General features: G+C 36.8%; 1 long non-coding RNA gene across 1 annotated transcript; it reads right to left on the bottom strand.

Annotated features, from left to right (window-relative positions):
- Positions 1 to 13,063: 13,063 nt before the first annotated feature.
- Positions 13,064 to 55,062, bottom strand: LOC106902917. The gene is made up of 5 exons (XR_001414614.1): positions 54,917 to 55,062; positions 44,365 to 44,426; positions 30,877 to 31,087; positions 17,957 to 18,054; positions 13,064 to 13,777 (listed from the first exon to the last, which is right to left on the bottom strand). It is a non-coding gene; the product is annotated as an uncharacterized LOC106902917 (long non-coding RNA).
- Between the last annotated feature and the right edge of the window lie 17,027 nt (positions 55,063 to 72,089).

Below are 72,089 nucleotides of genomic sequence, written 5' to 3'. Positions count from 1 at the left end.
ACAAAACAGCACAACTCAAAACAGAACAAAGTGCTGATATGACTAGCAGAGTATCCATAACTGGCAATTGTCACAAAGGAAAGAATGCTAAGAGAAGTGTACAGGATTTGGTGTAAAGTTGGAAGGATAAGTCAATTTGTTCCCTTTTGGGAATGAAGGCAAACACCATGACTCAGGCATCAGCTGATCAGCTTTTGGCCACATCTGCATTGAATTCAGTGGCACAGCATTTGGTTCTGTTCCTCAGAGTCTGGGAAGCTTGAATGATCTGGGTAGAAAGATGAAAGTTAAAAATATTTAGGCTATCCATGAATTTCCCAGAAAACCTACTATCCTGCAGTATAGAGAGGAAAGCAGCCAGGTGATACTGAAATGAAGTGTTTAAATGGTACCAGACTGATAGTTTTGACTAAGTTTTTTGACCAAGTTTTTTTGACCAATTGGGTCAGAGTGGGTTGTAAGAATGTTGTAGCCTTCATCTAAATCTTTTCATAGCAGAGACCTTTAAACAAATGAGAGGTGTCTGAATACTCAGGCATGAAATCTCAGTTGGAAATCCTTTAAGTCTGACAAAGTCAACCCCCAAATTATCTATTAAGAACAAGTGTGTATGAACTGTTGCCAGCAGCATTCTCAGAAAGGAAATGTGATGGAGCTGGTGATTCTTAAGAATCTGAATGCAAGGAGAATTGCTGGGGTCAATATCAGATGCTTATAATTGAAGACCACTGAGAATTACAGGACTCTAAATATTAATTCATTAAAGTTATATGTAATGAATTTGCTGGGCAGGAATTTATTATAGATGACCTAACCTCTCTAAAGAATGACCTAAATTACATCAAAAATTGTGTTACACTGAGCAATTTTAGCTGAGGAATATTAATTACATGTTGCAACAAACCCCACTTAATTCTCAAAACATCAGAAATACAGGAAAGCCCTGAAAAAAGGGGTAATTTTTATATTCTCAGTAAAACGTTAATCACTAATTTAAAATACAGCAACTTTTCAACTAACCCATGATTATTGCCTGGTCAGGCTTGTTTTGTACAAAGAAGCGGTGGCCAAGAACAAAACGTGGGAATGCTATAAATGAAATCAAAGGAAGCAATGAACTACAACAGGCATTAGCATTAAAAAACTATGAAACAGGACATCTTAAAAACAGATTTCTCTTCCCCCAAGTCTGGGGATAACAGGAAGGAGAGGACTGCTTGGGCTTGTTTAGTAAGTAAAGAGGAGACAAACATTGCAGAAAGTGAGGCAGCAGCTTATATTCAATGCAAATGAACTGCAAATGGTGTTGGCAAGTGCAGAGAGAGGCTGTTGTGCTGTTTGGGAAGGTGTAGTCTACTTGTCCAGGTACAGCTTGAGAGAAGGAAGTGGGAAAACAGATGTCACTGCTTATGTAGGTAGAGCGGATAGCTGTGCATTAATGACAAAGGCATATACTGATGCCACCCTAAATAGTACAAGGAAGAAAAATAGGCTGCTGTTCCTTTGTCATGTGTCAGCTGCACGCTCTTTATCCCTGCTGCAAAAGATGATTGAGCTTTCTCTGGTCTTGCAGATGGAATAGAAAGCTTGCAAACCCTAATAAACTAGCAAACCAAGGTAACATATCATAAGCATTAAAGGAGTTAGCCAAGGGACCCTCTTAATAAAGAACGTTTGTTAGTAACCAAGTTTGGATTCCAAATTTCAGAAGATTACTAATTTCAATACTGAAAAGGGCTAAAATTAATTAAGTGGGGAAATACATTGCATCAGTCAGTTGATTTACTCTAGATAAAGTAACAGAACTCATAAAATATGGAAGCAGACTCCAGCAGAACAGGGCTAGAATAAAAAAAAAAAACCCAAAACATGAGAATAATGTCAGCACAGCTTCAAAGAAAGAGGTTTTTGTAAAACAAAGGCATGTTTTATTTGACAGAATTTCAGGTCTAGCTGAAAAGGTCTGTTTGTGACAGAGAAACTTCAGTTTTCTCTAAAGCATTTGATGTGTGAGTCTAACATTTGAATAAAAGAAACTTTTCATACATAGAATAAACCAAAAAAAATTAGGTGGTTTAATAACTTTATAACAGAAAGGTCTCGAATTAAGCTCTTAATGCAGAGATATCATTAAAGAAATTGTTTCTCATGGGTTCTGTTCTTATATTCAATGACCAATATCTTGTCAAATGATGAGTACAGCAGACAGATTGCTGGGATATAAAGAATGAAGGCACAATCTGAGATGTCTGTGAAAATGGTCACAGTTCACAATAATATATTCTGATATATTTGGGATACAGTGATAGATTTGGTAAAACAGAACTCAGTTTTTCCTGCAGGATAGGGGAGTCTCCTGGAGTGTAGGGACCTAAAGAGTTATCCTTAATAGTTAACCTTATCCTTAAGAGTTAACCATTTAAGAGTTATCCTTAATAGTCACCTCAATTTTCATTCACTGATGTTTCAACAATAGACTGCAACAGCTCTCTTTTTTTTTTTTTGTTTTGTTTTGTTTTGTTTTGTGACTCAGGAGAAGCTTCAGTCACCAAACACCAGACCTTGTTTGAATTTAAGTATCCAGACAACATTTTAAACAGCTGTTGTGCATTGGATCTTTACAGTGTCTTACCACTGAAAATTTCTGAAAAGGAACTTCTTTTCAAAATTAGTTGCCCCTTCATTCTATTTGGTTGTGCTCTGTGGTATGTTATTAAATTAGTTATTTGTGTGTAAGAGAGAGAAAAGGAATTCTGGCTTGAAAATGTTTTACAGCTAACGAGAAGCCCCACGGAATAATTTTCCTCCATGCAAAATGGGGCTGATGAAGGAACAGCAATTTGGCAGCCTGTTATAGCAGTCTATATGAACCATATTGAAATAATGACCAGCCAAATTCTGTGAATTGTGCTTTTCTTTCCACAGACAGGTGACTGCATTATTCCCTACCATGCATAAATAATTGCCTACGTTTTCATTTAAAAGAAAAAAAGAAAAAAAAAAAAAGGAAAAGAAAAAGAAATCCTGTATGTCATAAGTGGAAAAATAACACTGACTGTCAGAAAAATCAAACAGGAGATACCAAGCATAACTAAATCCTAGGCAGATGTGGGAGCTTTTTTGGCTGGCAGGTGAGCTTGACTCATATTTACTTCCTAATGGAAATGGTATTTATACTCCATCAGCCCCTTCAGGTGTTCTGGTAGAGTTATTCCAATTATTCTACCATTATAATAAATTGGGTAAAATCTTATTTTGTCCCATCTTTCTTGCTGAGAGATGCAGAATGGAATAGTTATTGCTGAATGGTGAGCTACCAACTGGATCTCTATTCTAGTTAGAAGGAATGGTTTTTTTTCTGTCTTCCTACATTTGTCCATTAAGGCCGAGAGATTCAAAGGAATATGACAGTTAGCTATTCAGCTTGCAAACCTGTGGGAGTGAAATGGGATCATTTACGCTTTTCAAGATTTGCCTTTTTAGGATTTCTAAATGGATATCTCAATGGGAACATTATTGTTAAGATATCCTGAAAAGACAAGAACCTCTAAAGGTGTTTCACAGTTATATCCTGCCAGTGCCACTTTTAATTGTTTCTGTTCAGTTTTATGCTGAAGTTCGTCCAGTGAAACCACATCAAAATCTATGAGCATGGCTATTCTTTAATCCTGTGCATTTGCTCAAAGCATCTAATAAAGTGATGCTGCTCTCATGCGGGCACAAATCTGAAGCACCTTTATTGCTTGTAAGTGTTCCAAATTTAAACTTGGGCAACTCATTTCACGAATACAGGGACAACACGGGCCAGATTCTCATTTTTAATTCTTTGGGTTTGAGGGATTTATTTTTTTCCTGTTTGATTTCAGTGATGATGATTTGCCTTGCACACCAGGTAATAGGTACTAATACTAGAACAGAACCAATAAAAATCAGGATTTCAAGCCAGCATCAGGCACTGTCAAGTCTGTGAACACAGATGCTATAACTTACTAAAGAAAGAGAAAGAAAGAGAAAAAGAGAAAGAGAGAGAGAGAGAGAGAGAGAGAGAAAGAAAGAAAGAAAGAGAGAAAGAGAGAAAGAGAGAAAAGAAGAAAGAAAAGCTTCTAAGAAGCCCCAACTTTTGCTGATGATTGTGAAAGAAACTGAAGAGGGGGAACGCTTCAATATTGTGTACAATTTCACCTCATTTTGCCAATATCTTTGACCTAAATTCAGTGTTTAATGCTATTTCTTTGACAGTGCAATCCTGTGAGATTGCAACATGTAAAATTGAAGGTATAGAACAATCGGTTTTTATCCTCTTCCCATCTTTCAAAGTGACCAGTGTCAACCTACTGCAGATGTCTTTGCTACTCAATGCAGAAAGCTAATTCAGGATGCTGACTTATATTTTCCTAACTATTTTTTATTCAAACATTCAAAACAGTGCTAATGGTCTGGCTATATAAAAATAAGTGTCTCAAACTGATTTAGTTACAGCTCCATTTATTCACTATACAACAATGTCTGTATGTACTGCCCAAGCATGGAAGTGTAGCTGTGTGGCTGTACATACTTGTGAGGTCATGTTTAGCTTTCTGTCTTTTTTTTTTAAAGGACTCAAAATTATCTTTTTTAGGGATACTGTGCTGGTTCAGTTTTTTATTCAGCTTCTTGACATAGGCAACTCATGCTGGAAGTTGTTTGTGAATACTTTCCCTGAGCATCCTGTCTGTTTTTAACAGCTGTGGGTAAGTATGAGGACTGAACATGCTGAGGAATGACTTCTTCCTCCCTTCTCCACATTCTATAAGGCTGGGTTGGATGTGCCTGACCTAGCGACACAGCTGATGGATGCAGTAGTCTGAGAGGCAAAGGTGCTCTCTGAGAATGGTGCCACAGCTCTCCTGGTGCCAACGTTAGACTGGGCTATAACTGGGGAAGAGGAGGTGAAGATTAGTGCAAAATAAGACTGTAGAAAGTGCACAAAGGATAGAGTGAAAACACGAAAAACAAGATTAAGTGGTTTTCCTATAACCTCAGCCAACCTCTGGTGGTGACTCTCCATTGATGTCTCCACTGGCATACCTTCATTGATGATCCAGGTTACGCAGTTCAAGTTATTACCTCCGGCAGATGGACCACAGCCATTTGACTCTCTAGCTGAAGGTGAGTTGTAAAACTCTCTCCTAATGTCTCTATTGCCTTCCGCATCACTAACTAGGAGGTAGTAGGAATTGTAGCTCTTCTCTGCCTGAATAAAGGGGAGTGAAATGAAGGTGCAGCAGCCCTGAAGAGCACCGTAGGGGTGAGCCAAAAGTCTAGGAAGATTGTTTCCATCTGCAGCTGCTCGAAAGTCACATTGGCTTTTGAGGATCAGTATCTTTTGAGGATCAAAACGTATCCTGAAAGGATACTGACGAGAAATTCAAGAGATTTGGCAAAGTCACTGGTAGTGACTCATACTCCCCACCCCGTCCCCCGCAATGAAAGTCTTTGTCACAATCACTTAACATTATAGGGCTATTTTTAACAGATTTTTGACAGTCAGTATTTGGTAGTCCACAAACCTTTCATTTTTAACTGCGCTTTTATACTATTGGACAATTTTTAAGCATCAGATATGACATTCTTTCATCTTTTCCTCCAGGTTTGTTGCCTGAACTTGACATTTTGTTTGAACTTTGGTTTTTTTACTCCAATTTTCCCTACAAATAAATTAGTTTAGAACATTTTTAATGTTATTATTTTTCACTGTATGCCAGGTGCTATATTAACTCTAGCTCTGGCACCATCCTGGTTTTATAGAGTCCTTTTCATCACCTATCTAATACTACAGTTTAATTGGATTCCAGCCCACTGCACATCTCTTACTCACACACACACACACAGAGGCACCGACACACACAGAGCACTTCCCTCCCTACTCAGGATGCAGCCCGAACGCAAAAAATCAAAATGTGCAGCAAGGCTGAACCTGTTAGAACCAGTGGGCCCAGTACTGATGAGTATATTGATTTTGTAAGACTTCCAGGGAGGTAACAGCAAACATTTTATCATTGACTGTACTATATGGTCTTCTTAAGTCACTTCTGTGTGCTGTAGTCTAGATAGGCTCTTTGTTCAGCACGGCACTGCACACTGTGTTTTCATTTTCAAAATTCAGTGTCTTACCTGAAGTCTGAAGAATAATATCTGCTTCTGCTGGAAATACAACACAGAATTTGTAAAATATATTTTTCACAGTTCTTACTTGTTGTAATACTGTTGTATTACATGATTTTATTTGTAATCTTTACTGCAATTATCCTAAGAATTTATGTGACATAGAACATCACCTTTTTTTTTCCAATTTACAGTTAAAAAACAAACACCTAGATCTTAAAAGTTACATAAGCATCCAATTCCAGTGGGAAAGCCCATTTAACTTTAAGCTTTAAGATCTGGGATCAAATTATATATACAGGCAAACAGTAGCCTGTAGCTATAAGCTTAAAGCTATAGCTAACAAGTCCTATTTTGAGTTTTCTGTCTTGTCAGTATCTTAAAGCTGCATTTCTACAGAACAGAAAATTTCTAAAAAATTTGCTTTAAAATAATGTATGTCATTACATTCCTAAATTTTCTCACATATGTTGGGTCGTCACATTGTTATCATTGAAATACTTTATAATTTTAGAAGTAAGGAGTCTGGGAACAGAGGCTACAGGAAGGCTACATTTTTTGCACAAATATGTGGAATTTCTGTCTGCTGCTTTCATGTTTGGCTTAGTAAATTAAAAATATGTTTACAGACCTCAACTTTCTCAGGTGAGTCAGGTGCTGAGAGGTGGGTCAGCTCTCATAACCATTTTTTAATTGGGCAGCTGAATCAAACATGGGTGATCTGGAATCTGTAACAAGAGATACTTTAGGTATTGGCCTGTATCTGCAATGAGTAGGCAAAAAGACATGGGGGGAAAGTGGATAAGTTTTCTTATGTCCAGTCTTGTTTCTGCTGCAGGATCAGGCTTTTCTGCAGATGTACATAGAAGAGAAGGTACCACCATCCATTTAACAAATAATTCAGCTTTTTCCTCCTAGAGAGCAGTTTTGGGCAGCTTGTAGGGGGAAGGTGGTTGGACTCAGTAGCACAGAATTTTAGAGACTTTAGCCTTCCAATATTATACCACTTAAGCATGCAGGCTGCCTTTTCATGTAGGGGCAGTCACAAGATGGCTGATTCAGGAAAGTGAAAGGCTAATCTAGCTAATGGCTGGATTCCAGTCAAAGGATGTGGGGGTTAAAGGAGGACAATTGTTTCTGCCAAGTACTTGATCAGGAAACAGTTACAATTAGAAACGAATTCTTTACTTTTGCAAGCCAAATATTAGCACATTTATTACTTTCCAAAATTATCATGAAGAGGCTGCAATAATTGTTATTAATCAATCCATTAAAAGTTATGGGGTGTGATACCTATTGCCTTAATAATGAGTTTTAGTGTCAGAGAGTGCATCCATATTGCTTTTATGTGTTGAAGTCCACATCCTTGTTTAGTGATAGCCTAGGCTGGAAATAAAATCCTTTGCCAGGAGACTAATTCATTCTGTGAGGCAACTGCATTAGCCATGATTTATTTTAATAAACACACGGAACAATAGCTGAGAACAAACATTTTTTGTAGCAAATGTAATTACCCAGCAGAGTTTGTCACAGAGAGTAGTTGCCTTTCATTTACGGCAAAGTGAAAACACCTAAGAAATTTTCCTGATGGATTTTTAAGAGGTCAGGTTGTCTGTTCTCCCAGCCATGTTCTCCCAGTTCTCATGTAAATACAGAGAAGCCATAAGAGGAGAGATGGCGAAGACATTGTGTTACTGCTCTGGGACACCCAAATCCTTGGTCTACACTATTGGGTGGGGGTGTTTCTGATTTTTCTTTGTCTCAATCATTTCTTAATCCATAAACCTGGGGATCGTGGACACTTTCCTATATCACTGACATAGTGTGAGGTTTAGTTCATTAACATCCATAACGAGATCTCAGACGTAGATGTGGAACAAGGGACATATAAGAATGTGGACAAACCATTCTGTGGAGATGTAATTTTTCAAGTGCAAATTCTCCTCTGTCCAACAGCTGATGAACACACATGTCCTCTCCTTTAAATGTTGTCAAGGTAATAAAGCTAGACAGTCAGCTACTGTCCACTGGGATGTAACAGAAATTTTCTGATCATTCTTTGAGTTGTTTCAAGGACTAGTTCTGGATTTGGAGGTACTAGTAAACAGGTGACTAGCATTCTACCAGGTGATACACGAAAGATAGTCTTTCGTAACCATGGCAGGATGCTATTATGATCTTTGACAGGACATGCAAATCCTGAACTCTTTTTTAGAATAATGGATTTGTGCTTTGTAACTTCAGGAGTTAGAGTGTGATAAGAAGGTACCTCAGATATCTAATGCTAATGCTGCTATCGTACATAGGTTTTGTACAGGTTCTGAGTTGAAGTGCTGAGACCTGGTTTGTTTTTTCCTTAAGCAAACTGTTTAGTCAACTTTACTAAGACCTACTTTTATATTTTTACTTTCAGTTGTGTCTCAGCTAACACCCATTAATAAGCTACAAGCATCAATTCCACTGATGTATGATTAGGATATTACATGTTAATATGAAATATAAAGTTTAGTGTATAGAAAAAGCTTCATAAAGAGATTTACTTATTGTCTGTCGAAGAGTGGGAGAGCTGTTAATATTTTTTAATGTCTACTCAAGTGCAAGAGATAGCACCTATTTTTCTGCAGGGCCATTATAATTTCCAAGGCAGTAAGGGCAGTCAATACCTGGAAGAAGGAGTACTGAAACTGCCTCCTAAATAAATTAAGGATCAATAACGGTTGGTGGGAGGAAGGAGGATTTTAATCTAAATGGAACCCCAGGGACACTTAAGAAAAGGACTGAACACAAAAACTAGCACACTTCGCCAAGAAAAGCCTATTTCCTGTTATAGCAACCTGAGCACACAGAATGGGCAAGAGAACATGTCTCTGGCCATGGAGGTAAAGCAAATGTCAACAATACATCAGATAGACACAAAGAAGGAAAGAGAGCGCACTTGGATTTGATCTTCAGATAATTAGATTAAGCATTCTTAGTTATCTTAATTTTCTTCTGCCCCCTTTCCACTATATCTCCTACCCATGTCTTTGTAAATCTTTGTTGCTGTGTTATTGATTTGATGCTGGAGATAAATTTCAATTGCTTTCACCAAAAATTGCTCCAGGTGGGTCATAAATGGAGATTTCTATGGCCAGGAAAGGGTTAGGTCTCCTTTCTCACACAAAGCCCAACACCCTGGTCCCCTTCTAAAGGTTACTCAGTGTACATCCACATAACCCAAGCTGGACAGAAAGAGATGTAGCACAGGATCTGAAGGTGGATATGTCTTCCTGTAATAAGCATTACACCAAAGAAAAAAAAATAATTCTGGGTTTGACAACAAGTTAGAGAGCATGGCTGTGACCTATAGATCTCAACTAAGTCTGTAACATCTCATGGGAAAACTGAGATGCAGAGAATATAAATATATATTCCCACACATTTCTCCGGAGTGAATGACCTTGAAATTAGAGACCTTTGTTTTGATCTTCCTCATGGATAAAGCAGTCAAAATCAGTAAGAACGTTGCTGAGGTAGATGAAAACACAGCAGATACAAACAGGTCACTAGAGAAAAACTGAACTTCGCAAATTTTTTTGCCCATACTAAGACTCATGAAATCTATCAATTCCATGAACTTGTTGGATTAATAAAGGGATTTACATAAATACTTTACCAAATAGAATTCTATGTAAAATTTAAGAATAAATCCTACCAGCATTTGGACTGAACTTTAGCATGTACATACTTTAATGAATTTGTATTATGCATGCATACTTTGGCATTTTAAATTGCATCTATTAAAGTGAAAATCTAAGAGAGTTTTTTTGTACTTAAAGTTACAATCACTTTTCTTACAAGGTTTCTGTCAAACCATTTAATCTTTACATATTTTAATGTGTCTAAATTAAGAAAATAGTATCTTGATCTTTCAGATTTTTCTTCTTTTCTGAAAAAAAAAAAAACCACCACGCAAAAATATCTCATTTGGAAACTCTTCTTTTAACCAATACTTAAAAATGCACTTATTAATGAATAGCAGCTGGAATTGTGTTTGTAACAGATTTTTCTAATGTTAATTTAATTGACTAATCAAGGTTGTGGTTGTTTTTTTTCAAATTTTAGATTAACCTAGTTAAGCGGAATATCAAGCTTTAAAAAAACATTTTCTTAGGTCATTAAAAAAACTTGTTCATTTTACAATGTTCATTTTACTTGTTCATTTTAACAAAAATCTAATAATTTTTACTCAAAAAAATAACACAAAAATATGTGAAGGTAGAGAAACGGCACTGTTGAGTCAGAATTCAACTTCTGAAGGGTAATGAAAAAATTACTGATGTTATCAAGCAGCTATTATTCTGTTGTACATTCCATTTGAGAGTATTCTGTCTACGCTCACAGAAATCACTGTGGCAAAATTAAGTGCTACATGTACTATAAATGGGTACTTACTTCCAAGGTTTTTAGGACTTTTTGTAGGTGAAGCAGAAACACAGATGCATTCAGGTCCGTATGAAAAAAAAAAAAGAGTATTATTGTAGTAAAAGCAAGAGAAATCAGTTTTTGAAAATGCAACAGTGCCATCTGGTCAAGGATCCATCCCTTCCCACTAAAAAAATTCAAGAAATTTAAAGGGGGATTAGCAGACCAAAGCCAGAAATTCTTGTATCAGTCCACCAGTACTCTTATTTAAATAGTTTGATTGAGCCAATGAATGGCAGCATAGTGTGATAAATTCTAATGACCAGTTTCAGTCATTCTGCAAAACCAGAACCTAACTAAAGGAGACCTCTTAGTATCTTTATTGGGGCTCACCTTAGCACTAAATTGTGCATTTCAAGTCTATTAAGTGAATTTTGTTGAGTGATTCCCCACAATATACAAGTAAAAATTCTATTGCCCCTCCTACAAAGCATCCATAAAAGGAAAAGAAGAATCCTCAGACCATCTATTTCTATAAGTGTATCTTTTTTTCACACAGCTCTGTATAACACAAAAATCATAATAAAAAATAATCACACTCTTGATTTCACATCAACAAATATTCTGACACCATGCTAAGATTTCTACCAAACAGAAATTACAAGTGTTGTCAGAAGTATCTAAAATGAGGAAGTTACTATCAACTTACAATATCAGACATTATTTTTGATCTTAAGGGTCCCTTCCAACCTAGACGATTCTATGATTCTATGAAGTTGCATTAAATCTCTTTCTTCCAGCTTCCAGTTCTATATCAAGCTGTTCTTCAATTTAAAAAGTTGGAGGAGAAAGATAATTGCTTCCACAATCTGAAAATGTTGCTTTTCTGACAGTTTATGATGAATTAGTATAGTATAATATAATGTAGTAGTATTTATTTAAGCAAGGCATGTGATTTTTCATCTGTTCTTCTGACATCCTACAGACCTTGATCTCAGGAAAAGCAGGAAGGATAGATTCTCTAAGGAAATCAGGTACCTTAAGGTATAACTATATATATATCTATTTAAGCAATATATAAATAGTAACTTCACTCTCTGCATTCTGGTATCACAACAAATTAGTTGCTTCATTCCTACTAAAAGCAAAAGGGAGAAGAGCTTAAAATTTTGCACTTTATTGAGTACTTACTGTTTTATATAGAGTTTGTATATATTTGGCAAGGAAGCGGGGGCGGGAAGAGCACATTGTAATGCGTCTTCCATAGCTTAGTGGTTAATAGGATGAGCATACAGGAGTTTGAGGATGCACTCCGAGGGTTTTGTACATAGAATGGGTGACTGATGTCTAAAATGCACAGATATCTTATGGAGTGTGAACTGCAACATGGAAATTACCTGTCCAAAGGCATTTCTACAGCTGTGGATTTTAAGAATTTGCATCATATTTGCATTTTCTCTCCTCCATTCTTTTTTTTTTTTTGTCCTAGGGATTGTAGCTGTCCTAATCCTAACAGATTACTCCATAGATTATGCCAGTCACCTCTGAGCTGGTGTTTGGAGTCCTCTCCCAGGGGGTGAGAGCTGCAGTTCTGAGTCTCTGATAGGCAGTGGAAGAAACTGGATGCAGCTCTCTCATGTTATGGTCATGACCTGTGAGTACTCTCTGGATGTTGCGGGTATTCTCTGGCACTGAGGACAAGATGACTATCAGAGATCCTTTTCAACCCCAACCATTTTGTGATTCCTTGGAAAGGAAAGAGGCATCCATATCCCACACTTGGAAAGAGGCATAAGCATTGTAGGCATCTTTCAGAAAAGCTGATAGGGTTTCAAATCTTCAGTGAATGGAAATGGTTGATTAGGTTCTGCCTCAAATATTGTTTTTCACCAGGACTTGTTTCTCTTCATCTTTTGCTTCCCTGTTTGCTGATGGTCCTTCATCACCTTTCCTTGTAAAAGAAAGCTAACTATCATCGATTCCTCCACATGGACTAGAATTTAGGTCTTATAATACTGAATATTCACCCTAAGGCTGCCCAATTTCTTATACTCACTACATAAGCATCCACTGTTGAACACTATTGAACTCAACATAATAATCTATTTGTGCCTTTGGTCTGAGATGTCATGGATTCTCTTATTTTCTTACTACTTGTAATACCTCATGTGTTTTTGTACACTTGAGTCTTAGCTTACGATGCCCCCAAAACTTCTTAGTGTAAGGTAGGAGAAAGATAGTGTTTTCCAGGTATATATTTCTGAGGTGACTAAGGTGTTCCAACTTACAGAAAGGATAATGATGATGCTTGCTTTGTTCCTAAATGAAAAAGAGGCAGAGTTATGTATCAAATACTTTGAGAAGAAGGAGGAATACTCCTTTTTTCGCTAGGTATTAACCAAAAGAGTTAAATTCTACTCTCATTCACAAAAGGAACCTGCTTTTATTTTAGAGATATCACAGCCACAACATTGTGATGAAATCTTGATAAATACCAACCCAACATGTACAGGGTGAAACACGATGCCTACAGTTCCTCTCCCCACCTACGCCAGGATCTAGAATAAATAATTTAAATTATTACAGCTGTAATTCACTGCTAATGGTTCAAGCATAGAGACATCAGTTATACATTGTACTCCCCTTGTATCAGTGTAAAGTATTTTTGTGAAACACTCAGGTGGTTTTGTCCTTGACAATTTTACAGTTGTCAGTCTTCAGAAATCCCATTTGTATGTACTAGTAGAGCAAGATGTTCCATGAAAAATTCTTCATCTTTTCATCTTACCGCTTCTCATTTAGACCAGGTGAGATCATATCAACTGATTCACCAGTCTTGTTCCTTAAGTCTTCTGGCCCTTGTCACATCTCATTCTTTCCATTTAATAAAGGAAAATGAGCTGTCCTCATGGTATAACCTGATCTGTTTGTTTTAATGATTTCTTGAGATTCAATAACCTTCATTCTGGGCAAAACCAGAATGAAAACTTCATTGTGGATCTCGCCCTGTAAATCTTTACTGTGATGTTAGTCCCTTCCACTTGAATAGGGACCAGCTCCATGACAAACCTCAATTGCGATGAGCAAGGACTTGCAGATGAAGGTTCACTGTCATCATCCTGATGCTGAGGTGGTATTGATTTCCTTCACAAGTCTACTTCGGTTTGCAGCTAATGAGAGTTCCTATTAGCCAGCGTATTTCTTACATCCCTCTTCAGTCGATCATTCCCTACCAATGGAGTGTAAAACATTATTCAAGTGACATAAATACATTATCTAATTTGTATTGTGTTAGCTTGGGGCAGTCCATTTCAGTTTACAAACTCTCTCTTCTGTGCTGGTGTACTGAGCTGATATTAATACAGTGAAATGAGAGACACATACTTGCATTTGTAAAATTTCTGGGGAAGTATTAGCTTTGTCAATTAAGTGTATTTCAGTGTCTCACTGAAGTATCACTTTTTTGAAAAAAAAAAAAAAATCTGCTTCTGTGCCTGTCAATGATTTACAAAACAAGCTAGCTTTGATTACACTTTCACAGCATAGTTTTCTATTATATTTCAAGGTTTTGCACAATTTTAAGAATTGAGAACTTCTCTTTCTGTTTAACTGTCAAGTGATGTATTTTTTACTCCAAGTACAACAACTAGGTCTATAAACTCCTTCCCTGTCAACTTGACAAACTGTTTTTCTACACTAAGTAAAATTACAACAATAATTAAATAGAATTGTTTTGATTCCTCCCTACCTTCTGAACAAAGGAAATCCAAAGTATTTTCTATAACTAGCAATGACATCTAAATAAAGTTGCCTTTTTTAAAATTCAGAACAAGAATACAAAGAACTTAAATAAAAAAGGCATTGTACCTTGAATTTGCCTGGTAATTGCCTAGACGCATTAGATAAAGCTCAAGAATGAAGAGACGCTTTGGTCTGTTATTTGGAATAGGTGGTGTGACTTACCATCCACAGTTTCTATTCCTGTTTCTGGCAGAACCTGCCCTGTTATCTTGAACAAATAATTTCTCTATATTTCAGTTTCCTTTTATGTAAAGCTGAAATCTCCCAGGCAGCAGGAAGATAGAGAAATCAGCTAGAACTTAGGGTGCTATTGCATTGACATGAAATTGGTTCCTGTCAATGGAAACAAGGCACAGCAGTCCATCCAACCCAAATTAAGATGCTGTTGGTTTATTTTTATTAGTTAACAGAACGAAAATCTTCCCAAAGGAATAAAATAGCAGGTACTCTCCCTGAACAGAAGTTAGTCTGTAGTAGTAGAAACCATGGTATTTAGTGGAGAGTGACCATGGTCTAGGACTACGATTTCCAGGCACTGTGATATTCACAAATATTAACAGTAATAACAATAACATATTATACAGAACATAGTATTTTATGTCCAGAATCTCTTCAGATTATAGTTTGTCTCCTTATTCCACTCTTATACCCCGGCGCACTGCCAGATGCAGAATCAGCCCTACTAGAAAGCAACTAGGATAAAGTGCTAAATTTTTTCACAGCCAGATGAAATGAAGCCAACCTCCTCATCTTCAAACACAATAAAAAGTTAACATTATGACATTGGAGAGCTCCACTCATGCAATTATTTGCGGCCCTAGATAAATCTTCTAGGTTCTTTGAGGAAAAAATAATTGGAAATTTTTGCATTCCTACAATCTTTTCTAAACTTGCATACCTTTTGGGGGTTGAAAGAGATGCCCGACATTTGACAAGACTTGATTCCATATCAGCTTACTTTTTTTTTTTAATTAATTTACCTACATCTTCTGCAGATGGGGGCCAAGGAACCCTTGCTGTCTTAGCTTCAGGGTCCAGAAGGATTCAGTTTATATATGGAAACCAAATCTCAAAAACTTCTTATGTCTGGGTGGGAAATGGTTTCCTGCTGGGGTGGTTTACCATAGAAGGGTACATGGTTTTGGCATCTGTATTCAAGTAAGAGCAGTCTTTGGTTTTGTAATACTAATCCGGAATTTCATCCTGTTAGTCAAACTGAATTACTTGCCCTGATTGATTGCTGTGATCAGAAATAGTTCTTCAGCTATCACTGTAATTCTCAGCCAGTGAAGATTGGTCTCTATTGATAAATAAGAGGGGAACTTGAACATTCAGACTGTGATTGTCCACACTGCAGCACTAACAACTGGCTTCCACGGTTCTCCGCTCCCCTAGTTGCTCCCCAATCTGCTACAGATCAGGGTAACTCCAAGAGTAAAGAAATCGGTACCGCTTGGTTCCAACGTGTGGATTGGTCCCTTTCCTTCTTTATCATTATAAATTTTGTCTGTGTGATCCCACAACACAGATGGTCATTTTGCTCTACTCTTTCACAGCACAAGATGACCTGCTCTTGCACTTGTCCATAGCAGCCATCCCAAATATGAAATAATGGTGGACTCTGGAGAAAAGGACACTTCTCATGAAATCTATATGTCTCTGTCTTCTGATAAAAATCTTAATGTTTGAGGACAAGAATCTGTATTGGTACTAATTTAAATTGATCATATGACCAGAGGTGTCAATTTTTTAGTGGGAAAGTGGAAGATATGAATGCTACTGACATGTGTATCTTTCTTTTGTTGTCTGGAGGCCTTTGTCTTTTAATTGACTGGTTTTGAAGTTGGAATAATGGAGATCATAGAAAATTTTTCTCAGGCCACTGGATACGGTGGGCTAGGGAGGGATGATTTTGTCGTAGACTGTATGTTGTGGTATGGTAACCAAGGTGACTTTGGTGTAATTAAAGATTTTTTAGAAATTGTCATTAAGGCCAACTAAAGAGCTACAAACTTCTTTGTTATGTCAAGAATACTACCAAGTTCCTCACAAAGAAACATTTCACATTGTTATTACATGTAAACAATATGATACCTATGTGAAGTTGTTACCTTGCAGTCACCTTTGATAACATTAACACGATGACCTAAGTCCTCAAGATCAACTGTGCCAGGTTGACTGTGGCTGCAGGATAATATTTAAATATTTGTAGTGCTTCAATGTCTAGATACTGGTTTTACAATTCACATATATCCAGGCCAATATGTTGGTGTGTTATGTTGTTTCTTGTCTCGTTGATGCAGTATTTCATAATAAATTGAGCACCTATGTGGTCTGGCTTACCATTCCACAGCTGTGCAGCAGAATTTGGTGAACAGCTGAAAAACTTATTTGCAAAAAAAACCAAAAAACCATTAAATGTAGTTTCAGAATAAGTGAAACTAATAACAAATTCACAGTGAATTATCTGATTGTTTCAGCTTCTCAGCACAACGCCAGTAGGGGCTCCCAGTAAAGAGGGATAACTGCTTGCCTTCTGCTGCCAGGCAAAAGCACCATCCAACAAAGAGGACCACTGATGGGAATGAAACCACAGGTTCAATGTGTTGGTATCTTCTTATAAATAACTGACAGTAACAGAACTATGGCATATTTTTGTCCCATCTTAATGCTTCTGCCAAGCATCTGCTGTGAAAATTAACATAACAATGGGTTTCCAGTGGTCAATTCAATGCAAGCTCCAATCATGCCTTGCCTAAGGCTACACAACTTTAGTTTTGCACTCCGTCAAATTACTTGTGGGAGCTCTCCCTGCTTAGCTGTTGAGATGTCATGTTATCTCTGCTTGATATCCGCCTAGCTGTTTGTATCGGGGGTTTTTTAATATATGTATAGACATCTACTTTTCACTGAGAAAAGGCCTTGGATAAAGAATTCACTTTAAAGCTACCAACCTTGTTCTTTCCTTCAGTAGCTGTCTTACTGTGTGCTTGTACAAGTACTTGTAATTTTACTGGGTACAAGTACCATTTCTGGATTTGAATGCTGTTAAAAAATGCCTCCTAAGGAAGTTGTCTTCCTTTACTTTTATGGAGAGCTGCTATAGCAGGTAAAAAATGTGAGGTACCAGAAACAAGAAAGAAGATCAACCTGGTTTTCTGATTATTCTGATTCCCAGATTGTATATTACTGAATGTTGGTTAAATAAGTATATTTTGTGTGTTTGGTACAAGGGAAATGATTCCCTGTACTTTTTCTTGTGCTTTTAATCATAAGAAAATGTGTTGTTCAGACCTTTCCTGTATTTATCTACTTAAAAAATAAACTAGAGATAAAACAATTCTTAAGTAAATCTCCGTTAAAGTCATTGCTTCAGTAGACTAAAAAGAAGTTCTTCAGGTTGCTATATATGCTCACTGGTATGGGGCCAGTAATTATTCATGAGGTAGGACACTGTACGTGTGAGCAAGCTTTTCTGAAACTTTTTTTATCTGGAAGTCACCATCTTCCACTCATCAGAAACATAGAGGTTAACCTGTATTTGGCAGAATATTAAACCATTAATGGCAAGAGAAAGAAGAGAGAATTGAACAAGTGAATGACAAACCTTTAATTGATTAATGGTCCATCCAGGAACCTCTTCAACAGTCCTTGCTATAAAGAAATCGTCCTTCTGGCCTTGTCCAATGAAAAATGTTTTCTCTGCTGGAATTAAGCATACAGAAAGAAGTTCAACAACAGGCTATTGACACTTCGCTGCAGTATGGTTAATTAATTCCGTTTCATACAGTGCCCTGCTAAAGAGGTTCAGATCCGGTGTCATACACATAATGGTGGTCTTCTACCACTGGAAGACTGCAGAGTCACATTTTCAAAGAAAATGAGAATTGGATGCCTGACCCAATTTGTGAGCTTTTAGGGTCTTCTGAGGCCTTGATAATCTTTCCCCTCAAATATACAAATACCAAATAGATATACTGGTGTGCAAAACCCAGATACGTGAATGAGACATTCTGGATTCTGTTCCTGGTTTAACTTTTCTTATGCTATTTTGCATAATATTATGCATAAAGTTATTTTGCAATATGTTATATTGCATAAATCATTCACTGTCTGTATCCCATTTTCCCTCTCTGTAAAATGAGAAATATGATACTATAAGCTCCACAAAAGCTGCTTTTTAAAAAACTTAGTTACTTTTGTTTGCTGCTACAGAATTCATTAAATACCCTGTAATGGTTTCAGCTGCCTGGCCACTAAAACAAATGACAGATACTCTCTTTTACTTTTCCCCCCTTCAGAGAAAAGAGACCATCTCCCTTCACAGAATCACAGAGTGATACGGGGTTGGAAGGGAGCTCTGGAGATCATCTAGTCCAAGCTCCCTGCCAAAGCAGGTCCACCTAGAGCAGGTTGCACAGGAATGGGTCCAGGTGGGTTTTGAATGTCTCCAAAGATGGAGACTCCACCATCTCTCTGGGCAGCCTGTTCCAGCGTTCTTCAGGGAGAGAAAGATGAGAGAGAAAAGAGACTTATGAGCTTAAAAAGAAGCTGAACTACTTAAATGGAAATATTAATACAATAATAAAAATAAATTAATGAATTATATACAATATATACAAAGACATATCAAGACCCAGGATGACCATCACATCACCAGCAGGCACTGGGAAAGTCCCAGAATGGACCCAGTGACAGATGGAAACTGGGTTCTGGACTGGAACGCAAGAAACAGGATCAAAGGCAGACAAACAGTGAGAGTCCTCCTCAGATGCCAATCATTGAAGAAGGAGAGCTGACCCTTTGATCTCTCAACTTTTACACTGAGCTTGATGCAGATGGGGTGGAATACCCTGTTGGTCACCTGCCCTGTCCCCTCCTCCCCACAGGTGCAGCTCCTCTATGCTTTTCAGCTTCCGACTCTCCAACATGGCACATAGCAAGGTTAGCTGACCTTGGTTGTGATAGCAATAATTATAAGCAAGAGCTTCTTTGTATGTCATTCCTTGGTATAAGTTACAAAAAAATCAGGTTTTATCACTCTGGAAGTGGACTACAGTCTTAAAAATACACTTAATTTCAGAGAGCTCAGTTAGTTAGAAGAGGCTTAGCTGCAAAGTAAAATTACTGAACAGAAAAATGGTTTTGTTTTACCTCAAGCCAGGACACACCCGCATACACTTGAGCTATCTTGTGGCACCTTGTAGCATATTGAGTGTACCAGATAGGTCTTGTTGCATTTTTCCTAAAATCCCCCTTTATTAGGGGCAGGCTATACTTGGACAACCTCAGAATTAAGGGACAGAAGATATATGAGGAGACTCCTGTGAACTAATTCCCTCTGAGGAAGAATGTTTTAAAACGTGTAGTTTCCTTTCCTGTATATTTAATTGTAGCAAAAAGGAGTATGTGAAATAAAACATGTATAGCTTCTTTAGGTAAACGGTATCCAGGCAGAAGAGAACTGAGAATGGTTTTAGCCATAAGCGTAACAGTGAGCAGAGAAAACCTACTTTGGGGAATAGTATTTCCTAGTTTCTTGTAATAAACTTACTGTTCCTTTTATCATATGACATGTGGCACCTGATCCATATGGGGAAAACATCTATGGTTGGTTATTCAGTGCTTTGTCAGTGGGCTTGTGTTGATTTGGTATTCAAATATCTTTTGAACCAAGTGATATCTTTCCATAGTATTAATAGGATTTCTCTCATAGCACCAACATGAAACTGAGAAATAACTTTGACAAAAGAAATTCAGAACACTAAATGTCCAAAATTAACTCTCACTGCTTCTTTCTCTTCAGTTCCCACCATGTCATCTGCTATTTTCCCCACATTTGCAGTTAATGAAAACATTGTTTTCTCTCACATTTAATATTTTACTATGAACTATGTCTCATCTAATGGTAAATAACAATACAAAGATTTGTAAGTAACATTACTCAAAAAACCATGAAAATCTAAAGAGGTAACCATGATATATCTGTCTCTTAAATTCCACCTTCTTGTCTGCTTGCAGATGATGGGTGAAATACAAAATATTTTGCTTGTTTGTCAAGGGGTAAGCAGCTGTAGATTTGACAGCATAACAGAGAACAAACAGGGCCCATTCCTTCCTTGTTATCTCTGCATGTGTTTCAATATTGGATAGGATTTATGATGTGCTGTGATTTCTCATTCACAAGGCTGTTTCAGGAGTGGCCCATAAGGCCAAAGCTGTGATTTGTACTTGTATGGAGGGTTGTGTTTACGATTCAAATGGCAGCTACTGGAAAATCCCACTTCAACACATGTATTTTAGTAGGTCTATAAAAAAAAAAAAGAAAAAAAAGAAAAAAGGAAGTGAGGCCAGGCTAATTCTTTAAAGTGTGCAATCTATGGTGGATGCAGAGCAGCAGACATTACTCTTGCTGAGATAAGGCTGTATTTATACAGAGCAAGGTGATAGTAAAGACGGTTCATTCAAACTCCACTGAGAACAACTAATCAGCTACATATCATCTAAATTACTCTGTCTTCCCAGTGAAAGTGGAAGGGATTCAATTAAGAGTGGGGGAGGCTTTGCTGAGCTTCTTCTACAATAACTTTATAGTAGAAGGAAATAACATACAGAGTTAGAGTCTACTGTCAAAGAAGAAAAATAGCAGAAAAGAAGAAAAATTCTCGTGTCTTGAAGATCTTGGAAAATCTGCCAAAATACAGTCTTCAGGAACTCATTTTGTGGGTTAGGAAACACAAGCGGGCAGAGGATGGTACCTTAGGACAGAAAGAAGGATTAGCTGATCACCTGAGCTTCTGTTCAACCTTATCTTTTTCCTGACAACAAGTCTTCAGGTCAGTGGGGATTAGCTGCAGAGATGCCATTCCAGGAAATAAATGCTCCATTGCCACCGTGGTGCTTTAATGGCTGCACCAAATTGCTTCTGGGCACCAGTGCTTCTAGATGAGTGTAAAATAACATTTCTTGTTATACTCCATTATGAGTGGCTCTTTGACTCAGAAGCTTCAGAACGTGCTTTTGTGGCCAGGCAGCCTTTGACTTTAGCAGAAAGATTCAGACATTTGACTAATATGGGTATTGAGTTATAGACCTCATAGTCAGAAAAAAGGATTGAGTTAAAACTCAATAATGATTTGGATCGTCTCCTGGCAGGATGACCCATAATCAGGTCAGGAAATATCAGTGCGAGGTAAAGAAGGATGTAAAGTGGAAAGGATCATTAAATATTGAACCTAAACATCTGAATTATCTGGGTTCTCCCTCATATATCACAGACTGAACCCAGTATTGGCCAGATCTGCTACACAGGGAGGGGCAAACCATATAATCTCTACCTCAGTTTTTCTCTCTGCAAGGTAGGAGTGAGACTACTTTCTTAAGCATCCTTTTCTCAGAAAATTAACTTTTAAACATATTGTTAAAAAACATAACAAAACAAAGAGCCTATCGATAATCCTAGGCTACACAGATTTATTATTTGTCTAAAGAATTTGAAGGGTAAAATGTAAAAATAAGCCTAACAAATAATAATGTCATTAATGGGGCTTCACAAACAATACTTTCTTGGCTATATAGGTATGCCAATAAAGGTTAATTAAAATAGCAGGAAATCATGATCCGATTAAATGGGGTGTATACTAATCTCATGCATTTGCATGACAACCTAAAAAGCATATGATTTGAGGATGACAACTGAAAGCAGGGTATTTTTAGCTAGAATCAATATAACTTTCTTCCAGTCAATTAATTTCTGCATAATATGGAGATGAAACATTTGCTTTTCTTCCCATCATCTCTATAGGAGGAATGAGGCATAAAAACAACAGTTTTGGTACAAAAATATTTGTATGAGAATTTGAGAGTATTTAAGGAAAAAGAAATGCACCTATGAAAGATACAGTAGCTAGTAATTTTTTTCATTGTCATTCCAGTTTTTCTTGTGGAGGACATACTACGTATGCACACATATATACACACACATGTATATAAGTATCCATATCTACATACATATATATGTATCATATATACATATATACATACATAAGCATATATGTATACATATATGTATATATGTGTGTATATATGTATATACGTGCATATATACACACATATATATGTGTGTGTGTGGATGTGTGCGCAGACAGTGTGTATGTGTGTGTATGTAAAGGGAGGCACACTCATAGTCTTTTTCAGGCAAAGAAGGAAAAGATACGAGAATGAATAATGGAAGACTGTTAAACTAGTAAGTGTTGTACTGTATTCTGGTCTTCTGTCCAACAGCAAAAATAAGACTGCATTTACTGTTTAAATCTTATTGAGTTTTATAAGAAATTATACAGTGATGTATGAGTTTATACATTAGATAATTGCATGTCATGCATACCATCTATGATGTGCACATTCTCCTTAGGTGAAGTGAAATCTGCCTTACAAGGGGCAGATCTCTCTGTCCAATGGAAGCTCTTTATGGCAGTATATATTACATTTTTGGATACTCCGCTAGATAACTGAGCATGATTTTTAGAAGCAGAAGGTACGGAATAATATCCCTCTCTCTTTGACGTCGGTGATAATTTAACCATTACTTTCATCATGTTTAGAGGATCATTCATAGGCATTTGGATGTCATTACATGTTTTTGGGTCTGCCAGGATATCTCTATCATCTTTTACTGAACAAGTTCTGGTAAGACTTTTATCAACTGCAGTTATCTATTTTGGCAAAGAAGTGCTCAGACACTGAGGAGAGCAAAAAAAGGTGCAGAATAAAGACACAGATAGACAGATCAGTATCTATGTACATGTGAAATGCTAGTCCGAGTCACTCATTAAAATAAATAAACAAATAAATCCCCAAAAGTAAAGCTAGCTTTCTTTCTTTCACCCTTGATGCAGAGAACCTAAGAACAGTTCGAGCAAAGGCAAGAAAGTGTATTTTTCATATGAGATGATTTCACTCTGAAGACTGTCTACAATAATCCACTGAGAGCACTACGTGGTTGTGAAGGATGCAAAATTAAAACTTTAAACATCTGAAGGTCAAAACATTATAACTTCATGAATAAGCACCCAAACCCAGGACTTTTTTTTCCAGACATATTATTCATATTCCAACTGCCTTGACAATAAATGCTCAACAGGTTTCATATAGATTCAGGCGATCTATCTCCACCTGTTGGCAGGGAAGAACTAGATCTGAATGTTATAAGATGACTTGAAGTGAAATGGTTGAGATGAGAAAGTTTAGAGAATGCTGTTCTGTCTTTTCTTTATTTTCCCCTCACTATAATAGTTTCCACGAGCTAAGTACTGATACCTCAAAATACCTGGGAACCTGCAGGGAAGGAAATGCAAATGAACTACCATGAAAACTGTTGTTTGCTCACATTAAGTTAACGAATTAAAAGATGTTGTAATATTTACCGTAAAACATGCTTTTGTTTTAATTTATAGACTTCTTTACAGCCATACTCCAGTATCCCTAAGGGCCATAAAGCAAAACATGAACAGAAAATACAAAATGAATAAAATATATCTTGGCTTCATTTGTGTCAAAATCCCAATAAAATGAGAAAATATAATCGGCTTAGATGCTGTTTTGCTTTTATTTATAAAGGTTACTGTTTCAGTCTGTTTTAATTATCATCATAGTGGTTCCTAAACTGTGACAGCACAGAGAAGGCTGTATCCCACCTTGACAGACAAATTAGTATCTAGTTCTAAATGGACAACACTTATTTTAAAACTAGTTCTATAAATCACTCCCCAAGTCTATGTTTTTTGTGGCCTCAATCTGTCATTATTTTTTGACAAGTGCATTTCCCTTTAATTTCATAGGTCTTAGTGGATAATTCTTTGCAGCTGGATGAAAGGAATGGAAAGTTTCAGGTACAGTGCTGTATAAGGCCAACCAGTTTTGCTTCTGTATGAATGGTGTTTGGAGCTGTGTCTGCCCTAGGGCAGAGCAAAATATGTTGAACCAGATTCACTTGCTGAAAAACATTAACATTATTTTTTATCAACAAAATTGGTGCAGCAAAGGAAAATGGAGAGGAGCTATCAGAAAGCACCCAAAACAATGCTAATATTTCAGTTTTATCACTGCAGCACATCTAAGACTTCCACAATTTAAAAAAAAATCAGTGAAACAAACAAACCAAAATCATTTCATATCGCTCTTTCTATAACTCTCTTAAGGACCATACAAATCTTGTTACAATTTGATTGAAGGGCAATAGTTTGGTGCATTGTAGTCTGTTCAGAGATTTACAGTATGTGGTTTATTGCTGCTCGCTGTGTTTCTGTGAAGCAATGTCCAGCAAACACAAATACATTACATCTTAATAAATTCTCTTTAGAGTTAGATATTTGGAAATTAGATATTAGGAAGAAACTTTTTACTGTGAGGTTGGTGAAACATAGGAACATGTTGCCCAGAGAGGTGGCAGATGTGCCATCCTTGGCAGTGTTTAAGGGCAGGTTGGATGGGGCTCTGAGCAACCTGATTTAGTTGAAGATGTCCCTGCTCATTGCAGAGGGGTTGGGCTAGATCACCTTTAAAAGTCCCTTCCCACCCAAACTATTATATGATTCTATGACTTTGGCTTTTCATAGCTTAAAACTGTTGAGGTTACTAAAGTTGTGATTTCCTTTTTGTTTGTTTGTTGGGTTCTTTTTTAAATTATTGCAGGCAAAGTTAATGCCTCCTCCTGGTTCCCAAGTGAACTATTTTTTCTTCCTTTAAAAATATTAACTAGGATGGGAGTCTATTATAGACAGTGTTATTTCGTAAGCATAGAGAAATTTGATCAGTTATTCAAGGAAAAAAATAATGTGATCACAAAAGCTTGTTGTGCTATAAGTAAACATATGTTGTATGTTAACTACATATTGTATACAAGCAGCTTGGAAAAAATAGAGGTCTGCCCTTATTTTACAGATCATTATGTGTAAAAAAGAGAAGGGAAATGATCTCAGATAATTGGGCTAGACAGAGTAATAGCCCACAAGTCTGGGAAAAGATGCCTCTTTATCATGAAAGTTCATCTACTTCCCTTGGAATTGCTGGGTGCAGCTGGTGAAAGGGGAAACATCCCAGATCTCTCCTTTGTCCAACGCACTGAAGAGAGTATGTGCCTTGCGATACAACAAACAAAAATACAAATTCAGTTATGTCAAGGCACTCAATTGGCGTAGTTTTTGTTCAAAGGGTGAAGATATAGATGAATTTAATTTGAATAATTTTCCAGATTTTAAGCCTAGTGTTAGTGTGCTGTACTGGTTTGGAGAATATAATGTGTTTTTTTAATCATTTAACTGTTGTAGTGAAGATCTGGGAATAAAAAAATCCACTTTTTGTGAGCATCAGACCCAGCAGCAGACAACACGGATGTCCTAACGCTTTATGTTTATAGATCAGCAAGCACAAAGAAGGAGAAATTTCCCATTCAAGTATACATCAGAAAGTTTTCTTAACAGAATGTTTTCTCTTCCTTGCATTATGTTTGGGTTCAGTGGATAACAGAATATTTCCATTTGCATTGCAGATTTGGAGGAATTCAGTTATACCACAAAAGACTACTTTAAGAGCCTTTTTCACAGTGCTGTTCCACCACTAAACTATTTTTTTAAACCTGACTGGTTTAGCACAGTCAGAGAGATATTGCAACTTCTAAACTTTACCCAACAGTCTGTTAGATATATAAAATCACAGTTTCCTCATAAGAAATATGTTATGTGTGATCAGTTACCTAAAATGACCTCTAGGATTTGCAGAAATGTATTGCAACATGCAGGGTGGTTTGCTTCTGAATTATTTTATCTTTTGTAACAGAAATCATCAGAAACATCTGATTGTCCAGTACAGATGTAATGCTGACATTTATCAATCTCTCTTTAATCAAAGGATTATGTGGTGCTTAGGAAAGTCCTGGTGAACTACCTCAAATCTCATCTGGGCTGCACATAAGGGTTCTAAGATAGGAAGGAAAATTTTACAGGATCTCAAATATGCCTAGAATCATGAAAACCCAAATGCAACTGATCCTGTGTCAAGATCTGTTCATGTTAGTTGAATCTGTTCATGTTAGCTTTTAAAGTCATTTCACATATCACCTCTGGTATCTTATGGACAAAAAATGCATAATAATCCTTTGTGCTGTATAATGTTCATTTCCTATCTCTATTAGCTGTTATTTGCCATAGACTCACTTGGTGTTCTATCCTTAATTATTACATGGGTATATCAAATAGCAGTAATGCAAAGCAGAGTGATACATCTAAATGCTTTCATAACAATTTGCTGTGGTTTTGTTCATACTTCATTCATAGTGCAAGAAATGAGGGCATAAACGCAGAGAAAAGAATAACAAATAAGTTATGGAACTCCCTATTTTAGAGCATTGTACTTGAAAAAAGGTTGTGAGGTGGGGGTCCGTCTCTTCTCCAAAGCTACAAGTGATAGGACAAGAGGAAACGGCCTCAAGTTGCACCAGGGGAGGTTTAGATTGGATATTAGGAGGAATTCCTTCACCAAAACAACCGTCAAGCATTAGAATAGGCTGCCCAGGGAAATGGTTGAGTCACCATGCCTGGAGCTATTTAAAAGACATATAAATGCGTGGACTTGGCAGTGCTAGGTTAATGGTTGGACATGATGATCTTAAAGGTCTTTTCTCACCTAAACCATTCTATGATTCTAAGATAGCTGACTCTTGAAACAAGTAGGGTTTCCTTGATCTTTAAAAACTCTCCTTCCTCTAAGAATTTAATAAAAATGAACCTTCAAACCCAAAACATCTAGAATTAGCTTTCCAGATGAAGAAGCAAGACTTCCTTCAAGAAAATATTTCCCTTGACCTGATGGGTGTGCTTCTTTTTATACAGCCAAGGGTATGACTGCAAGTGCACATTGCCAGCTCATGTCCAATTTCTAATCTACCATTATCCCCAAGTCCTTCTCCACAGGGCTGCTCTCAATTTGTTCATCACCCAGTCTGTATTTATGCTGTTAATTGCTTTGACACAGGTGAACCATATCCTGGGCTGCATCAAGAAGCATGGCCAGCAGGTCGAGGGAGGTGATTCTGCCCCTCTAGTACACTCTAGTGAGACCCCACCTGGAGTACTGACTTGAGCTCCAGAGTCGTCATCACAGAAAGGACGTGGACCTGTTGAAGCAAGTCCAGCGAAGGACCACAAAGATGACCAGAGGGCTGAGGGCCTCTTCTGTGAGGACAGGCTGAGAGAGTTGCAGTTGTTCAGCCTGGAGAAGAGAAGACTCTGGGGAAAACTTCTAGCGGCCTTCCAGTAAGTACATGAAGGGGGCCTACAGAAGAGATGGGGAGGGACTCTTTTTCAGGGAATGTAGCGACAGCATGAGGGCTAGCAGTTTTTAACTGAAAAGAGGGTAGATTTAGATTAGATATTAGGAAGAAATTCTTTACTGTGAGGGTGGTGAGGCACTGGAAGATGTTGCCCAGAGAAGCTGTGGATGCCCCTTCCCTGGTAGTGTTCGAGAGCAGGCTGGATGGGGCTTTGATCAGCCTGGTCTAGTGGGAGGTGTTGGAACCAGGGGAGTTGGAACTAGATGATCTTTAAGGTCCCTTCCAACCCAAACCGTTCTATGATTCTATGACTGCAGAATTGAGCTTGAAGAACCAAAGTTACAAAAGACCTCTCAGCTGCATTTTTTTGAAGTATTTATAGCCTTCCATGAAGGCTATAAACAAAGCACTTTTGACTGTCTGTTCCCAGTTGTTGGTAATAAAACACTTTTAGAATGTCTTATTTAAAGGATTTGCCTACAGAAATGTGGCCAGTGTTTAATCAAGGAGAAACTGAAGATGGATTTCTCTGTTTCTTCCTGTGCTCTTATCCACAACAGAATTCTTTTTAGTTTGTTTTTTTTATCTTAACAAGTCAGACCTTTTGCATTACCCTAGAAAAATACCCATGGAGAGGTGATCAAAGAATAACAGTGAGAAAAACAGCATGTGGTTGGTTTTTTTTTAATTCCATGTATGCATGCTGATTTCAAAACAATGTGAAACATGTTTTAACAATATCTGTTTGGGAGAAATAAGTAGCATTAAATGGATGGATAAGATATCTGTCTCATCAAGACGATGATGAGAAGACTTTTTTTTTTTCCATTGGGGAATCCTTAATTTCTAAATTGAAAAATAAGGAGAGGAAACTGCTTCTGTCTTTAATTGATTGCATGTTCTTAGTGGTTTTAAAGATAAAACTTTTAGTAGCCCTAGGAGGTGCTTGAAGCTAAAATTATTTCTAGTTAAGTACAGTGCTTAGTTGCATGTATTTAATGATGTTTAAATGAAGATTTCAGACTGTCTGTACTTTAAGCCTCAGTATTCTCCAGTATTATGGAACAGGTAAAGCAAATACTTCGGGACCTTTAACTCTTCCTCAAATCATGAGTGTTAATTTATAAGTTGATCAAATAATTCTGTAGTCTATGTACAGTTTCGACTTTCTTCATGTCTTCTCCCTGTTCAGTTTGCATTGCTCCAGATGATGGATTAATTTTAAATACTTATAACGTATTATGATGCTACTAGAAAGCCTGGCTGGGGTAATGTCCTCCAGAGTCAGGTTTGTATGCCATGTTCCCACTCTACTGAGCTTCTATGAAAAAGTGCTAAGTTCACTCACTGAACAGAGAGGTGAAAACCTCTCTGAGTGCAGCTTAACAGACATTTAATGAATCCTAATAGAAAATCAAAGCACGGTAAAATTTAGCTTGCAGTGATTAGTTCAGTTTACTCCCACTGAAGTACCCTGACATTTTTGCATGCTGCTTTGCATCCTGTAAGATTGAACATAGATGTTTGTAGCAACAAGATAGGTCCACTCTCTGACAGTGCAGGAATTTTTCACACAGAAAAAATCCTGTGATGTTTTTGCATAGTTTCCAGTTATATCTGCAACTCTGTTTTGCCAAATTTTAGATTAACTCAAATTTATAGATGTTTATTTCAATTTAGAAAGTTATTGATTTTTATTTCTAGTTAAATGATCCTCTTTTTCTGTGGTTTGTTTCCATGATCTACTTCCCTTTTATTTCACAGTGACACTCTGAAGTAAATTTACTGTCAAAATAGTACATACTAAGTACTAAGGAGTGCTTAAGTAGTGCTGCTTACTGTTAACTGGAACTGGAAAATAATATTGCAAAATAGCAAGGTGACAATAAAGGATGTGAATGCACGGGTAAGGGCCCAAAGTTTACCCTGTTGTCTATTAACATAGCACTGCAGGTAGGCATATTACTGAATAGTAAAGAAAGGAAAAATATTTCTTTTTTCCATGAAAATTAGTATTATCTTAAAACCAAAAATCCTTTCTGCATTGACATGAAAACAAGAACTTTAATGATTAAACTTGAAGAAATAAAAAGAAATACCTACTATCCAAGATAAACTTCTCTCTATCATGGATATTTATCTTGGAATAGCTAGGTCTGACTTAGAACAAGTTTTGAAATACAGTTTTCATAGCCCATGATGTTAGTAGTATGCAAAATCCCAAATTACTGATTAGTTGGGTCTGTTTCTTTATCTATATTTGTGTGAATACATGTTGACATATGTATTATATCTATGTCTTTAGACAAGAAATAAATGCACTGATGTATAAAACATATATTTCTATGCATGTATATACTTATATGAGCAATGAACATTTTGACAAAAAAATTGTATCACGGTGTAAAAGGCTTTTCTTAAGTTCCATGGAAACTGGTGTTTTCTTGTGAAATTTTTTCTTCTTCATGAAAGAATTGCAAAGAACTGTAAATGAGTTTTTTTTTACCAAACTTATCTGAAAGACATGACCTAACTTCATAAAAATGAGAAGAATACATAGGCAGGAAGCATAAGCACATGAGAAATATAGCAGAACTTTACCTTGTCTGTACAGACCTATTAATGAGTAATAAGCAATTAGCAAGAAAAAAAAATCTAGTTGGAAACAAGATATCTCATAATGGCTAAATCACTGTGCCTTCCAACTGCAGTTGTAATCTGTTCTTATGCAAGTAATTTAGGGAGACATCATCTGCTCAGTGAGGACATGTTGTAATGGAAGACGCCTCATTATGTGACATCTGAAAACCAAATTAAATGTGAGGAATAGTCAGTACCAAGAAGGTGGTATTTGCAATGATCTAATGCCATGGAGTTGAAAAGCACATGCCTTTCCTGGAAGAAGAGTGTTATAATATTTATATTAAAATCCTCATATGATTTATAACTGACTGATTGGGTGCCTTATGGTGTTACAGAAGAAGGAAACTAAGTGTGAGGCTAATCAGGAACAAAATGCAAGTGGTCTGACATATCTGCCACTGAAAGCATGTATCATAGAGACAGTTGGCAGACAGGGATACATTCAAGTGTGCCATTCAGATTTTTGTCATTTAAGATATATATGCAGTCTTTGATGGTAAAATATTGACCAAAGTGTGAATATGTCAAAGACAGTCAATATGGCCATAAGATCTTACCTGTTCACTAAAGAAGTTTTGGATACCTCTGGTCTGGGCAGATGGGTCTTTTTGGCCATCTTATGTGCTGTTGGAAACCGTCTTTTTAATGTATTTCATCTCTTCTTGCTCCTGAAAGTATTTTCTTGCCCCAAGTGTCACATTCACTTTGTCTTCTGCATGTGCCTCAGTCAGCCCAGAAGCAGACAAGAGATTTGCAGCATTGTTCATTCTGGAGGAGAAGTGCATGGGGAGATAATAACAGGTGTTTACTCAAATATATGAAATGCATCAAATCCTGTTTTGGTATTAAAGGCATTTTATCTAATAAGAGAACATCTCTTGTCACAAAGCAATTCAGTACCAACTCTGACATGAAACTGTCCTAACTGTGTTTTGGTTTATCAATAACTATCATTTTACTGAAAGGTAAACATTTGAAAGTTTCTAGGAATTTTTTTAATCAGCCAGTTTGTTCCCTAGTCTTATTCCTAATGTTTGGCTATAATATAGATATAACAGCCCTATCCAATTTCTTTTTCTTAATGATAAGACACTTGGTTCTGGCTTTATTGTGGCACTGCAGAACTTAAACAATAAAACTCCTGGACTATGCTTGCAACTAGTAAAAGCACACACTTTGTTAGCAACACAGTTTTCTTCTTAAGGATATACTCAAAATATCTTTGACACGGATTTTTTCTCTTAATATTGTAAGTTTAAAAGTTCATGGTTACCAGTACCTGTTCTGTACGCAGAGAAGTCACATAGAGCCATGACTCATTCTAAACATTTATTTTGAGGTTAACATAAGTGAATTGCTTTCAGGTGGAATTCATCAGGTCCCCAGAACATGTTCTTGTCTACAAAGTTTTCCTGCTGCATTGTATTGCTCTTCTTCAAAATGTTAAATGTGTTGATTTGCATTTGCATGAGTTGGTTGAACTGTTGTTCTTGTTTGCATACATACCGGTTCCATTCTATCCTCCCTTTTTTTTCATTGTAGTTCTTAGTTCATGATTCTTTCAAAGCCATTGTTATATGTGTTTAATCATTTTACATATATTTTCCATAACATCTTTTTTCATTGTCACTCTGAATTGTGATGAAAATGGTGGCTGTATTTTCTTTCCTTCTAATTTTATACTCCACTCACCCTTTGAAATCTCCAGTTGCATCTTCTGATACAACTGACTGAAATGCTGTCTTCATTTAGAAAATTATTCCATGCAGTAGCTATGTCATATTGTTTTTTCCAGGGAAAAAAAAAATCAAAGGAATTCATATTTTTGTCAATTTGTGTCCTAAGCAAAATTTTCAGGGGAACCTTTATACTGATCTGTGTGGGAGATCCCAAAATAAGAGTTAAAAAAGTAAGCCATTTTCTGTTCTCCGCTATGTGAACCTCCTTAGAGTTTAGTGAAATTATTTAAATAGATACATTTTAGGAATAACTCATATATTAATAAAGTACTTCTCATCTATATTTTTCTTCATAAATTGGAGATTGCACTGTGCTGAGTTGTTGAAATAAGAGTGACTAGAAGGTTTAGGGGTGAAGTGGGAGAAGACAGTCGGGTCCTTTCACCCACACGCATACATATGCATGTTTTATGGTAGAAGAATGAAGTTTCAGGAGTCTTTTTGGTCGGTAGTAAAATCACTATTCCAAGCTCTGACATGTAACCTAAAACACCTCTTGGCAACTTGCCAATGTGCTCTGATGTATTTTTACTCTTGGAGATGTTAAGTGCTAGCTACTCTTACTGATAATTCCCCACTGTAAAGTAGGCTATGTGTGCAAGTGCTTAATGCAAATACAATTGCAGATTTTGATGCCCATTCCAAGTGAACACTGGGGATTTATGAACAGGTCTTTATACCATATAAGGCACCTGAACACGTTATAAACTAGGAGCATTGCTATCCTAGTCTCTGCAAACACAAACCCAGTCAGCAGACCAGTCACATGATCTGAGTGATCTGAGCTGCGCCATGCAGGCACCAATTCTCCAGCATACACCATGTGCAAAAAGTCTGTCACAAATAAGAGCCTAGGTTATTCCTTACACTTTGGGGTGGAGGGGAATTCAGTACCATGAGCATCAAATTGACAATTGTATGACTGGACTTGGAATCACTTTGCAGAGATGATCAACATGGTGCATTCTGATTTAGACGTAGTCTGGAACCAATATAATGACATTCAGGTCATCCTGTGCCAGAAAAATATAGCTCTCTTTTGGACTGGACTATGTTTGACTGTTATCAATGTCTGTGATTCATCAGTAGATTAATTCGGAATGCAAAATTCAGTGTTGAAACTATCTATGGTCCCTAAAACTCTGTATCTTACCTGCTACTTCTCTGTACCACTTTACCTTTTTAGCTTTCCTTTCATTTAATGACAGTGCAAAGCAAGAGGGAAGATAAATTATCTTCAGTGGCTTATATACCTAAGATACAGGGCCTTGTATAAAAATTATGGTGGATGTATACGTGATTGATTAGAGCATGTTGTTTATATTGTACTTGGAAATGAAAATGTAGGAAGAAGAGAATTTCAATAGCAAAGTGGAAATGGTTGTCATCAGGATTAATGTTAAATGATCATTCATGTCTGCCTTATCTCACACTAAGTTTTCTTCAGTGGAATTTTAATAATGTAGACTTTATTGTGCATTACTGTGATAAGATCCTGCCAATGTTTAGTTGAGCTGGTTAATTTACAGGAGCTAATTTAAAAGGAAGCTATTGTATTAGGGAATCTGTCCAGTTGGATTGATAACCCAGCTTTTAGGATATTATTTCCACAGGAAACAGATCTTCATCTTTTCTCCTCACCTATGCCCTCTCTCTCCAGCTTCTAATTATTCAAGTGTGAAGGGAATTTCCTTCATTTGTAGACACAAACATCTTCACCACATGATTTATGAGGTTGACTGTAAAGTGAACTTATTATTTTGGCTTGTTAGTATTTCTATAGAAATTTGCAATATATTAAGTTTTTGTGTAGGGATACATATAAACTTGCTTATAATCCTGTTTTGGAGAGAGATTTTTCTCCTGAAAACATTTAAGTTATTTACTCACAAGTTTTATCATTAAATATAATCATTCAACATGCAATCATGCATGCTTACAACACATCACAAACACTTTTCTCACCACTGAAATTTAAACACTGAAGTTGAATGTGGCAATTATTTAACAATTCTCATCTGTGCAATGTGAGAGTTTAAACAGAAAATGACCTTACTAATTTCCCAACTTCGATGCATATTCAACCATTTTCCATCAACTGTCATTTAGTTTCATAAATTCTTTTGTGTGAGGCACTGACTGCCATCTCTGTTGTCACTCTGAACAGAGCCATGGTATCTTCTTGAAAGATTTTATCCTATATTGGCTTTCATGCAGCTCTCAGAACTCTAGAGAAATTTCAAATAATCCATTGAAAAATGTGACCGACAAAATTAAATTCTCTGGCTGGTTCCTATAGCCAACTCTCATCTATTCATGAGCCATAGTGAAAGATGTAAAAAACATTTAGCAGCAAGGGGTTTCAGATGCTGACATGTCTTTTGAGCTCACTTTCTCCACACATCCAGACAATAAAGTTTTACTGGCACAACTGTTTATAGCAAATGAAACTCAAAGCCTCATACGAGTATCTGCAGAAGGCGAGATTTAAATCTGCAGAGGAAGACATCCCATGGGAAGTCCTTCAGTGTTCATCTGTTCAAACATGGCATATTTTCAAATTGAAAGTGATGAGCAACAAGTGTTGAATCTCAAGTATTTGCACTCCGTCTCCAGAGTAAAACACTGGAAGATGGCAATGGTGAAATAATTTCATACACAATCTAATCTGACTCTCAACGAAAAGAGTTTGAAATTAGAGTAGGCCTATAGGTCCCACTCTAGTCAGCTACTCAAGCATGTCTTCAAGGACAGTAAGCATGTATTTAAAGTTTATGCACATGTTTAAATGCCAAGTTGCTTTGGGGCCAGAATAAATTAAATTAAGGATACTGCAACTTGCCCTCTTTGGGGGGATGACTAAATTTTCTTGATACATTTTGAATGTTTAAGAAAACTTTTTCATTTTAATAGAGATACTCAAAGTAAGTTTTTTACACAGTTTTCATTGGCAGAATGTTAAATCATTCACCTCTTTGAAGTGGCAGAATACTAGATGCCATCAGATAATTTCTCTAAATCCTTTGGTTTCTTTGCAAATGATTGTTGTCTATTATTCAAGCATGCTTTTGTTTTCCATCTTTCCCCTTAGAAATAGAGAAAAGCACTTAAATATATTTATGCATTTAGACTATTGTTTAAAAGCTTCATATTACATTTCTCCATGCTCCACCTGAAGATAAAACCTATTCGGAATATGTCCTCCATATTTTTTTTCTCCCCCAGAGCCTTCTGGGGTTTTTTTTGAAACATTTTAATTAAAATATTAGCCAAATCTCAGAGTTTTGTTTCCATAAGATAATCAGAGCTATGTGTTATGGCTGTAGATAAATTTTGCTGTCCTTCTTAGGGTAAATATGACTTTACTCTGAACACAATTGCAGCAATACTGAGTGTAACTACTGTCACAGCCAGCACCAGTAGATGTGATGTTGTTTGTACATACTTTAGGAAGGCATATTATTCAAAAATATTCCTCAGATGCAAAACTTGTCTGAAATATCAAAGCTAAGTTGTCTACATTGCTGAACTTAGATTTTAAATTGCCTAAACATGAAAAAAAAAGTACATACAAACCCAAAAGAAAATGGAACTTTGTGGGTAATAATGTAAGGAATGGGTAGAGCCAATGGATTGTATTAATATTGTAATTTTAATTTGAAGTTCTAGTCTTCTCTGATTGCAAATCACTGCTTACTTTAGTACTTTAATGTCTCTGTACAGGTAATTTGCCAATTTCCAGATTGCTCATCAAAGAAATCATATTTATTCTCAGAAATGTGGAATGTAAATTATTGGAATGTTTTGTTTTGCTTTGTTATCAACTTTGTCCTGGAATGAAAGAAACATGATTTCAGATTGCATTCAAAGTAGAAATTATTGATACTTTATCTGCTATTGTCATGACAGTTAATGAATCTTTCCATTTTTCAATTCTGAAATCTTACATTTGATACCTTACCTCTCAGAAATTAAATAACAGCCAAGCCCTTAATAAACTTTAAGTTGAAAAATAATATCATGAATCTCAGCTCATTAACTTTTCTCTAACATGTTTCCCGTGTAACTTACCACTTTGTGGATGTGTACAACCAAATACTATAAATCAAATTTCATAACTGCATAAAGCACTGAAATAAATGGCTTTATACTGGCATAAAAATCCAGTGATGAACTGGGCTCTGAACCTGTTTATTTTGTTCTCTTGGGAAATAGGAAAGGAAGACAAAGACAAGTAAAACATCAAGAAGAAGAGCAAACGTGAGACAACATAAATGGCCTGAAATTGATTCCTTTTACTTTGGTGACATTTCATTAACTTCAGTGAAGCTTTGGAGGATTTTTATAGAAAGGCAAGTGGAGAAAGGAAAGAAAGACTTTTCTTGCAGACCTCAATATTCTGATTTGCTGACCTGTGATTTTATATAGGGAAGAGCAATACACTACTTTCAATTCTCAAAATAACCCTGTCTCTCATCTCTTTATTTACATGTGACTTTGCAGATCATTTGTATCAATCCTAGCTATGCAGCAGTCCAGAGAAAAGGCTTGCAGATAGAACTGCTAATCACAACTCTGATATTTTTAAATTAAAGTTCTCTTCAGCTTTCTTACTAGTCACAATAACAGGCTGTGACTACTTGATTATTCAGAAATATTCCAGGAAGGCGGTTCATCTAAGGAAAGCAAATATATTGTGTTTTCTATCTATTGGTGACTATTTTTTTAGTAACTTCAGCCAGAACAAAATGTACAGACACACAACCATGAAGAAGTAAAGCTTCTTAATTAAGATTAAGCAACAAATAGCAGTCTGTATTTTAAATATTCTGTTCCAAATACTCAATGGGGAAAAATGAATACTAAAACACTTCCTGACTTCAAAATCAGGCTGCAACCAGAATTAGGCCAAAAGTTCCTGTTATTTTTATCATTGTACAGTTTAGTACTTTTCATGGTTTAGGAGAACCATGAAAATTTTGCGTGGGAGTCAGCTTGCAGATTCTGATACATCTAAATATATATGCCTATATGTGAGTGTCTTGAGTCAGTTCCCGAAAACCATCCAGCTGGAGCTATTTCAAACATGGCAGTAGCTCTGTGGCATCTGCACAATTTTGGAAGGTGTGACACATGACCAGCGAAAAACATGCGTCCTCTACACGAGTCATTGTAGGCCATGTAGGATGCCCTAGAGTGTCTCAAATGACACTAGATGCTTTTGGCAAATGAATTGAACTCTAAGCTCCCATGGTAGCCAATGGAGCTCAGATAAAGAACTGTTCAGCAGACATCTTCACCAAATAGCTCTTAAGACTCTGGTAAGTTCACAGCTAGGGCAGATCTAACAATTAACTGCAAATACAGAGGTAAATTCCGGTGTCCTTAGTCTGAATGCTGGGCCCTACTTTTACTGAACAAACCAATGTCATGGCAGTCAGGAGAACAATTCTGTTGTAGCAAATTTAGAATTGCTCTGTGATTGTAGAACAACTGATAACAAAATATGAATAAATCACCATGGCTTGAAAATAAACCAATAAAATGCTCTGTAACTTAAGCTTTGTATTGTGTACTGCATTAAAGAACTTGTCTGATATCAATACTTACATACAGCTGGTGCTCTTGTTCTTTAAAATCTGTTAATTATATTTTCTTTTTAAAATAAATTTTAAAAACCCTTCATGACAGTCATTCCGCATCAGTATGAAAGCAAGTTTTATAGCCAACTAAAATCCATGAAAATCTGTATTCCTTATAGAAACATTGATGCAGCTGCTGGTGCGAACAGCAGTGCCCTAAGGTATGCCTATATTATTTTGTGAATGATGCATGCTGTGAAGGGTGCTTGAGCACAAAGCTGCCAGATGCTCTCTGTGACTTGCATATTTGTAGGTCATTTGTGCATTCTGATGGCTGAGCTGTAAATGATAAAATTACAGAACAAAAAATAAAATCTGTATCAGGTCTGCCTTGTGACTGCAATGATACAGCATTAGATCAACTTTTAACGTGGCTAAATTTAATTCAGAAGAAGCAGACTTGTGTCATGATTCTACCTGTTGTCAGCTGCTGATAATGCAGTTTTCTCTCCCACACTTTCAAAGGTTGCAATTGTGAAGCAAATATGCTTATGTGTATTTATTGCCCCTGTGCGTAACTTCCAGCTTTATTAATCCAGAAGGGAACTTAACTGTTTTGGTTTGTGAGATGAGTGCTATGTGGAAAGGACCAAATTCCTCTTAGTCTTTATAAACACACAAATGCGATGTCATCAATCATTATGGTGTCATCCAGAGACTTCACAAATGTTTAATCCCTTGTGCTATTCTCCTGTCAGAATAAAGAGGAACTCCCAAAGGTCTTCTAGGTTATAATTCACAGTCAAAAAGATTGAAGTGAAAGGAAACACTGAGTTGGAGATGTTCACAGCTAATACTATGCTATATGGAGTATGTTAATCAATCACACAGAGACAGACCTGAAATTACTCCTGATAGAATTTAAAGACGACCCAAAGATTTGTATTATATTAAATAAAAAAGGGGTGCACCAATCACACAAAGAAGTTTGTTTTACTTGCTAACTTTGGATCTCCCAAATAAAGTATGTGTCAGCGCAGCTGAATAAAGCATTAGAGATCGTGGAACAATGAATGCCAGTCATGCAGAATGGGAGACTGCATGCTGGAAATCTGTAAGGAGGTATAAGGATTTAAGAGCTATATTAGTCAAGAGATTCAAGCTTTTTATACAATGATGTGACTGTGATTCCTGGTGTGCAAAGTGGGGATTAGTTCATTAAAAATGAAAGTTAACAGCAGCTTTGCATGTGGCATCGGTGAGTCCAGTATTGGAGTACCGTGTACTCAGTGAGTACCCAGTGATTTTAGTGGGATATTAAAAAGATGAAAAACGTGCAGACAAGATGCACCAATAAAGGTTCTAGAAGACTCAAGAAATGTCATAGAGGGATAAATGTTTGGTCTTCCACAAGGAGATTAAGAGGTGAATTCATTAGAGCACATAAATACTCTCACTGAACAAAATGCCAGGTATTAAAGGCCCTTTACTCTAATCAGGTATAATGGTTGGAATTTAGAAGTAGATTAATACAAATTCAAAACAAAGCACAAATCCTTAACATTGAAAATAATTGCAGCAAACTACAAAAACTTCTCAATCTCCTGAAATCCTCAAAATTGTACAAGTGTATAGAATAAAAAGTGGCTAGTCGGTTAAAAGATAATGGAATGACATTAAGCGGTCTGTGATACGTAAGAATCTGGCTGGGTGAACTAATAACTTGTAAAGCTGTGAAAAGAGTTTGGGTAGGCCCTTCCAGGATACTATGAAGCAAAGGAACCAGGAAGTCTGAACAAGAAGAAATGCTGAGAAATATGGAAGATGTAAGGGTGGACCACAGAGAAGATTTGTAGCATAAACAAAGTTTGAGGCTGGTTGAAACAAGTATGTGTGTGCCTAATACAAAAGCAGCTTTGAACTCGATGCCAAAGCGCTGCTATACGAGTATTACAAAGTGTTGTTGAATACTCACATGTATTTTATGGCTAAGACTACTTACCCTGCCAGTTTCTTTGCTTTCTTTGTACATATCACTTTTACCAATCTTATTTTTACTTTTTTTCAGGAGCAAAGATAGGTTCAAGAAACCATAATAGATGGTTCTCTGAGACTTAGATGACATTTATGTAGCTTTATGTCATGCATCTGTAATAATATCAGGGGGAGGAATAGAGTTTCCATGTCCAAATGCACTAGTCTGTTAGTATATATCAGAAAAAAATACTCTCTGTGAGTACTAAGTTCAAACCAAAAATAAATGAAAAAGATTTTTGCTATTAAGCCTGAAAATAATATTAAATACAGCATGGCAAATATATTAGGAAGCCAAAATCCAAAGGTCTCACAGGATAGCTTGTTTATCAAGTTTCCAACCCAGCTTATGGATAGGTTCAATTAGGCTCAAATATTTTTGCATGCTTATATCAGTAAAACTTCAAACCTTCTCAGATTCACTTATATCATTAATCATAGTTAATAGGCAAACATGAAAAGCTACAGCCCACTCATTCTGTCTGAGTGTATTCAGATATGCATTCAGATTAATTTGTGGTTAATTTATCCTTATTTCTATAGTTTATGAGTACTTATGTATGAGTTGTAAAAGACAGCACAGTGAGGAGATGTTAATGCAGTCTTTCCAAAGCAAAGACACCACTTAGGCAAATATTTGGCAAGAGCTACATAATATTTTATGTTTGCAATTAGCTTTTGGGGTCATTTTCTATATCAGTGGGAGTCTCATTTGACAAATTATCCACTATTGTTAAGCCTTTTTTTCTTATATTTATAGACTCTAAAGCCAGAATATTCTGCTCATAACATTTTATTCAGTGATGCCTATATTAATTTCCTAAAAATTTCTGGTTATTGATTTGGAGACTTAAGCTGATGGAACTGATCAAGTTGTTAGATAAACTTTTGAAATGGTTAATTAACCTTCTTCTTAAAATACGCAACTCATTTCTTATGTAAATTTGTCTATCTTTGGGCCCCAGAGATAACATTTTGTTTGTTCAGTGGTTTCTACTGTCAATGTAGACATTTCCCCTTCACCCATATGGTGCATATCCATAAAACGTGATCAGACCAAGATTACTCAGGGCTTCCCTGTAGGATATTTATGTGTAGAGGATAATCCCACATATGATGAGGGACTTGTAAGGCTTGGTTCTTGTCTTTAGGGCAACTTACTCTTTTATTGTATAGTTGCTTCTGCAGCAATACTGTTCACCATGGTAGTTGAGGTAATGATGATTTCTGATGAAAATTTTGCTTAAAAATCCCTTGCTTCATAAGCTTTCCTGTACAGTTGAAGGCATTTCTTACCAACCATAAAGAGAAAAAGAGAAAAGAGTTCAACTTCCATGTTTTAGCCATTCTTTTCCCTTGTCACTGCATTTGAGAATAAAGTTGTCTGAAGTAGATACTATCTTAAGTATGATATCATATTCCAATGCTCCTCTACTTTTCTAATTAACCCAGACTATATTATTTTTTTTTCAGAGTCATCCCACAGTACCACCAGAGAGTTCAAAATACATTATTGCCATGTTTCTAGTCAATAAACCATAGTGGTGTATGGAATAGACTTTGCATACAAGAAGCTGAGGTCTTACTTTCTCAATATTCTTAATATTTTTTGGCAAACACATTTTAAATCTTTAGGCAAACTGTTGAAAGTTAGTGGCACTCTAAATTTTATACACTTTAGCGATCTTTTTTACAGTGAGACAAATTTTGGTTGAGCACATCTGTGATGGCTGGAGGACATTTCCTACTATGCCTCCTAAAGATAAAGTGGTAGTCCTGACTCTTGTGCATTTACACCAATGTGGGTACAGCAGTATGAACAAATATATTTTTGAACTTGTTTATGCTACATACGTGTGTTTATATTAGGAAAAACAAGTAGGCCTGCAGTATACAATGTGAAATAGTAAGGATTTTTGCTTCTGGTTCCACTGCATTCATTGAATTAGAGGAACTAAACAAACTAACAAAAAAAATCAAAGCACCAAAGATTGCAAGTCAGAAGAAAATTTTATGATTAACTTTGTGGATGCGACAAGCTAAAGTGTGTCCAATTCAGCACATTCCTGCCTATAGCTTTTAACTGTTTTTAGATTATCTAGAACATGAATTGTTTCTACACAAGGAAATGAAGAAGGAAGATTATGAAGAAGTTCTTTACAATGAGGGTGGTGAAACACTGGAACAGGTTGCCCAGAGAGGTGATGGAGGCCATTGAGGTAATGATGATTTCTGATGAAAATTTTGCTTAAAAATCCCTTGCTTCATAAGCTTTCCTGTACAGTTGAAGGCATTTCTTACCAACCATAAAGAGAAAAAGAGAAAAGAGTTCAACTTCCATGTTTTAGCCATTCTTTTCCCTTGTCACTGCATTTGAGAATAAAGTTGTCTGAAGTAGATACTATCTTAAGTATGATATCATATTCCAATGCTCCTCTACTTTTCTAATTAACCCAGACTATATTATTTTTTTTTCAGAGTCATCCCACAGTACCACCAGAGAGTTCAAAATACATTATTGCCATGTTTCTAGTCAATAAACCATAGTGGTGTATGGAATAGACTTTGCATACAAGAAGCTGAGGTCTTACTTTCTCAATATTCTTAATATTTTTTGGCAAACACATTTTAAATCTTTAGGCAAACTGTTGAAAGTTAGTGGCACTCTAAATTTTATACACTTTAGCGATCTTTTTTACAGTGAGACAAATTTTGGTTGAGCACATCTGTGATGGCTGGAGGACATTTCCTACTATGCCTCCTAAAGATAAAGTGGTAGTCCTGACTCTTGTGCATTTACACCAATGTGGGTACAGCAGTATGAACAAATATATTTTTGAACTTGTTTATGCTACATACGTGTGTTTATATTAGGAAAAACAAGTAGGCCTGCAGTATACAATGTGAAATAGTAAGGATTTTTGCTTCTGGTTCCACTGCATTCATTGAATTAGAGGAACTAAACAAACTAACAAAAAAAATCAAAGCACCAAAGATTGCAAGTCAGAAGAAAATTTTATGATTAACTTTGTGGATGCGACAAGCTAAAGTGTGTCCAATTCAGCACATTCCTGCCTATAGCTTTTAACTGTTTTTAGATTATCTAGAACATGAATTGTTTCTACACAAGGAAATGAAGAAGGAAGATTATGAAGAAGTTCTTTACAATGAGGGTGGTGAAACACTGGAACAGGTTGCCCAGAGAGGTGATGGAGGCCATGTCCCTGGAGACATTCAAGGTCAGGCTTGATGAGGTTCTGAGCAATCTGATCTAGTTAAAGACGTCCCTGCTTACTGCAGGGGTGTTGGAATAGATGACCTTTAAAGGTCCCTTCCAACCTAACACGTTCTATGACTCTATGAAATAGAAACATTTCAAATTATAAGTTCCACAAATTCTAGGGCTAATTTCAATTTAGCTACCTACAAAGGTTACCAAAACCCATTAATTATACAATTTTTTAAAAAACTTTCTCATTGTTTCCACACTGAACTAACCTAACAGTATCTGTACAGGAGACTAGATTTTTAATTTTTTTCCTTTGGCAATGTCACCGAGGAGACACTTTTTGTTCAGTTGTAGGGGACTTAATTTCTCATTCTCCTTTTTTTTGCCAACAATCTTAAAATATACATCTTGATTCCCAACTGCTTCTCTTATTGGGAATACCTACACTGGAGACCAAGAAGTGTTTCTTAGCTCCTGGGTGCCTGGGCCAGATCACCCCTTGTATGTCCTAACTATCTCCCAAGATGACATGCAGGCATGCAGTATCATCACTGCTCTCCTCCCAACGGCTAACAGGCAGAGAGCGACCTCTGTGATAAATTCTGCAGACTATTTGCTACAAAAAACACTTAATAGCTAGGAAGAAACTAAAAAGTGAATACGTTAAATGGCAAAACCTTGACTTTGTTTTACTTGGTATGATGGAAATGATATTTTTTCTACATGTCCTATTTCTTCTAACTGCAATAAATGAGTTCACTTGTAAAATGAAGAGCAGTAATCTCAAAGCACTGCACGGTGAAAGAAGTTATACAAGGATAGGAGGTATCAAATATGTCTGCTGTGTAGACCTCTTGGTGCCAATTTATTGCTTTTGATTATTTTGACTCATAAAGTAGTTAATAACTTATACAGTACCTATTTATACACAGAAATGTACTTCATGCCATTCCTAACTGCAAGATATATTTAATTCTAGGATTAAAAATCATGTTGGTGAATGATTTTATGTAAATGTAAAATTAATTTGCATTGTTAAATTGACTCTTTTTCCTACCAAAACAGAAGGAAGGAGTATAACAGAATAAATAAAATGAACAATAGCTTATAATTCCATTAATGGATATTTACAAACTGCAGGGTTATGCCATCTTCTTTCTCACTGAAAGATTATTGTTCTTTTATAACTGAAATAATAGCAAAGGAGCCATTTGCTTTAAGGTTTATAAAATAAGTATCCTACAAATGTCAAAGCCAGGAATTTTGGTCTTGGTGTTTTACAATTTATTACATATATTTATTACATCCTTATGGAATCACCTTTATTTCATGTAGCAAAGACTTTATTAGGAATCTGGACTTCGTTACCTACTGCTTGCAATAATTAGAAAATATCTAAGGAATCATTTTTGTTTTCTGAGGGAAGAGATGGGCAAAATTAAGAGAAAAAAATATTTTTACCTCAGTTTATAGTGCATGTCAGTTCATCTGCTCCCAGGGTCAGAAGTGTAAAAAGTAGAAAGCTGTGGATAGAAGGAATAGGATAACATCTACTATATAGGTTGAATACCAGTATCAGTCAGGGTCAGTGTTGTAATAAAAAACAATAACAAATATATTGTTGGAGACAATCTAGTTCCCTGGAGACAGGGGCAAAATTTTAGCTTTCTATGTGTTTCTTCAGGTTCTTTATTTTATGTTTTTGGCAAGAGAATAATTACTTGCATAGAGCTGTGGCCCAGGAGGTCTAAGAGAAGTATTTTTTTTTTTATGTCTCATGCAAGAAATTATTGGGCTGTCCACTGCTGATTGAAATGTTTCCAAAACGCATACTCAGTCTGTCCACATTAAAATGGTTTAAATTACACTGAAACAGGCTTGTGTACCAGAGAGAAAAAAGGACCTTTCTCTCCTAATCCCTGACAACATATTAGTTTGGCACCAAAAATCACAGTGACTCCCAAGATATTTGTGAAAATCTAATTATTTTTACTATTTAATGAATTAAAAAACTCTTCTATTTATCAAGGGGTGAACTCATTGATAATTTCTGTCTGCAGTCTTTAAGCATGCACAGAATTTCTCTTAATTCCCCTCTTTAAAGCCTGATTTGTTCAATGACTTCCTGCAAATCCTCAGCTTATTTCTATCAACCCTTTAATAACTCTTCCATTTTCTTCTGAAAGAAAATGTATGAATAATACTATTCCCAAAATAGTATTTCTATCAACCTCAAATCTGATGGGTCATGTGAAAAAACAAACATATTCCAATAAGACTGAATCTTATTTTCTGGGAAGTTTTATAAAATATAATTGTAGTTTTGCATACAGTTTTCACAGTGGCAAATTTTGCGATGTTAAATAATAACTCTCACAGTTTTTAATCTTAATGAAATAATTACCCACAGTTTCAAACTGTAAAAATATAAGTACCTTAATGTGATTACTGTCAGTACTTTACCTTGTTCCTGTTTTTCATAGACAGAAAGTTATTTTCGTATATCAGGCATTTTTACTTTTTTTTTGTGAAAAGTTAAAGATGGAGGTGTTATCATCAATAGATCCCTTTGGAATGTCTTACCCAAGCATGGTAAATAAATTTAATAGGTAAAGGTAAAACTGTGGTTTTCTAACATAATCACCACACATTTTTGTCACACTGAGAAGCTATTGCCCAGAGGTCCTCCTTGATAAAGCCCTATATTATTATTATTGTTATTATTCATTTTGTTCCTGTTTCTGTGTACCTAGACAAAGACTTAGCATTTCCTAGGAAACATGAATCTGTGCAGTAGGATGCAAACAAGCATCACCAATTACACCTTGAAGGTGACTATGTGAAATTAATTGATCATTCCTGATCAATATCTGATAGATCCAAATCACCAAGATAAAGGCTGAATGCATGCAGAAAACTAACTGCATACTTTGCCTTTACTAAGATCTCCCTAGACCAGATCAAATACCCAGTGATGGAGAAAAACTTGCACTTTTCTATTCCTAGTGTCCTTTTCACAGAGAACTTATTCTTCAGAACTATCAATCTGGTAGCTCTAACTAAAATTTAGCTCACTTATAAGAAATACATATTACTCATTTTAGATTCATTATCCTACATTTCAGCTATGAGCTTTTAGACTGCTTTACTGTAGTTAAATTACTTCTCTTTCTTTCTAATATCTCGCTTCCCCAGCTATTCACCCACTGCCAGTTTCATTTCTTTATAATGCCATAGATGCACTGTTTTAATCTAAAGTGTTCTTAAGAACATTAGTTTGCAAAAGGCTCCTTGAAAGATAGAATTATACAGACTAAAAAGAAGTCAGAAGTACTTAGAGGAAGAAGAGATTACACTGGATGTCTTCATCCTGACACTTAAATGGAGTGTGACATTCTCAAAATATTAGTAGAACATGGGACGTCAAGAAAATAGTAAAATATTTGTGTTCTATTAACACAGAAAGTTGTGTAGAGGCATAAAGGAAGATTCAAAACCAGAAATGACAGGGTAGGTTAGGAAAAAAAATCTAGTATGGCAGTAATACCATCACGTGGAGAAAACAGTATTATACTTTATAACAGATGAAAGGTTCTGTCTATTGTATGAAAGAGATAAAATACAAAAGCAATAAGTACTGCATAATCCAAACTCATTGTTCAAGTCATACACTGCTCATTCTCTGACAGCAGTCCAAGGATAAATATCAGTGGTATGTATGTACAGGCTGCTTGGATAAGTATTTTAAAAATCCTACACTGACTTGGTGGGGTAAATAATACAATTTATTAAAATAAATAGAATATGTGAATTAAGGTCACTTTCTAGTGCAAAGAATAGAGTCATAAATCTAATCTTGCTAAGCCCTGGGATTGGCAGACTCAGATTTTTCCCACTCAAAGAAACATTAACTGAAATATGTCAAGAGAAAACAACTCAAGCCTGTGACCCTGTCGTATACTTCTTCTGGTCCAATAATAGTTTACAGGGGCAATTGAGAACAAAGCAAAACAAAAAATCTTTCCCCAAGTAAGCAGTTCCACATTTGATCCTAATCTGTTTCTTATCTTGTAACTTTTAGGGAATATTGAAAACCTCTGTTTCTGGAAACATGAAACTGTTATTGTTTACCTACGAGTTCTACTACTGGTAGGGTTAAATTGTCCTTTTTATGATTGAAACTGTGGGATTTCTTCAGTATTGGACAGTATCTCAATGCAAAAGTAGAGAGAATGTAAGAAAGAATAAACATCTGAATAAATGCTTGATTTACTTCACATGAATTTTCTTCTGTGCATAACTTCACAAACTGCAAATGAAAAAGTTGCATGCTGAGATATTCAAATTTTCCACAGGAGGATAAGGAGAGGGTCTTCAGAGGCAAAGAATTTCACTAGTTAATCATTCTTTGAGAAAAAAATCCACTTTTTCAAAGTGATTTTTCTAAAACAATATCCATACTCCTTAATTTTAATTACTGCAGATGATGTTTACCATATTTCCTAATGTTCCTACCTCCCAAAAATATCCTACAAGCTAGTTACTCTCTACTAGAAACAAAAACACATCCTCTAAGGTTTGTGTAACATAGAATCATAGAATGGTTTGGGTTGGAAGGCACCTTAAAGATCACCGAGTTCCAACCCCCTGTGTCAACTGTACCACACAGCTCAGTGTTGTTGCCAAACTTGCTGAGGGTGCGCTCAGTCCCACTGTCCACGTTGCCAACAAAGACGTCAAACAGTGTCTGTCCCAGTATTGACCCCTGAGGGACACTACGCATCACTGCTGTCCACCTGGACATCAAGCTATTGACTGCAACTCTTTAAGCACAACCATCCAGTTCTTATACACAGAGTAGTCCATCCATCAGATCCGTGTCTCTCCAATTCAGAAATAAGGATATCATGTAGGACACTGCCAAATGCTTTGCACACTGTAACACTATCACAGAAGGCCACTAAATTTGTCAGGCATGATTTGCCCTTAGTGAAGCCATGTTTTCTATCACCAGTCACCTCTTTATTTTTCATCTCCCTTAGCATAGTTTGTAGGACAATCTACTCTATGTTCTTGCCAGGCACAGAAGTGAGACAGACCAGCCTGTAGTTCCCTAGGTCTTCTTGTTTTTTCCTGTTTAAAAATGGATGTTATGTTTCCCCTTTTCCAATCAGCAGCAACTTCAATGGGCTGCCATGACTTCTCAAATGTGATGGATAGTGGCTTAGCAAATTCAGCCTCCGGTTCTCTCAGGACCCTCTGATGTATCTCATCAGGTCCCATGGATCTGTGCACCTGATCTGTCTCAGATCTGATCTTCCCCTCGTACTGGTGATCATCATCACCAGTACTAAATGTCAGTTGCTAGTTTTGGTGTCATGGAACAGTTCTCCTACAGATAACTGTATCCCTTACCACAGTTCCTTAATTTAACTACTGATGATGAAATACCTTAAATAGAAGTAACACTTCTTCTGTTGTTGTATTAATTATAGGGAGAAAGAAAAAAAAAAAAAGGCAGTTGTTCTCATCAGTATAATAAGCAGACCATACAAGGAAAAAAAATGCATTTGATTAGTAACAGGATACTGTATCTATGAACAGACTTCTAACGGATACTCCACATCTGCCTATTTTTTCCTTCCCACCAGGGTGATTCCTGTATCAAGCTCATAACAACTTATAAGTGTACTAATGCATTACTTTTACAAAAATTACTGATTCCAAAATGTCAAGTGATGAAAAATCCACTGTGCTCCTAAGTGTAATGTTCCAATGGTTAATTACATTCATCGTTAAAAGTGTTTCCCTTTTTTATGTTCTGAATACATCTACCCTCAGCTTCCAGCCATAGCATCTCATTATACCTTTGTCTGCTAGATCAAAGAGGTCTCTTCCCTTGGAAATCTTTTTGTGTTAATACTGATCATCCATAATTCTATAAGTTGAGTTTTGATGTTATTGAAGTTGATTTGATTTTTCATAACCTTTTTGACTCTTACACTAAGTGAATACAGGAACGCAAAGTTGAAATGCCTGACATATTTCATATTGCTTTATTTTGGTCTTTGCATCTGTTTGACAATCTGAATGACTACTGGAAGTTTGGGGAGTTTATAAGCATCCTTGTCAAAATAGTTGTTTTTCTAAAATATTTTCCAAAACCTGCAAGACCCTGGAGGCTTTTTTTTAATTGCTGTAGCCAATGACCTTGACATGGGATGAAGTTTAAAATCATCCTTTTTCTCCCTGAAGTGATATTGCACTGTGAGAAAGAGATGCACTTCAGGAAAAGAAAAAAAAAAAAAAAAAAAAAAAAAAAAAAGAGAGAGACTTTGTATGTAAGCAGGATATAGAATATATTTTAAAGTTAAACCATTATGAAATTTATGAAATTTAGCTAGTCAGTATAATTTTAAGAAACTGCTTTAAAGCAACCTCACACTGACCCACTTTTTTGTTGTCATTTCTACAATAAAAATTGATAACACATTCTTGTCCTTGCAGAATTATTGTATTGACAGAGGAAATTTAACTCCATGCATGATTAATGACCAAGGTAGCGCTCTATCAAACATGCAACATGCACTGGGATATTCGATGCATCTGACAGCCCAAGAATGATTATTCTTTAGGGGAATAGAAAGCAGACTGGGACAAAATTACAGTTACCAATGCATCCTGCCGCATCAATAAAATGGCACACCACAACAAATGGGACTCTTGACCTCATCACTTACAGCGGGGCAGATCATTTGTATAAACAAGTTATTTAGGTGCTTAGACAGTTTTCTTTAATGTACTTTGCTGTTGATTAATAAGGCCTCCCTCCATTTTTGCACAACACGTTAGAGATTGTCTAAGAAGGGAAAGAAGCAAAGCATAGTCTTGAGAATGAAGCAATACACTGGAAATTCCAATTCTATACAGATCTCTAGTTCTAAATTGGGCAAATTACATATTTACTAAAGCTTCATCTCAAGAAAGTATCGTGCATAAGTATGCTTGTAGGTACCATGTATAAACATTGAAAAAGCCCAGAAATGCCAACTCCATTTTCATGGCAGACCTTTTGTATGTGTTAGCATGAGAGTTGTGCTAATTTTTAAAAAAAACACAGCTGCTATTTTCCCCCCTAACTACAGATATCCTTTCTCCTAGCAGACTAATAAATAGTTTTCATTGTGCTCTAGGTATTTTTTTTTCTGCATCTCATTTTGATATTTGAAAATATTGGAGAAAACAGAGCAGTTTCTGTTACAGCCAGAGAGCTTTTCTGGAATGTTATGCTGTGTATTTTCATTGGAAAATGAGAATTTGCTATAAAAGCAACGTTTTATTGAAGCATTGATTTAAACTAATGTTTTCCAAAATAACAAGTTTTCTACACCCATCTGTTTAACTTGTAAGGAATGAGTTTTCAAAGGTCATTCTAGGTATCCTAGTATTTCAAGTTGTTTTCAGTTTCTGAACTATAATCCAGGGAAATGATTCAGGGATTGTCTGATTTCTAGGTTATTTCCATTATGCAGGGAGAGTCTAACTCCAGAGGCCTCTGTATAAGCTAGCTAAACAATCTCCACGCATAAGGCAGCCTGTGTATGTTTCTTTTTCTGAAATTAACAAAGCCCTGAATTTATTTTACTTTTTTAAAGCAATTAGTAGGTTTTGATTGTTTCATTTTTTTAAAAAAATTTTGACTGTATGTTTCAAATTAGATCATATTGAAATAATTTCTGATTTTGTCTACAGAAAGAAATACAACATTAGTGAGGTAAATAAGACTGTTTTTTCTCTTTACAGTCTTTATCTCTGTCTTTTTTATTGGTCTTACATTTCAGATAATCTGGTTAATTCTCTTGCTTTTGTCTTTCTTGTTGTTTCTTGTCACCATTCAAAGTCAAAAGAGGACATTGCTGAACCGAACAATGAAATATGTGCTTAAACTTCAGTTCCAGCTAGAGAGACAGATCTTAGTCATCTCTCAGGAATATCTGACAGATTAATTAATTAAAAATTTAAAAATCAGATCATTTACCTTAGACAATCCAAGGCATGTTGGGAGTCTCTTTAGATCCACACTTCTTAAAAGAGCTGTAAGAACAACTAGACTGTATTCTGCAGTCATATATTAAGTATTATTTTACTTATTTTTTTAGCCTTTATTTTTATATTTTCCTTATTTTCTGGTGTGTTAGCAGTTCTGTTAAAGCAAGACAGAAACATTTTGAATTTTTTCCTTCTTCACAAGTGTTGGATCATATGTGAAGAAATACTGATCTGCAATTTAAGTTACTCCAACTCATCTGGACTTTCATATTCTCCTCCAATAGTTTACCTTTCCTCCCACAAAACATACAATGTGTTACATATCCCCCAGCAAAAATTCTCACTCCACTCCCCCGGTGCATAATTTTCAAGGAAACATCTCCTCACTTGTTAAAAGCCTTATGATTAAACAATGAACCAAACTAACTGGAATTTGTTCAGCGCTACACAGGAGGAGAAAAAAAGAGATGTTACTCTTGGTTGAAAGAAATTAAAACAACTTCTTGGAAAGGCTGTCCATTTAGTGGTCCACTTTTCTCCATTAAAGTCTATCCATACTTCCCCACTGGGACCAAGCAAAGCTCTCTTTCCCCCTAAGAGCATAAAATACCTTGCAACTACAGCTAATGGGCTCACAAGGATCTTACTAATTATGGTGGTTGGCAGAGCTGTGGAAATTAAAAGTATCACCTTTTGCAAACCCTTTGCTCCATCTTTAATAAGTCAGCCAAACAGGGGAGGAGAAACTAAGCAGTGTTGGGCTTCTCAGTGCTGCACTGAATCATTGCTGTCTTTGCTGCATTTCATCCTCCTGCCCTAGGAGAAGGTGAATGAATGACTGATGTATGGCTAGCACTGGGCTGGACTGAATGACAGGTGTTTTGTTTTGCTGCTCCCAGCTTTTTTTCTGTGCAGCTGTTTACACAACCTATGCCTGACACTGGACTAAACAATGCTGATCCTTAGTGTTCTGCATAAATATGCAGCTCTGAATTAAACTCTTGGAGACATGTATTGATCTTTGCATCGTTACAAATGTCTATGTTTTATCAAGCCGTAACATCATCTGTTTAGTATAGCTCTTTCTGTTTTCTGGTAGTCATGTTTCCTCACTGTGTTGCAGCTAGATAATGACAGAATCTAGATATTATGACTATTATTTGTATGATTGATATTCATTTGGACAGTCAATATTCATTGCAACTATTAGAGTTGCAGGTCAGTAATGTGGTCTCTGCCTTACACAGCTTTCAGCCCAGGAGGGGCATTGCTTTCCTGGAATTATCATTATTCTTCTCTGTAATCTTCTTCTCATCAAGAAACTGCTGTGTTTCATATGTTCCTGGTGATCTAAGCAGAGAGGAACTTAGACCAACACCTAGATGAAAACACAGCTTGATTTTGCAGTTAATAATATGACTGTGACTGAAACCAGAAGCTTTTACACTTTAAAACCTAATCCTCCCTCCTTCTTTAGGTAGGTCTCCTATTACAGTATGAATTAATCCAATAATTCATTTGCTACAAAGAGCAGGAGGCATCCGTCAGCACAGATGAGTTACTGCAGTACCTACCCATTTTAACTAAGAATGTATAAAATAATATTTCTGATTTAGTTATGCAATCTTTGTTGACAAGTGCTGTCTCCTTTGTGATGAGTATTGTAACACCTGCCTTGAAAAAGGAGTACCTGTCTAAGCAGGAATGTAGTAAATATAATCTTGCTGTCTGGATATAGTTTAACTATATGATTGATTCACTGTGACTACAGGCAAATGAGAGAGTGCTATCAATACTACACTAAAAGTATTTGCATCTGGAGCATAGTCTTCTCATTCTTCTCACAGTCACAGAGAACAATTAGTTTATAATACAGTCATAAAGATTTGTTGGTGGTATTGCATGCTTTGGTACAGGAAAAGTTCCAGCTGTGCTGGATCAACTTGCACAGGAAAAAATGTACAATTTTTCCTATTGGAAAAGGAAGAGGGGAAAAAATCAGCAGTCTTTCAAAATCTTGCAGGGGAATTTCAGTATGTATTGTGCTGCCAAGCATCTTAGTAGTTTGCCACTAAATTGGTATTGTGCTGTTTAGAGAAACTTCTTGGTGAAATCATTCCTAAAGATGGGGTGAAATGTCATTTATATCCTGTGATACACAGTTGTATGTCTCTTGCCCTGGGGAACCTGTAGCTCCTTCAGTGCTGTGGAGGAATGATTGATATATATACCAGTGTAAGATGTCATGACCATGTCATCCTAAACCCCAAAAGTCAAGTGATAAAATTTGTTTCTCCATCATGACCCTGCATTTGTAACATTTTCCTCTTGCTAAGACTTCATTTTTCCCAGAGATGAGGACATGTAGTGTTTTTGCGAGGCCATAACCTCCAGGCTCAATAATTGTTTTTTCTCTCTGGTCCATTTATTTAGTTTTCTCATTCAATTTCATTAACCTGGTTACGAGGAGAAGTAAAACAAGTTTTACTGTATACCAGTGAGTTTCATGGTAAGGCAAGCAATTCTATTTCTATCTCAACCCATGTGTAACATCTTGTGTTACAGAGCTCATGTGACTTGAGTTACATGGAGTAATTTGTTGTGCCACATCAAATTCTGTGCAACTCTGCAGTTGAGTGGATGCAGTATTCCAGTTGTGGCCTCACCAGTGCAAAGTAAAGGGAAATTTTTCCTGCTGTACAATGGCCTCCAGCTCCTCCTGTTTGTTGCCCACACTGCATGCATTTGTGTAGATGCACTTTAGCTGGGCTAATTTTCCTGCCACTTTTATGGGGTGCTGAGCCCCAATACCCCCATGACCGTGCTCAGACCCTACTGTGGTTGCCAACCTATCACTGTCCCTGATGTCATCACTACCACATGGGTTACCATCCCCCACCTCTACTGAGACAACAGGCCACAAGACCTTGCTCGTGCTTTTACCCACCAGCACTGGTAATCTGCTCCCAGGCTCCTCTTTAGTAATCCTGGTTTCACAGAATCTTCTAGGTTGGAAGGGACCTTAAAGACCATCTTGTACAACCATCAACCTAACTTTGACAAAAATAGACACCCGCACAACAAACAAAAAGCAACACCATTACTAAACCATATCTCCCAGCACTACATCAACCTGTCTTTTGAACACCTCCAGGGATGGTGCCTCAACCACCTCCCTGGGCAGCCCATTCCAATGGCTGATAACCCTTTCAGTGAAAAAATTTTTCCTAATATGCAGTCTGAACCTCCCCTGGCATAACTTGAGGCCATTTCCTCTAGTCCTGTCGCCTGTGACTTGAGGGAAGAGACCAACCCCCACCACTCCACAACCTCCTTTCAGGTAGTTGTAGGGAGCAAGGAGGTCTCCCCTCAGCCTCCTCTTCTCCCAGCTGAATAACCCCAGCTCCCTCAGCCTCTCCTCATAAGACTTGTGCTCCAGACCCCTCACCCTTTTTGTTGCCCTTTTCTGGACTGGCTCCAGCACCTCGATGTCTTTTTTTATGGTAGGGGGCCCAAAACTAGACACAGTACTCAAGGTGGGGCCTCACCAGCGCCGAGTACAGGGGGACAATCACCTCTTGAGCCCTACTCACCATGCTGTTCATCCCCATCCTCCTTCAAATCTAGTTTAAAGACCTTTCAATGAGCCCTGCTAATTCTTGCCCCAGTAAGACTTGGGTAAGGCTTGCCCCACCTGTTGCCAGCAGGCCCAATGTCCTGTAGGTCATCCCATGATCAAAAAAACCAAAGTCCTCCCAGTACACCAGCCTCAGAGCCAGGAGCTAATCTGCTGGCTCTTCCTGTTTATCCCCTCATCAATTCCTGCAAGTGGTGGGATAGAGGAGAACACAACTTGTGCTCCAGATCCCTCAACCAGCTGCCCAAGGGCCCTAAAGTCTCTCTTCATTGCCCTTGGACTACTGGCAGCTACCTCATCGCCACCTACACCTCCATCCTGATTTACCTGGCCTTTGTTTCCGCGGGAGCTCGGTCCGAGTCCTCACACTCCTCCTTGTGGTGCTCGTTGCAGGCGTAGGGACCACGGTCTTGTCTGGCGCCGGGCGGGGACCGATCACTGACGGACGCTTCCCGCGCGCTCTGCGTGCTCACATCCCTACACGCGCGCCCGCCACGCGCTACGGCTAAAGCCACTGTTAAATGTGCCGCGCCTCGCCCGGCCCCGCCCCCCGTCACGTGTAGCCTCTCGGCGCCCTCGCGAGATTCCCGACTCCTTTCGGGCCTCTCCGCTCTCCCTCGGCTTCTCCGTCCGCGGGCGGCCCGCTCTCCGTCTCCATCCGGTTCAAATGTCAAGTCGCAGCACTCACCGCCGCCGCTGTCTCTCTCCGCGCGGTCTCTGTTCACAGTCTAGAGTCTAGACTATTCGTAGTCCAGAGTTGCTTACAGACCACAGCCATCACAGAATCACCCCTTGTGGTGGGTAATTCAGCAAACGGGAAAGAAATTATTCTGTCCCGCTGAAAGGCAAGACAAGAGCATTGTGTTTAACTTCTAGCAGGGAAAATTCAGGTTAAATACTAGGAGCGAGAAGCCTGTGAGGGCTGTGGTACACAGGGGTACACTGAGCAGGCAAGCCATGGAGCTGCCAACGTGGGAGATCATTCTGAACAGGTTATACAAATATCTCTTAGGATTGACAGGAACAACTGAGCCTACTTTAAGGCAGGCAGAAAAACTGTGCCATTTTTGCCCCTTCCAGCCATAGAGTTCTATATTTCTGGGTTACCTGGGATAAAATAGGAAACCATCTGAGAAATTATGTAAAAAAAAAAAAAAAAAGGCCAGCAAGAGCAATATCATTTATTCTCAAGTACTTTCCTTCCCCTTTCTGGCATTTATCCTCTGCTGCCAGCCAAACTCCTTCACAGTCCAGAACCATCTCCTTTAACAGCCCATCTCTATGAAGAGCCTCTTTTCCTCATTTCCTGCTGAGGTTTTTTTTGGTTCCTGTTCAGAGTTTGAAAGATATTGCCCCGTATGATGAGTTCATTTGCTAACCATTTTCCTCTAGTGTTATATTTTCATTTTTTGCCTATGTGAGTTCAGATTCCTCTTGACAATGTAGTTTGTGAATCTTGGTCACTCTACTCATCTACATCAGCAAATGTTAGGTGTTTGCATTGCAGTATTTCCCATAGCCTCTCTCTCTTAACTGCGTAACTTTTGTACTCTGCAGTATGTTTAAATTACTGATATATAGTATATGGTGGGATCAGTAGTCTGGGTAATTTTATATTACGGAATTAGCACCTCATAGTTTTGGTTGTTAGGGTTTTTTAAGAGTTTTAGCTGTTGATTTAGGCTACCACTGTGAAAGCAAGTACATTAAGAAATAACACTTGGACATGCAGTTCTACATTTGCCAACTCAATATGTTTATGCTCTCCAAAACACTCCTTGTTTAACAGTTGTATTGTTTTCCATGGGACTACCTGAATGAGTAAAAATTCCTCACATGAGCAAGTCATGGATCCCAGAAGGTATTCAGCCATATCTGCAGCCTTCACAGCTTTCAAAATATTCTCTTGGCAGTGTTGTTGGACTTCACTATTTTCACTGCGTGTTTTCAAAGGGAAAAAAGAATGGGGCTGTGATTTGGCTGTTCTGGGTTCTCTAATAATCTCTGCCCTGGTCTTGTTCTACGGTTCCAGGAAACATTTGCTCCTCAGTTTCTGCCTTTATACAACAGTGACAATAGTATTGATGTAGAAGGGTTCTATGGTAAAAATACACCTATAAAATACTTCCCAGTCTTAGGATGGCAAAGACTAGATCGAGCTTAAGTCACTAATTATAGATAAGCTAGAAGGGAAAGATTAATTTCGTGTAATCTGTTTTTTATTAAAATTCACTCTGTGCATTGGGTGTATGAAGGGAAAAGAAAAGCGAGAGACTTTCCAGCCAGAAATGTACAAAAAAAGTTAGGGTATTTTTTTTCCAAAAAACCTTGAGGGCTTCTACTTTTATTGATCTAGATTTACTGCAGTGGTTAGAAGTAGTGCACAAACTTTAAAACACACTTAGTGTTCACAAATTGGCTGAGTGTATGGTATATCATGCCAACACTTACACTCTTTTACTGCAGTGCTTTAGGGCCAGAACCTAGCTATATTTCAGAGGAGTTAAAAAAAAGCTTGTAATTTCATCACTCTCCAAGTAATACGGTAGTAGTGCAATACTCATTGAGGGGATATTGACTTAGTACCTACTGGTATTCAGCCCTAAATCACTACCTGTATGACTGATAAGGGAACAATACCTGTGAGCTGTATTGCAAAAAATTAAATGCTTCACTGCACATCACTAAACGTATGAATAGAATGCGTAGAGTCTGGAGATTTTACCACTAATTCAAAAAGACAAAAATTTACAGAAAGAGTTCAGACTTGAAGGTGGGCAGTTGCCTGATCAATTTGTAAAATCACAAATAGGTGAAGAGATTACTACTTTTGTTTTCCGGGTATTTTGTTTTTGTTTTTGTTTTTGTTTTTTTTGTTACATGTTGTATATACCAGCAAATCTGTTCTGATCGCATTCTTTCTATGAGGCCTTCTTCCCTGCAAACACTCTCTATCTGACTACTTGCAGATTTTTGTGAAGAATTCATCACAGAAAAAATGTCAGATGAATATGACTTTTTAGCTAAAGCTGTATGAAAGTCAGCAGGTTTTGTTCAATGGGATGTGTGCATGCACTATATTTTAGTTTTGGCTTGCATGGATTCATGCCTTCTGAGCTACAGGTTCAGACAAGTCATCCAAACCCACTCCAAATGTCCCCTTTTATTCTGGCTTCATGGTAAAGCCACTGTAACCACTCAGCTCCTATATTTGAAAATAAAAAGGCATGACTCACCACTACTTTCTTCCAGCTTTATGCCATTTCTAACTCCACCGATTTCAGTGTCGGCATGATTTTGGAGAAGTTAAACTGACATAAACTTAAAATGATACAACATTTAATCAGATCCCTCAGGCTTAAAAGAGGTATTGCAATGATATCTGTTCACTGACCTTTGTGAAGTGAATATGGAGATTTCAGTTCAGCTCTTATTTGAAGCGCACACGGCCAGCACTGAAGCTAACATCATTAATATATCTCCTCTCTGCAGTGCAAGAGCTCTGCAGAAATACAGACCTTTAGTCTATTAAGACAAGCATAAGAGACAGTGTTATATATCTTAGGAGGAAAGAATATATCTGGGGTCATCAAACACTGCATTCTGCATCCATATCACACAAAAAACCCCTCTTTTATGCATTGAAAACCTTTCTCTTAAAGAGGTGGGTTTTTTTTTTCCTTCTCTTTGCTTGACAATAATCCTCTTCAGCAATCAGATTGGTCAGTGAAAGAGCGTCTGCCAGGACCTTAGTGAACGGGTTTAGTTTGTTCTTCTCACCTTTCAGCTCCCTGGCATGGAATAATAAAATATTAAGACTTTAAAAAAAGAAACAGTATTTCACAAATCGCAGGATAACCCTGCCACTAGAACTGTGCATGCTTTGGGAGGTACACGGGCATCTAAGCACTGAGGTGATTTTGCCTTTTCAATGGGTTACTTTTAAAAATTTTATTCTCCTCTTACCTGTGGGACCTGATACTGAACTTTCTTTACTCTTTCTAAGCAGTTTTGTGACCTGCGCATGCCCCTCTTTTCTTTCCCTACATATATCACTCTGATCTGCGGTCAGAGGATACTTATACATGAAAAACTCCAAATTACAATCAAATATTGTTTTCTTCAAAACCAAGTTATTTTCACATAATCTTGCTGGATGAATAGAAATTTTAAAGAAGCTGTAAACAAATCGCTAATTCCTTTTCAAACAGTGTTTCAGGCAATTGTGATGTCTGTGCCAACACAAAGCATTGCAAAATATAAAACCGAGATGCAGTTTGTATTTTCTATGAAAATACTACCTGATGGCTGGGAAAACTGGTGGAAATCAAATTGGTTTATTTTTCCTTCTTATGCAAAACCTGATTAAAACATGTTTTAGCTGGAATTTTTCCAAACTTTTCTAAAGATTGCCTGCTTTGAAAAATACTTTGAAGTTTACTGATGAAAAGCACACTAAGTAGTAGCTGAATATTATTATAAACACATAAGACAGGAGATCTGAAAAACTTTTATTATTATGTGCTGACTTATTATGGTGAAGAACACCACAGATTTCTGTTTTCATTTACCTTCTATTGCTTGAAAATGTCAAATCACTGTTAATAGTGAAAATGTGCAGATTAATAGTTTTCTTATCTATGTATTTATCTTGGCAAACCACAGAGAACCTTGATTATTTCACTGTCTCTAGGCCATGAATATTGTCATCTTTTTTTCCTTGATTTACACACAGGTCTCTAATCAGAAACCATCTTAAAAAGAAAATGTGTGAGGCTGTCTGCCAGAGCTTTCAGAAGGAGCTTGTCATAACTCAAAAGCCATTCCAAAAGTAATTTCCAAAAAATTAATTTTGTTGGAGTTAAAGATAGTTGTACTTTAAAATTTAAGTATTAATTCCACTTCTATGTTCCTGATGAGGGAAAAGAAAGCATACTATATGCTTTCTGTAATAAACTTACTTCTCCAGAAGAAAGAAAATTAAAAAAAAGAAACTTTTAATATTTCTTTCACATGCAAATTCTAATAAAAATGTACCTAACTGCAATTTACTTGTGAAGAAAACCATGGGATGTTATGGCTGAATTTCTGTTGTATAAGGAGAATTATTGTGAATGGGATTATTTATTGAAAATAAGATTATGGACAGGAAATTCTATTATATATTTCTCATCCAAGTTATTATTATCAAGAGATAATAAAAATATATTGCCTACATTTATATATATACATACAAACACACAATCACACACTCATATATATGTGCATGTGTGTATATATATAATCTCAAATGTGTGCATGTGTATCTAGATGATAGAGCTGTATCTACAAAATTAATATCTAACTTGAAAGGAATGAAAAAGATTAATTCTTCCATGGCAGCTTTAAAGAATCTATAATATGCCGTCATAATACAGGTAAAGCATATTTCAGCTTTGCAAGTTTATTACAAAATAATTTGTTCTTTGTAGAAGGGATTCACACATTGGGCAAGAAGCTGAGTTTTTAAAACACTTTTAGTTGAGAAATCGTATCACCTCACTATTCCAAATTTTATTCACAAGTATGTTGTCACTTATACTCCTATTATTTTCTCACTTTTCCCTAACTGACTTTTGGTCCAAAATAACTACAGACATACCCAGGACTCAGTCTTACCTGAGCCCTCTTTGAAATAAATTCAGTAGGTATCAGACTATGAGTGAAGAGACTTTTCTTGTACTCTTAGTTTCGTCATTAAGTCATCAAGACTAATTTTTTGCAAAGAGTTTTTTGTGCTTATCTGTCTCATGAAAGTTCTACTGATATTAGAGTTTCTTTGATATTAATAAAAAACAGTGTGCCAGCTACATATTTCTGCCTTTATAGGGGCTAATGAGTTTTTAGTCTTCAGTAGAACAATGCGTTGATAGAATGATCTCTACCTTAATGCTGTAAATAAATACAGAGATTAAATAAGCCAGTGTTTTAGGAACTGGTTGCTTGAATTATGCCATTTGGTAATTCAAAAGGAACTGAAATGTTCCCTTCCTTTCCATAGGAAGTTGTAGGAGTAATTAAATATTGAGCAAATATAAAATGAAAATGAGTATATTTGTTCATGACCATGGCATAAAGAGAGTAAGACAATACAAACAAGTGGGATAGGACCTATCCAGATTCCCCAAATGAACCAGATGTCCGAAGAGCTGGACAGCACTTGTTCATGTAAATTTAATACAAGGCCTGGATAGTAAAGCTTGAGACTCAACACTTAGACTCACAGAACATTTTGTGTTAAAAGGGATTCTTCATTTCCCTAGACACGGCTTCCAGGAGTCCAGCAGTCCAAACAGATTTTCTCTTTTATAGATGTCTAGCTTTCTTGGCTGGCAGATAGTGAATTAATCAAATATTGTGCAGAGTTTAAAGACAGAGTTTGTAACTACACATCGCAGACTTTCTCCACTGGATGGTGAGGGCCTAAGAGAATATACCTAATTAATCCTGTGTAGAGATTATGCAAAGCTCTTTGAAGTCACTAGAACTTCCACTGAATTACACTACCACACAAATTAACATTGTTCAACCATTGTGTCAGTGTACAGGTATATATTACCTCAGCCTGGCTACAAAGCACAGTCTCAGTGTGGGTGATTCAGTTTCAGTGTCCAAGTTCAGTTTCAGATATTAGGTAGGATAAAGAAATACCTAGAAAGAAGTTTGACAGTTCTATTGGACATTTTTTACACATCCACATCTGCCTACCTGTCATACTCACTTAGGATGGGCGCACGTCCCTGAGTTACCTGTCTCCAGTGATTTTCCACAGGAAGATCTCAGTATTACCTTAGACTAAACTCTTCACATTTCGCAAAATGAAGCTAGGTGTTAGTGTCATCAGTTTCACAGAAATTGTCAGTAATGTTATCTTTTTGAACGGTGTTTTCAGATAATCTCATTTGGAAATCCCAAAGAACGTTTAGTTAGTCATTCAGCATCTTAGGGACGGGCGATTAACTGAGCTTCAGGAAACCAAAATTCTTGGGCTGCCACAGATTTGTTGCATGACTCTAGAAAATACACTTAATTTCTGTTGTCAACAGGAATAAAGCCTCTGCATTGCTCTTGGCTGCACTGTATCTTTTTAGAATATATGAATGGAACTGTGTTTCTTGAAAATTTAATACAGTGGATTTTGACAGTCTTCACAGCCTTAAAGCATTACTGTGGTGTTTTGAGTTAACTGTGCATTCCAGTTCACTTTGGGGCTGTGTCACAAACTGTTTCAGCTGTATCTCTGTTCTTTCCCTCTGACCTCCTCTGAGACCTTCTTAGAATCATGAGGTTATGGTAAGAGTTGGAAGGGACCTTTAAAGAACATTTAGTCCAAATCCCCGGTCCCAATGAGCAGAGACATCTTCAGCTAGATCAGCTTGCTCAGAGCCAACCTGACCTTGAATGTTTCCAGGGATGGCGCATCTATCAGGTCTCTGGGCAAGCTGTGCCAGTGTTTCAACACCCTGAGAGTAAAGAATTTCTTCCTTCTATCTAGTCTAAATCTACCCTCTTTTATTTTAAAACTATTACCACTTGTCATTTCACTACAGGCCCTACTAAAACGTCTGTCTCCGTCTTTCCTGTTAGGCCCCTTTAAGTACTGAAAGCCACTATAGTCTCCCTAGAGCCTTCTCTTCTCCAGGCAACAACCCCAGCTCTCTCAGCCTGTCCTCACAGGACGGGTGTTCCATCCTTCTGATAATTTTTGTGGCCAAATTTGGAGATATCCTTCTTTTACTCTGTCATTTTTATGTTTTACTCTGTCATTCTGGTTTTGGAGTAAAATCCCATGCTCTGCACCTCCAAACCAAGGATTTTAAACTGCAGACTTCTCCAGAATACAATCAGTTACTTTTTTTTTTATCTGTTAGTTTTAATTTATGGGGAACATAACAGAAGATTCTGCTATCTAAGGAACAACCAGCTCTAACAAGAGACTTGCGCAATGACGTGTTTGAATCAAAAATATTTCAGAGAGGATATATCAGAAGGAGATGCATGTAGAAGGAGCACATCTGACTGCTGACAACACGAAACTTACGTCACTCTGTCGTGGTTTGGGCACCCATTCAGTGCACTGAAATGTTAAGTTGGTGCAATACTATCTTGGATTAAGGTTTTACTCAGCCTCAGGTCAGGGCTGGCATTTGAAACAGTTTCTAAACCTTTGTCTTCATAGTCCTTTCAAAGCAGACTATTTTATTTTCTCCTTAGTGCTTTTTGATACCACATTTTTTTCCTCAACAGATGAGACACACGTACAGTCACTAAACAGATCATAGAAACACATATCCCATTTCAAATGTCGATACAATAATCTATGAAGACAGCAGTATTTCATAGCTTTTGTCACATGAATTCTAAGTCTTTGCAGATTTTTTACACTTCCAGTTACCTCTGTTCTAATTAATAATCCTTCCTTTAAAAAAAAATCCATTCAGTATAAATGGGCTAAGTGCTATTTATCTAAAAGCCTCTGGCAGCTGAAGTCTGGATTAATCTTCTAGCCCAAATTAAATCATGTCAACTCAGATCAGCTTCCTTGGATGATCTGATTTTTGCGGGGAAGTCAGCTTCTCTCCCTTTATGTGACCTATGACAGCAATGTGAAGAAGGAAACTTGGCATCTCTGTGTGAGGCAGATACTCAGATGGTGGAAATCAGTACAGATTTCTTCCTTTTCCTAGAACTTTATCAATTTAAATCACCTGAAGATATGGCTTGAACTCTTTAATACATTTCATGGATCATAACTTTGGAAAGTAGTAAGTCCAAAAACTTATCTTCCTATTCTATTGCTTTCTTTTGTGGTAAAGTCTGTGTGTTTCTATTCAAAAATCTTACCTATCTTTCATAATTTTAAGAATAGCATCATAAATTCTCATACTTTTCTCCATATCTATATTATATGTAGCTATCCTGTTAGCTTCTATGCTGCTTTACTGCAGTTATTTCGCAAACTTTATGCATAAGTAACCCTATGCAAGCCTCCATTTAAAAATGAGTTCTGTAAGAGGCCTGTGGAAATTACAGTAAACAGCAAATGTTCCTGCAGATAGATATTGACTTTACAGTGTGACTAAATTATATCCATCTCCTCTCTCTCTTTCTGTCATGCTTTTGAACTATACTTCAGTCACTTTGGTTTAAATTCCCATTTCCAGGGTAACATTTTTTAGTAGTGGCCATTGCTCATGATAATTTAATTTTATACTCTAAGCAGGTTAATGTTATTAATTTTTTCCTTAAGCAAGTTCCCAATTACGGTACATCCAGTGGCAATTTATGTTCTCATTCTAGATTGGCTTTTGTGGTATAAAGGTTGGTTCTTAACCTTAATAATTTTGTTATTCTGAACACAGAGTTGCTGATCCAATCTACATTCTGGCCTGTAGACTCAAGGTCAGTGATACTGGAATATCATTAGAGGGAACTGCAGCCACAAAATAAAAGAGTACATGGCAAAAAACAGGTCTCATAAAAATATTCAAGCCTCTCCAGAATATCCAAAAATCCCAAATACAGGACTGGAGGATGGGACATCATAGATAGGCGAGAATTTTGGCTCAGGCAGCTATTTGTGTCCTGGTAGTTTTTTTGGATTTTTTTTTTTTTTTCTGAAGGCCAGTGTTAATTCTAAATCAGTAATAAACTAGCCATAAGTTGCTTCACTGATGGCATTTATTTCATGTCATGTGTTATGGCCTTTCTGGCAGGAAGCTGAATTGGCTTTTTCATTATAAATGAACATTTTTTCTCTCTATTTTTTTTTAATATATTCAGCATCTTTGACAAGGAGAGATAGTCCTGTCTGTAGATTGCTACCTGCATGCTATGTCAAATTCTCTGCTTTGCAGCAAGACTCCTGTGAGCATAACAGCTTAATCATAAAAGGGAGTTATTTAGGGTTGAATCCATAAAGGAATTTGAAGTGTCAAGTCTGACTCTTGCATAAACCCCTAACTGAGATATTTACACCTCCCTATGACAGTCCTCTCCTGTGTCTCCTAAACTGAAGATCTTTAGGCAACGTGACTTGTGATGTAGAGGTTCCTCAGGAGTCTAAAATTTCCTTTGGAGTATTTCCAAAACCATCTTATTCTTGATAAAACTGATCTTTTGCATCTGTCAGATGCCTAGTCCCTCTAAGAATCACAAACTGAGATTTGCTATGCCTGTCATTAGTGTCAGGAGTGACAGGAAGGAAATCTTACGCAGGCTGTGGATTTATTGATTTTTGACTGCTCAGGGGTTTTAATGTCATAAGTCCTGCCACCTTCAGGTTTCTTCTAATCGTCAGTAAATGAGCTATTCCTGTGTGACAGGAGGTAAATATCTTTGAATTTCCTTTAATGAACTACTTTGACTTTGTGAAGAATAGTTAAAGTTTCTTCAACTTATCAAGCAAACAGTATTAGCATGACGGTTTAGCCTAATGGTTGAGGTATCTAGCTTGGAAAGGAAGCTTAAGGGACGCACTGTGTTCCAGTGCCCTCTAAAATAATGTATCTAATGTATATTGGAGGAATTGCTATAAAATATACTTTTCAATTCTTTTGGTGTGATTAAGATGATACCTAGGACTAGTATTCTGACTGGAAAGAAACTATTGACTGAAATATTAGCTGTATATTCTTGAACACCCACAAAAGATCCTGAATAAGATCTCCATGATCTCTTAAAAATATCATTTATGAAAATAAGACTTAAAATTTCAGGAAGAACAGAGTGATGTCTGTTCATTTTTGCAGAGACATGGGCCTTTGGAGCTTATGTTACTTGACATTCAAATTAAAGAATAGGTATCAGTAATGCTATCCCTCAACACTTCCCTCTGTCTGCTACAATGCTAAAGTGCCTTTTAAATTCATGCATAACTCTTCTCTTTTTTTTTACATATACATTTTAAGATCTCTCATATTAGAGATCCCAGATAATAAAGTATAGCTTCAGATTCTTTAGATTATTCTGCTGTGAGACAGGTAAGCTAGAAAAGCTGGAAATTACAGTAACAATGAGATGCTGAAATCACAGTGTAAGCATCTAAGCTCTTCTGCTCTGGCTCGCTTGTCCTCTGGGAAATTTTATCTGGAGCTGTGAATCTATGAAAATAATGTCTCCACCTCAGAGAACAGTCTGTACATACTCAGTTTAGCCATTAGTTTCCCTGGAAACTTAGTAGAGACACCAGAGCAAAGTGCTTTTGCTAGAAGTACTGCTCAGGAGTTGATATCCTGCTGTCTGCACAGGGCTTACCATCTGTGGGTTAGTACTAGGTTTCCTTTGGAAGCTCCATCTGCTTTTACTGCTTTCAGTGACTCATAGCCAAAAAATGCTTCGTATTTTTAACATTAAGGTTTCCAGCTGAAGATCACTCACTGAAGTATTAAAAAAAAAAAAAAATTAAAAAATGGTGGCATACATGGATAACATACACATAACTGATTTATAAAATGACGACAACAAAGAAATGATGAGCTGGTTGCGGAAGAGCAACCATTAGTTTGCTCAAACTCTTCTGTTCTGGCAGCATTCTCAATTTGTCTACCTGCTTATCATATTCTTGAATGTCCCTCTCTTTCTTTCTGAAGCAATCGATAACAACTTTCCCCTTTCCTGCAGGGCTTCTGGCTTTTCATTTTATATTTCTTCTTCATTTCATACCATGTTACTTTATACAATAGCTTATAGCATTACCTTCAGGGTCACCTCATACAACAAACTTTTGTCATCATTTCCAATGTTCCTTTTCTAAGCTTTGATTTGTTAATCTAAACCAAGATTAAATTAAATCTAGGACTAAATTAAATCCAAATTTAATTTTGATCTTACTTAGGTACAATCATTTATTGGTATCATGAAAATTCCTGGGTAACACTGAGATCATGGCAAGAAAAGTAGTAAAGCTGATCCAAAATGAAGTTACCAAGGCTACTTTAACTTTAAAAATACCTACAAAGTTCCATGGGAATCAGAACTAAAGACATGTAGTCCATAGGTCTACAAGAAATCCCTGGAATGTTAGCTTTTATTTTTATTGTACATCTGTAAAAAAGGGAATAGTTCCCACTGAAAGCCTGGAGTGAAAGTATCTGCATTTAATAAAAACAACAATAATGAAAATAATAATTAAAAAACCCCAAGAAAACCAGATAACATTAATTGCTTAACCTTCTCCAGGTTTTTACAACAGCTATGGTTATTTCCATTTTATTTACAGGTGGAAGCAATTGGATCCCCTCTTATTAGTCTTTGTAATTATTTTCCTCTTCAGACCTGGTGGAGTATCTGCTGAAGCGGCACATATTCTATACAAATGCGAAGCGACCAGCGTGAAGAGGTCTGGCTGGAACCTGATGAGAAATGTAATCCTAGAAAAGCCTTCCAATCTATATAAATTAATATAATTAAGGCTCGTGGAACACTCCTCTGTACCTGCTGTCAAAGCAGATAGACAACCATCCAGCAGCGTGTGAATTTGTTATCAGGTAGAGTCTAGAATTCACAGAGACGTGGTAATGCTTTGGACACAGTGTCAAAATCATTATTTTGCCTAAGATTCTCCTGTTTCTTATACCTCTGCCTCCAGCTCAATAACTTATCCATCACACATTAGAAGAACACAAGATAAACAGCAAAAAAATATCATTAGAAAGTAGCACAGCTTTACACAATGGCAACTTAAAAAGCAAAATAAAATAAACAGTATTTAAAAGCTGGTAGGAAATATAGCAGTGATTTAGTTAGACAGATACTATTAACTTAATGGAATATTAATAAGATATTCCATTTATATCTCCTGTTCTGTCCCAAAGTCTCCTGAGATATTTTCCACTGAGATTTTAATGATAATATAAAATGCAGCTACTTCTGGGATAAACATCCATCAGAAATTAGTAACAAATTCATCACTTGAAAGCTGGGTAAGAAGATTTTTCCAACTAATTCCATAAACTGGAATATAACAAGAACGCCAGGTACATTTCTCATCCTTCCCCATGTATTCATTCAAAAATCACACAATATGGGAAAAGGACAAAACCTAAGATTATATCATACTATCATAGTATCATAGAACCATAGAATCTTTTAGATAGGGAAAGACCTTTGAGATCATCAAGTCCAACCATTAACCTAACATTGCCAAGTCCAACAAGCAACAAGCCTTGTTGCTTCTTTCTTAGAAATGCCAGAGAATGCTTAAATTTCTTAGAGGTTAAACTGACGGGCTCTAAGGGACTTCAAGCTGGTCTGCTGAATGTAAGACATTAAGTGTAAACTTTTTTTTTGCCTTTTTAAAGCATGCAGATATAAACCTACTGGATGTAGTACATTAAATAGCATTCGTGCATTTAGCTGGTAAACACAATGTGTCTTGTAAGGATCTAAACCTCATCACTTTCAGTAAAAATATTTTTATGTCATGTTTTATGTCTAAATCAGATAACCAGTTAAGTTTTGACTTGAGACACTGGGACTTCATATTCTTTTCCTTCTATCTCTTCCATTTCTTAAAAATCTTCAAAGAGTTTTCAAGTATGTAAAGGAAGCCCATGAAGCAATGGGGAAGAACAGCCTTACTGTTTTTTGGTGACAGCAATAAACGTGATTTTTTAGCAGCTATAGGCTTAATTTCATTCCTCCAGTCCCTGACCTGAGTTTCAGGGGCTTGAGAGATGCGGGAAGAGACATTACTATTGAAATCTGTAATGAACAGATTTCTCCTAACAAGACTGTGTCCTAATACATAATACTGTGTTGGACTGAGACTTAAAATTGATTCCTATTGAAGGCCATCTAGTGAACTGCTAACCATACCTCTTACAGAACATAAGTATTAGTTGGATTAAACACATTTTGGGGTATGAGACTTGATGTGATCAAGTCATCTATCATGTAGCAAATGGATCCAAACAACTCAAGGATGCCATTAAGTCATCTTATTATAGACCAAGGGTTTGCAATTTCACTGTTTCCACATGCTAAGCCTGGCAACTTTCTGTAATTCAATGGAGATGATGGGGTCAACTTTTAAAGCGGAGACACAAATCGTATTATATCTTTGTGGGATTTCACTATCCATTCCTTTGAAGATAGAGTGCTTCTTTAAACAAACAAGCTCAGAAAAAGATCTCGCCTTCTATTCAGAAAACAGAAAAACTATCAGAGCCTAATCTTTCCAGCATTTAGATATTTTAATGATCTCGAGGGAAGTGTTAAATAGATACTCAAAGCTTCTTGCAGGGAGGATTGGACAGTGAATGGGAATGGATTTCACTGAATTCACATCAATGGAAGTTGACAGAGAAAACAGGGGTAACTTTTAATTTGAACCTATTAAACTGAGTCATAAAACAATGTTACCATTTGGGAAATTGATTCTGAAATGTGCATAGCTTTGCAGGAGGTTAAGGATGCTTGGATCTCAAAATTCAAAACATAAAAGTCCTAAGCTCTCTAGGTAACTGTGAAAACTCTGCATGTATCAAAAAGTGATAATTCACATAATACTTAAACACTGGTGGCATTTATTGTGCCCAAGATGAGTTCTTTGTGTTCCTACTTCATTCTCCCTTGTGTATCTTCCCTGAGACATTACAGGCATGTCCAGGTACTATGGGTGTGCCCCTTGCCAATGTGACATAGATTATGCCTGGCAATATCTCTGTCTTTCTTTTCATGCTTGCCACTAGGCACAGACAAATTGATTCTTTCACTTTAATGAGAAAAGTACCTCTACTCTTAAGATATGAAGATAAGCCAGAGAGTGATTGTCTCTCTATGCTGACTTATTTGAAATCTTAGCTTTCACAGAAGCGCTGTGCTGTGAACATGAAATGCACCTGACTCCACTTTATTGAAAAAAAAGAATGGGAAAGATTACAGTTTTGTTTATAAAGTTGGAAACACATTTACATAAGAAACATATAAAACCAAATATTGTGTGCATACTGATACAGTAGTCTACTTATAGCTATCATTTAGATTTTTTTCTGATGTGTCTAGCAGGAAGTTAAAACTCCTGCTTGGTAGGGCTTTACTAACAAATAAAATGATGGTGTTTTTCGGGGTAATTTTGAATCTCTGACTTTCCATGCCTGGGTTTCATATTTTTTGTTTTATCTTGTCTGCTGTCAAACGTAAATTAAATTCCAGAGCATGTCTCATTTTTCTGTTAATACCAGGTACCTTTCCTACTGTGATCTTTTCTTTTGTTGTCATGTAGTGTCTAACAGAAGAATAAATGAAAACTAGAACTTATTTGGCAGTGAATCCCCTACAGAAGTAGAGAGAGACTTTCCTCTTGTGCATTTCATTTCATTCTTGGTGAAACACTGGAACAGGTTGCCCAGAGAGATGGTGGAGGCCCCATTCCTGGAAACATTCAAGGTCAGGTTGGACGCGGCTCTGAGCAACCTGATCTGGTTGCAGATGTCCCTGCTTATTGCAGGGGGGTTGGACTAGATGACCTTTAAAGGTCCCTTCCAACCCAAACTAATCTGATTCTATGATTCTTCTTTCAAAACAAGCTGACTTGTACTTTTACATTATAATTCAGCATACGCCTTTTTGTGCAAATAACTTATTTTGCACACCATGTTTGATAAGATTTTTTTGGTGTCATGCAGCAGTTTGTCTTTTGGTTTAAAAGAAACTTGTATGTGACTGTATGTGCCACTTAACCACATGCTGTCCATTTTCAAGGTTTTATTCATTCAGAGAGGAGAACTGTGGTCATCTCAACCAAGCACAAATATTCTCTATCAGTTATTTTGCATCTACTATAATACACTCTTGTACACACCTGAACTTGGCACACTACAGAGAAGCCTTCAGGCTGTTGTAACTGATGTTTATGAGCAGATGGGTGCTGGGATGGGACCAAATTTAAATTAGCACACTACAGGTGGTAACAGAACTAATTATACTTTGTGCTATTAGTGCAGAAATCTAGCGAGCACCGAAGGAAATTTAAATGGAAGTCCATGTTTCCAACAATGTTATGTGTAGTTAACTCAAAAATTGCTAAATGTAATGGTTAAATGTTGAACTTTAAATATTTTGCGATCAGATTTTTCTTGAACACATATTTCAGTCCTTGAACTGTAGATAACTACCCTATCATTTTTTGGAGAAACTTCTAAATCTCACTCAAGATCATCCTGAACTGCATTCATCCAGTGTTTCCTTTTTCATGGCTGGGACATGGTTGGCCATGAGTGATTGCCAAAGGAGGAGATTCAGAGAGTGGCATAAGTGTGTAAGCCTAGGAGTCTGGTGCCATTTTAAATGTCTCTATGGACAAAGAAATCTGCATGGAGCTGGTCAGCAATATGACAGAGGAGCTGTGGGAAAGCCAAGACACCTGGATTTCTCCCTCCACATTGTGCAGTAATGTTCACATGGAGTTTTTAGCAAGGAATGTCTCAGAGACAAAGGAATACGGGGAACTGGCACTGGGAAGATGAAGCTGAGGAACAAATGGACAGAAATACATTGGGACTAACTCCTGGGATATATACAGCAGACAGCACAATTTGTCAGAGGGACTGTACTTGTTAACTTCTGGGGGATAAGACATCAAAACTGAATTCACATTATTTTTCCCTCAGTGAGTCTTTTCTGTGTGGTAGATCTGAGACAAATTTGCATTTTTCATTAGTTCAGTGCCATGTAGTGTCTTGTACACAGGAATGACCTTCAAGTGTAATATTCTCTACCCAGGTAATTTCACTAAGATAAAAAACACCGCAAAAAGAAACCTGAGCATTATAAATTTTGAGTACTGTGCGTTTTTCATCCAATAACAATTCCGTTGTGCGTGGTTTTGAAGCTTTGGCACTAAAGGCATATTCAGAAGAGACCTCATGATGTTAGGAACTTTGATAAAGTTCTTTTCCTCTACATGGGTCATCCCTGCTAAAGTTTTAGATTAATTTCTTCAATATCTATTATTTAGATCCACTTCTGTGAGTAAAGTTAGTAGAATATAGCTGCAAGAGACCCAGAAAGAGGGGCCTCTGCGTCTGTGATTTCTGAGCTTGTGTGCAGACAAGAAGTTGGATACTTAGTGGAAAACTTTGAGGATCCTTTCCTAATCCAAGGTTAGGCTTTCTTTTGTGCTGTTTTTGTTTGTTTGTTTGTTTTCTAATTAAATGAACTAGAGCCTGAGGAAATTCTTTCTTGACATATAATCTTTCCTGTGTAGCGGTCACATCTCTTAATACATGTTTTGGGGGATCAAGAGCACAGGCAAATGGATAAGCCTCAAAATTGTTAATTTGGCTACGGGATCATTTTAAGCTCCATGTTTCTGCAGTGTTAAGAGCTCTAATTGTGAAAGACTGACTTAAACAGAGATAATATAAAATTAGTAAAAAAGTGAACAAATCTAAATATTTTACATATTGAATTCCAGAGTAATTGTTTTTCTTCACTCCCCCGCAACCCATTACATTTA

The sequence above is a fragment of the Calidris pugnax genome, unplaced genomic scaffold (assembly GCF_001431845.1).
Source record: "Calidris pugnax isolate Ruff unplaced genomic scaffold, ASM143184v1 scaffold14, whole genome shotgun sequence".
NCBI classification, from domain to species: Eukaryota; Metazoa; Chordata; class Aves; order Charadriiformes; family Scolopacidae; genus Calidris; species Calidris pugnax.
This window is presented reverse-complemented; position numbering and strand designations above follow the sequence as displayed.